General features: G+C 38.7%; 2 protein-coding genes and 1 long non-coding RNA gene across 3 annotated transcripts; all 3 read right to left on the minus strand.

Moving 5' to 3' along the window:
- Positions 1 to 23,062: 23,062 nt before the first annotated feature.
- On the minus strand, positions 23,063 to 23,882 carry LOC142176717 (uncharacterized). Its single transcript, XR_012705461.1, has 3 exons — positions 23,648 to 23,882; positions 23,508 to 23,558; positions 23,063 to 23,433 (listed from the first exon to the last, which is right to left on the minus strand). It is a non-coding gene; the product is annotated as an uncharacterized LOC142176717 (long non-coding RNA).
- A 968-nt stretch (positions 23,883 to 24,850) lies between these two features.
- Positions 24,851 to 25,481, minus strand: LOC107804465 (histone H2B). Its single transcript, XM_016628367.2, has one exon. The coding sequence runs from the start codon at positions 25,410 to 25,412 to the stop codon at positions 24,969 to 24,971; it is 444 nt and encodes a 147-aa protein (XP_016483853.1). The 5' UTR covers positions 25,413 to 25,481; the 3' UTR covers positions 24,851 to 24,968.
- Positions 25,482 to 30,216: 4,735 nt separating this feature from the next.
- LOC142175888 (uncharacterized) lies at positions 30,217 to 30,570 on the minus strand. Its single transcript, XM_075242894.1, has one exon. It carries the CDS (start codon positions 30,568 to 30,570, stop codon positions 30,217 to 30,219), a length of 354 nt encoding a protein of 117 aa, XP_075098995.1.
- Between the last annotated feature and the right edge of the window lie 41,519 nt (positions 30,571 to 72,089).

Below are 72,089 nucleotides of genomic sequence, written 5' to 3' on the forward strand. Positions count from 1 at the left end.
TCCTTGGCCTCACTGTGTTGAACCGTGTCCTTAAGGACAAGCAGATATGGGTCATCATACTGGCGCTCTCTGATGCGATCATATAAAGAAGACCGAGAAACCACACAGGCCAAAACTCGATTCGGCTCGAAAATATCCAATCTAATAAACTGGTTGGCCAAGGCCTGAACATCCAAGGCTAAAGGCCCCTCTGCTACCGGTAAGTATGCTAAGCTGCCCAAACTCTCTGCCTTACGACTCAAGGCATCGGCCACCACATTGGCCTTTCTGAATGATAGAGAATGGCAATGTCATAATCCTTAAGCAACTCTAACCACCTCCGCTGCCGCAAATTAAGATCCTTCTGTTTAAACAAATATTGTAGACTCTGATGGTCGGTATATACCTCACATTAGACACCGTACAAGTAATGCCGCCAAATTTTTAAGACATGAACAAAAGCTGCTAACTCAAGATCGTGGACTGGATAATTCTTCTCATGTACCTTTAACTGTCTGGACGCATAGGCAATCACCCTACCATCTTCCATCAACACTGCGCCGAGACCAATACGCAACGCGTCATAATACACAGTATAAGACTCTGAACCTGTAGGCAACACCAATACTGGAGCTGTAGTCAAAGCTGTTTTGAGCTTCTGAAAGCTCTTTTCACATTCATCCGACCACCTGAACGGAGCACCTTTATGGGTCAATTTAGTCATAGGCGATGCAATAGACGAGAACCCCTAAATAAAACGATGATAATAACCGGCCAAGCCGAGAAAACTCCGAATCTCAGTAACTGAAGATGGTCTGGGCCAACTCTGAACTGCCTCTATTTTCTTCGGATCCAACTTAATTCCTTCACTGGACACTATATGTCCCAAGAATTCCACTGAACTAAGCCAGAACTCACACTTAGAGAATTTAGCATAAAGTCTCTCCTCTCTCATCCTCTGTAGTACAATACCCAAGTGTTATGCATGCTCTTCCTGGATATGTGAGTAAACCAGAATATCATCAATAAATACTACGACAAATAAATCAAGATACGGCTGGAATACACTATTCATCAAATGCATAAATGTTGTTGGGGTATTGGTTAGCCCAAAAGACATCATAAGAAATTCATAGTGTCCATAACGAGTCCTGAATGCCGTCTTTAGAATATCCGAATTCCGAATTTTCAATTGGTGATAACCAGACCTTAAATCAATTTTGGAGAACACCCTCGCTCCCTAAAGCTGGTCAAATAAGTCATCAATATACAGTAATAGATATTTATTCTTAATTGTTACTTTGTTCAACTGCCTATAATCAATGCACATCCGCATAGTACTATCTTTTTTTTTCACAAACAGAACCGGTGCACCCCAAAGTGACACACTAGGCCTAATAAATCCCTTTTTAAGGAGTTCCTGAAGTTGCTCTTTCAATTCTTTTAACTCAGCTGGTTCCATACGATACGGAGGAATAGAAATGGACCGAGTGCCCTGCACCAAGTCAATACCAAAATTAATATCCTTGTCGGGTGGCATACCCGGTAGGTCTGCATGAAATACATCCGAAAAGTCTCGCATGACCGGTATTGAATCAATAATAGGAGTATCAGCATCAACATCTCTCACAAAGGCCAAATATGACAAGAATCCCTTTCCAACCATACGTTGGGCCTTTAAATAAGAAATTACCATGTTAGGAACAAGATCTAGAGAACCCCTCCTTTCAACCTTTGGCAACCCCGGCATCGTCAATGTCACGATTTTTATGTGACAGTCCAGAATAGCGTGACATGGAGACAACCAATCCATACCCAGGATTATATCAAAATCAACCATACCGAGTAATAAGAGATCAACTATAGTATCCAGTTTCTCAATAGTTACCACACACGATTGATACACACGATCCATAGTAATAATATCGTCCCACCGATATAGATACACAAACAGGTGAAACTAAGGACTCACAGGGTATATCCAGATAATGAGAAAAATATGATGATACATATGAATAAGTGGAACCAAGGTCAAATAATATAGAAGCCTCCTTGTGGCACACTTAAACAATACTTGTAATCACTGCATCTGAGGCAACAGCATCTGGACTAGCGGGAAAAGCATAGAATCGAGCATGCCCGCCACCTGATCGGCCTCCCTCTCTTGGGCGACCCCTAGCTGCCTGACCCCCACCCTGTGCTGGCTGGGCGGGTGGTGGAACTGCTGGTGTTAGTGACGTCAGTCGAGGACTCTAGTATAGAGCCCCACTCAACAGCCTAGGACACTCTCTCTTGAAATGACCAAATTCTCCGCACTCGAAACAACCCCTCCTTTGACGGAATTGTTGCTCCTGATAACCCAAGGAATTACCTATAGAAGCCTGAGCGGACGAGGCATGATGAGAACTCTGCGCTAGTAGTGCACTGAATGAAGACTGGCCTGATTGAGCACTGTAAGAACTGTGGCTAGATGATGCACCACGATGAACTAGATGACCCGTTTGAGCGTGTCTGTAAAAACGACCTCTACCGTGGTAAACCTGACCCCCTGAAGGAACACCGTTGTAATCACCTGGATCACAAGGCCTCTTAGCCTCTCTCTCTCTCTCTCTCTCTCTCTCTCTCTCTCTCTCCACATTCCTGGCTGCGAACCATCTCTATCTGTCGAGCAATGTCCACTACCTCATAAAAAGTAGCACCAGATACTCTCTCCCTAGTCATAAGTAACCACAGCTGATATGTGAGGCCATCAATGAACCTTCTAATCCTCTCCCTATTAGTGGGAACCAGCCAGACTGCGTGACGAGACAACTCAGAAAATCTCATCTCGTACTGTGTCAAGGACATATTGCCCTGGCAAAGCTGCTCAAACTATTTGTGCAGCTCCTCTCTACGGGACTGAGGCACGAACTTCTCCAAAAAGACCACGAAGAACTGCTGCCAAGTAAGGGGTGCTACGCCAACAGGCCTACACCTCTCGTAAGTCTTCCACCATCTGAGTGCAACCCCAGAAAACTAAAAAGTAGTGAATGAGACCCCACTGGTCTACAGAATACTCGTTGTCCGAAGCATCCATTTTCCCCTATCCAGAAAACCCTGAGCATCCTCTGACTCCACACCTCTAAAAGATGGAGGTCTATGCCTCTCAAATATCTCAAGTCTCCTCTGCTCATCATCTGCTATAACAAAATCTATCGGGGCCTCAGCAGCTGCAGCCGGTTGGGCTGGTAGTGCCCCCCGGTATCTGAAGTCCCTGTACTACCTGGTCTGAAGTACGGGCAACAGGGGTATGAGTACCTCCCCCGACCTGAGAAGTGGCAGGTGCAGCCTGAGCCTAAACCACCTGAGCTAGACCAGTGCAAGCTGCCAATTTAGGGCCAAAGTCTCCTGAAGGCCTGGAACCTCAATGGGCACAACTGGTGCCTGAGATGATCTTGTCGGCTCAGCTATATCTGGAATCTTCACCTGAGCTGGAGCAACTGGTGGTACTACAGGTGCTGGTCCAAATGTGGTACGAGCTACACCTCGACCTCGACCTCTACCTCGAACCCGGCCTCTACTATGGCCCCGGCCTTTCATGGCCCTAACTAGTGGCACTGGAAGAATACAAGAAAGTGAAATTTTTCTAAGGGTACTGCATCCTCTAGAAGATAAGTACAGATGTCTCTGTACCGATCCGCAAGACTCTACTAAACCTGCTCATGACTCGTGAAACCTATGTAACGTAGGCTTTGATACCAGCTTGTCACGATCCCAAATTCTAACTTGTCGTGATGGAGCCTATCTCGATACTAGGCAAGCTGATAATCTCAATAAACCACAATTTCTCTTTAGTTTGAAAATATAATATTTAAATATAATACAAAATCCCACAAATACTGATACGAGCACTCCCCAAAACCTGGTGTCACTGAGTACATGAGCATCTAATATGGATACAAGTCAAAAGAAAATGGTCTATAATAGTCTAAGACCAAATACGGTAAACAAGGAGATAGGAAAAGAGAGACAAGGTCTGCGAAATACGGCAGCTACCTCTGAATCTCCGAAAAATTAACTGTGCGAGAAAATCAACACTCGCTATATCCGGGAATACCTGGATTTGCACATGAAGTGCAGGGTGTAGTATGAGTACAACCAACTCAGCAAGTAACAATAATAAATAAGGAACTAAAGATAGTGACGAGCTACACAATTATATTTCACTTTTAGTAATTCTAGCAGGAATAGACATACTTTAGCAGTTAAAGTCAAATCAATTTTATACAATTAAAGTTCATGTAATCCGGATATAGAATTCTTCAGAAATTTCACCACAACAACAGATATCAACTAAGTGCACCAACCAATGAAATACAAGTACAACATCTCAGGACAACAATCACTCACTGGGCTCCTAACCCTCAACACTCACACTCAATGGGTACCCGCGCTCACTAGGGGTGTACAGACTCTGGAGGGACTCCTACACCCCAAGCTCTATAATCTGCACGGACAACTCACGTGCTATAATATAAATAACTGGATCAGCACGGCCAGCTCATGTGCTGCACGGCCAACTTACGTGCTATAGTATAATATAAGGATCTGCACGGCCAACTCACATGTTGTGGCATAATATCTCACAATCAGGCCCTCGGCCTCACTCAGTCATAAAGCTCTCCAGTCTCTCGAGCTCTCAACAATCATAAAATCAGCCCAAACAACAATGATATGATTCATCAATAATGAACAATAGAGACTGAGATAAAATAATCAAGTAAGTTGTGACTGAGTACAAAACAATAATTTAAGAAAATAATTCACATGTATACGACTTCTGTGGGTCCCAACAATATCAACATATAGCCTAAACATGGTTTCTAGCATGACTTATAGTCAAATTTTCACAACACATAGAGAGCACATAACTATCAACAAGTTATCCAGCTTTACAGTTTTCACGGGACGGACTAAGTCACAATTCCCACGGTGCATGCCCGTCACCTAGCATGTGCGTCACCTCCAAAATAATAACATGACACAAAATTCCGAGGTTTCATACCCTCGGGACCATATTTAAATCTGTTACTTACCTCAAGCCGTGAAATTCTTATTCTACAATGTCTTTGCCTCGTGAATTAGCCTCCAAACACCTCGAATCTAGCCATAAATAATTCGTTTCAGTCAATAAAATTTATTGGAATTAATTCCATAAGAAAATGCTAATTTTTCATAAAAATCTGAAATTTAGCTCAAAAATAACATGTGGTCCCACATCTCGGAACCCAACAAAAGTTACAAAATATGAACGCTCATTCAACCACGAATCCAACCATACAACTTTTACTCGAATCCGACATCAACTTGTCCCTCAAATCTCCAAACTAAACTAAGAGGGTTTTCAAACTTTTCCAACTTAATTCACCAATTAAATGATAAAAACAACCATGAATTCGGGTAATTTAACCAATTTTGAGTTAAGAACACTTACCCCATTATTTTTCTTGAAAAACTCCCGAAAATCACCTTTTCCCGAGCTCCAATCCGTCAGAACTTAAACTCTCTGCCTAGATATTTGCTCTACACAATCGCAAAAAATAATTTTCCATCGCCCAGATTTAACTCTACGCGATCGCGGACTTTTCCGCGCGATCGCGATGCACAACATCACTGACCTACGCGATCGCGGACCTAACCACGCGATCACGAAGCAAAAATGCGTGATTTCTAGTTCTGATCAATTTTCTCTACGCGAACGCGACCTTCTTCACGCGTTCGCGAATAACAAACTCACATAGCTACGCGATCGCGTCCCGCTTCACGCGATCGCGAAGCACAAAATGTCACTGTCTCAAATTAACCCTACGCGATCACAGATATCCCCACGCGATTGCGTAGAAAAAAACCCCCACTAACTAACTAAGCCTACGCGATTGCAGACGCATTCACGCGATTGTGTAGAAGGAAAACAACATCAGATATCAGAAAATTCCAGTAGTTATTCAAGTCCAAATTTTTGATCCGTTAACAATCCAAAACTCACCCGAGCCCCTCGGGATCTCAACCAAATATATCAATAAGTCCTAAAACATCATACAAACTTAGTCGAACTCTCAAATTATCTCAAACAACTCTAAAACTATCAATTATACCCCAATTCAAGCCTAATGAACTTTGAAAATTCTAATTTCTACAAATAACTCTGGAACCTATCAAATCACGTCCGATTGACCTCAAATTTTGCACACAAGTCATAAATAACATAAAAGAGGTATTTCAATTTTCAGAATCGGATTCCGACCCCGATATCAAAAAGTCAACTCCCTCCCCCCTCCCCGGTCAAACTTCCCAAAATTTCAACTTTCGGCATTTTAAGCCTAATTCCACCACGGACCTCCAAATAATTTTTCAAATATGCTCCTAAGTCCAAAATCACCATACGTAGCTATTGGAATCATAAAAATTCAAATTCGAGGTTGTTTACATATAAGTCCACATCCGATCACTTTTCTAACTTAAAATTTTTAATTATGAGACTAAGTATCTCATTTCACTCCGAATTTCTTTCGGACCAGAACCAACTAACCCGGTAAGTCATAAAATAACTATAGAGAATAAATTGAATAGTAAATGAGGAAACGGGGTTATAATACTCAAAACGACTGGCCGGGTCATTACAAGCTCGTAGGACTCTTATTGATATCTTGCCAATTAGTGGAGATATAGCTTATAGAAAAAGCAGATTGGATGTAAGCAAGGGTGTGGTCCATAAGTCTATCCTGATCCATGATCCAGTTATCGTTATCATCTTTTTAAAAAAAAGATATTTTATTCCTCATACGTCTATTAATAACTGAGAGGTGAAAGAATTTGGTATTGGCATCTCCCTCGTTTAACCAATTAATACGAGATCGGAGTTTTCAATAGTCCTCCTCAATTTTTGGGAGGGTATTGTATTCAAGTGAGAGGTTTTATTTCAGATTTTGGAGAAAAATATTAGTAGTGTAGTGACAAGATTGTTGGATTCCGTTAAGTCTAACTAGGAGTTGTTTTTATGGAAAATATCCCCAAACATATTCTTACTCGAATTTATAACATTATGTTGGAAATATTGAGTGGCTCTCGCGAATTCCTTACCCAGCCAACTATTATAAACAATTGAGGTAAGGTCAGGATGAGTGCACTAATAGGATTCTAAACGAAATGGTCTATCTATAGGTCTGGTATGTGGTTGGGTGAGATTAATAAGGAGTGGATTATGGTCAGAGTATATTTTTGGGAGGTGCAAGACTGAGGCCTGGGGGTACTGTTGTAGCCATGCATCATTGGCCAAACAACGATCAAGCCTTTCCAATATTAAACCATGGCTTCCCCTTCTACGATTTGACCAAGTGTAACAATTGCCTATAAATCCTAGATCAATGAGATTACATTAATTAATTGAGGCCCAAAGCTTAGATGATCTAGTTCTATTTAACGGTCTACCACCCCATTTCTCTTCTTGACTCATAATGTCGTTGAAGTCGCCTCCCATAAACCAGGGACCCCTATAATTATCATAAATAGTTCTAATGTGATTCCAGAGTAGATTACAATTTACCACTAACATACTAGCATAAACGGTACTAAATAACCAAGGTTGGTGGTTGGGCTTTACCTGGATCATGGCTTCAATGTCTTAAGGGGAATGAGATATACTGGTGACAGCCACCACATTATCCTACCAAAGGATAACTAGACCTCCCGACCTACCTTGGGCAGGGCCTTCGATCATGTCAGAGAAGTTGAAGTCGTCTCTTAGAGCAGTATGACTTTCCATCCTAGTTTCTAGAAGAGCGGCCATGCAGGGATTATACGTGTTAATTAATTCCCTGAAGTTGCGCCTAAAATTGTCATTATTGGCTCCCATAATGTTCCAAATGAAAAATCTTGTGGGTCTATTCATGCTTTGGGGAGTTGTTTGATGAGATAAATTATTCCGGCTGTGTAGTGGAGGGAATTGGCTGCCTCTCAAGGATGGACTCCACTACTGTATATTTTGCTATCGCAGTGTTGAGAGGTGGACGAATGTGTAGGGAGCACTTGTAGAGGGCTGCGGGGCAGCAGTGTATATATTACTTGTCCTCCAATTCTGGGAATAGCATAAGGGTTTCTCCTCGCAGACTTGAGATTTCTGTGAACGAGGTTCTGTGCGCTTCCATTTCTCCTTATTCTTGTGGAGGAGCAGGTTATTGATTGTTCATCTGCATGGGCATCTAGGGTGTTTGTGGAGCTTGGGTTTGTTGAGGTTTTCATGGAAAGAATAAGGGATTTGTGTTGATTGTCTCTTGTGGAGTGAAAAAGGGTAGGTCGTAGACTTTATTCATGTTTAGGAGAGAGTTGAAGTGTTGTGGTAGTGTCCATTGGGCATGCATGTTGTAGAAGAAAGTGTTATCACTCACGTAGTTGTCCATTTCCAGTCTCATTCCCTAGGTTATCAGTTGTGCAGGGAAGTTTTGGCTTTGGATGATGATAATTATCTCCTGTCCATTGATGCTCAGATTGAAGAACACTGCTTATCCTTGTAGGTCCTGCTCGATCCACGATAGAGGTGGTTGAGAAGGTGGGATTGTTTGGGTTGCATACAGTGGGATGTTTGGTGGAAATAGTGGGGAAGTGGTGTTGGAAACAGTGGAGGAGGTGGCGCTGGGTTGTCCATTGAGGGGTTTCGATTTAGCCGATGAGTTAGAAGGACTAGTCGATTTGATCTCCTCTTTAGGGGAATTAATAAGCACGGCATTATGAGGTGAAGGAAGGGCGTGGGGATTAGGGTATGATTGATAATAAGTAGGGATAGATTTGATTTGCAAGGAAGAAATAATATGCGTGTGTGTAGGGTTAAATTCTAATGTATCAACTTGCATGTCTACTTGTCCAATAGGATTTGCCAAGTGTTAAATGCATGCATTGGGTAGATCGGATATGTTGGCGGCAAAGATTATTTTAGTGGTCTCTAAAGGAGGTTTATTAGTAATAAGTGAGTTGTCATCTATATATTATTAATAAGAAAGAAGTAAGCCATGAGAATTTGCCAAGTGTTGCGTACAGAAAATGCCATGTGGCAATTTTAACACAATTTATCTATTATTAATAGGAAGAAAGTGAGCCATGAGAATTTGTCTAAGTGTTGCGTGAAAAAAATGCCATGTGGCAATTTTAAGATAATATTAGTTAAGTTAGGTAAAAATTAGTTTATTTTTAAAATTTGAATTTCAAAATAATAAAATATCTATATTTTTTTAAGAAAATAGTAATTTTAAAATTAAAATTATATTCTTAAACCCACGCATAATATAACTCCTCCTTGTGCGTCTTTGACCTAAAACATATCAATACCTACAAATTAGGCTTTCATTCCCACGATGCTCTGCCAGTGCAAACTCAAACTTCTTAGTCAAAAATAAACTGTTTTGCTCTTTTCAACAGAAGTCGATATTTTTTTGAAACCCCACTTTCCATTAGTGCAAATCATCAAACCACTTCATCTTCCTTCCAATTTCTTTTAAAAAAGGCATACTAATCCAATTTCACTGATCCTTCTCCATGGAGTATCAAAAATCCCCCCTTTCCAGACCAAGCATATGCAATATACATAATCAGAGACGGCGCAAAAAAAACTTAGTTACTAAAGGTTTGTTCTTTGATTACTATTACTATCTCTTAAATATCTTTTATGTATTTTTTATATGCAGGCGTATAACTATAAGATCTTTAGACTAAATCTCTTATCTTCTTTGTATATAAATGGGGAAAGAAGATAATTCTGGTGATAACAGTATATAAAATTCAGGTATAATTTGCATTCGCTATGGTGAATGATCTACTGTAAAAGAGTAGAAAAAAGTATTCTAATAAACTACGCTTCTAAAAGGACTTGATCACATGAAATTTCTTGGAAAATATCAACATTAATCGATATTCTTAAGATCGTGTAGCAAAGTGGAGAAGGCAGTGGAAATATAGTGTAGAAAATAATTTTTATATATTTCTGAACACTTATAAAATCATATGTTACAAGAACTTTGAACTATAAATTTTTTTAATGATTAATCTTTTAATTGATAAATCTTTGAATGTTATCACCGAAAGATGAATGGGTATGTGTTAATTTTTATTTCAGATATTAAAAATAGTTCTTTTTTGTTTATGTGTCGTTGCTGCTACTATTTCTACTAAATTTTATTTTATTGATGAAATTGTTTGCTTTCTTATTGACTTTGATTTACCTTCCTACTTTCAATGGAAAATTTCGGAGTTGAGAGAATATTAAGCAAATTGTTACCTTCATCTTTTTGTGCTTAAAATTAAAAAAAAAAAAAGGAATATGAAAAATATTCTACCATTTTTAGTTTTTTTGGGACAAATAGGATCCATAACAGAATTAGTCTGTAGAATATTCAAAGAAATTTTTTCTTTATATGTATTGTTACTTCTAAAACCTGACTTAAAATAACATACAAATCAATTTCTTCTACGGACAAAGTTGAACCTTCCAAAAATAAAAACTATTCGGTCGAAAGTGAAGAAATATTTCCTTCTTTGTCTGATATAACAAATGGTGAGTGACAATATTATCGATTTACTATATTTATAATTGTGTTATTAGAACTTACTTTACCATAATTTATTCTTATTAGAATATTTGGTTAAGTTGATTAATAGTTATACAACTAACGATGCCTATGTACTCATTATGTAGATATGACAATACATCATCTTCTTCCTGATTTAAACACAATTCATATATTACAAGGTTAGTACCTCAGAGTGTTCTTTATTTAAGACCTTTATCATATACACTTCTATTCACTTATTTGTTCTAGATGTATTATTTATAAACATTACACAATTTTATCATAGTTATTATCCATGACAACATATAAATTTAGCTTCTAAAATAACTTGATCCTGCACATGGTGATTTGGTTTAGACATCGAAAGGCCAACTTCTTAGCAGGTTATCCAAAAATAAAATGTGCAGCAAATATGACATGTTGAATAGCAGAGTAGCAACATAATTTTTGATGTATAACAAATAATTTATATATACTCCTGAATACTTTATCATATTATATGTTATAAGAAATTTGAACAGTAATATTTTTTAAAGTTTAATCTTTTTAATTGATGAATCTTTGAATGTTATCACTGAAAGATGAATGGGTATGCATTAATTTTTATTTCAAAGATAAAAGTGTATTTATTTTTTGTTTATGTGTCATTGTTGCTATTTCTATTTTTGCTTTATTTTATTTTATTGGTCAAATTGTTTGCTTTTCTTATTCACTCTGCTTTCACTCCATACTTTCAATAGAAAATCCTAGAGTGGAGAGACTATTAAATATATTATTGCCTTCATTTTCTCTTGCTCAATACGGAAAAAAAAGGAACATGAAAAATACTCTACCATTTTTAGTTTTTTGTGACAAATAGGATCCGTAACAGAATTAGTCAATAGATTATGCGAAGTAATATTTTTTTTACATGTATTTTACTTCTAAGAACCTTTTTTAGCGCTTTCAATGAACCATTAATTGCATACAAGGTACTGCTCCTTCAATTGAGCGGACTATCATGAAGTGGTTCTTATACATTTAAACCTCTGATAAATAAGGTACTTGAAAACTCTAATAATGATAATTAAAGTAAGTTGGTCGATTTATTTGATCAACTAATGTAGAAGCAAACTTTCAGTCCTTGTGGATTTGTAGGAAGTTTCTAGCATCTCTCTTTAATTTTCTTTTTATTGTCAGGTATACTGGAAAGCTTTTTGTAAAAGGAAGCGGCAAGCCTCTAGAGATATTAGCAAAGCTAAATGACTTGGTTGGCCGTTCGCCTGACAAAGAAATTGAACTTTTTGAGGTAAATGTTTCTTCTTCTCTTGTTGCCAGGTTTTTAATTACAATCAAATGATGCGTGAGGCTTTGCAGGTTCTTTTTTCACTTCTCAAAATAATTTCAACAGGAGCGACGCTAAGGTCCTTTGTTGTATAAATTGACGTGAGATCTTTCTTATGTAGATAAATGTTTGTCTTGGTGGATTTTCAGCATTAATAGTCGTTGGAATGATTGTAATGGGTGTTGCCATCCTTTATGCAACTTTGTATGTGTGGTAGGGGGTGGGTTCACCTAGAGCAATAAAGGCAATAAATTGTAAGCGTTCTACCTATTATTTTATCTAATAGTCTACAATGTACATTTGTTTCTACAGGTAAGAAAACTTACCTTAAGCGTGCAATAGAGAACTTTGCCTCATCTGTAAAGGAACATGTAGCTTATGATGAAGGTGTTTTCGACTAGAACAACATCACTGCTATGTCTGTATGTGACACAAAATTTTGTTTTTATTATATGCATTTCATCTAAGACTTAAAATTATTATATAGATTCTACTTATAAGGATTGGGTATTTTCGAGATCTTGGTTTCCGTGTGAGTCATTATTTATATCAACATGACTGACTTGCTCATATTCTCACATACTTCTGATTTCAAAGTAAATCACAACAGAAGGCGATGTCTTAATCGGTGAATTACACATGTGTTTAACTGTCCTTTATTTTTTTTGATCATAACTTGAGACAAAAATATCTTTTTTTCTGGTGGACTAATCCGTTTAAATCCAAGTACTTATGTAGCTAATATACATTTGTTTCTAATATCTCCCTCTATTTTTTTTACTTTAAAATGATTTGCGCATCGCGCGGGTACGTATACTAGTTACAAGTAGTAGGGGATAATATCATTACATCACTATTAGGGCCCATTGGTGGGGAAATATCAGCCTTAGCCACGTTTAGGCCACGTGACGAAACATTAGGAGTTGGTTCATTTGGAATTAACGGAGGCGAGGGTAAGTGGGGCGCGTGGCAGGAGCAACTATTAGAGTTCCCTGGGAATAACTCGAAAATTCTTCCTGCATGGGAAGGTTCAAAAATTTATTATGTGTTTGGATTTTGAACGGTTGGTGATGTATGACATGTGAATCTTTGTTATTAATGGGATCACTATTATTGCTAAGACTCAGAGATGAAGTAATTGCTTTAGGTTTGAAATTTAACTTTTGGGTATTAATGTACTTACCTGATGCTTCATATCATAACATTTATACCTTCATTAGTAGGTGTGGTAGATTGATTCTGGTTCACTCTTTGTTCCTGATTAAGCCTGCGCGAGAGACCCTTCTTTTTCCTTGGAAAGGACACTGTAAGTCATTCCTCATTGGTGTCCTTGTTGTCTAGTAATTTGGATGGTAGGGATGATCCTTCTATGTGGTCAGTGAAGATTTGTTTTCCCTTCTCTAGTAGGTTTGGGCAGTGTTATTGAGTGTGACCAATTTTGCTGCATCCTTTACAAAGTAGATATTCACTTTCATACACTATAGGCTGCTTGTGAGAACTGATGTATATATGCGATTTAACTGGATGTTCTGATGGGACTTCAACACAGAGCCTTGCGTATCTACCTCTCAGAGTAGCACTAGTGAAAGCATCAATCTTTAGGAGTCTTCCAATCAAATTACCGATCTCATTAAGGATCGTTCTATTGTAGAACTCTATTGGTAATTCTGGTAATCTTAGCCAGACGACGGATAATGTTTGTTTTGCTTGGTTGGCAACGAAGTTGGGTTTCTATTTTTGTACTGTTAAGTAGTATCCATTGATGAACCAGGGTCCTTGTTGCGGCGCTTTTATCATGTTGTCTTCCTTTGTAAATTTAACGATAAAGTAATCTGAGCCAAGGTCAATTAGAGGGAATTGTTCTGTAGGTTTCCATAGTTGCTGGATTTTTGCCTTTAAATATTGGTGGGGAATTCTTTTCCCTATGAGCTTTTCATGGCCGGTACAAGCGATGTTTAACTTCATAGGAGAGTTCTAAGATGTTCTGGGAGTTTATGGAAGGTAGTGGGCTGATGTTGGTTAGATTAGGTTCAATTGGTGCCGACACCTAGTTTTCATTACAGATATGCATATTTGTGTCATCTATAAAATGTTCTCCGTCTGTGAGAAGCTTGTCTTTGAATCTTAGTGGAGGATTCAAGGAAGTTGATGGACTAGCTATATATGGTTGCTTCGGGGGAACGTGGAGGGTGCGCATCTGTGAAGGATTGTCAGAGATTGGGTCGGTCATTGAACGTAACAAACATATTAGAATTGCATCAATTACATCCCCTAGTAGGTTGCTAAATATATCCAAATATAAAACTTGACAACTACATTTTTCATCATCGTGAATCATCATAAAACATTTTTCAATCAATAAAAATAAATAAATAAATAAATAAATAAATAAATAATAATAATAATAATAATAATAATAATAATAATAATAATAATAATAATAATAATAATAATAATAATAATGTCAACTAGTACATCACGGAAGAAGATAAGAATTTACATATTAATCTTTGTACTTAATCGAGTGCCTACAAAATCAGTTACTACTACTCCATATGAGTTATGGACTGGAAGACAACCCGACCTGAGTATATTAAGACCTTGGGTTGTGCTGCCTATACACATGATTTCTCTCACAAATATGGCAAATTGGGCCTTAGGGGAAAGAAAAGTATCTTTATAAGATACTCTGAAACCTCAAAGGGTTATGTGTTTATAGTGTCAGCAAGACAGTGGGAGTGTAACTGAGTTTGAATCACGAGATGTCACATTCTTAGAGGATGAGTTCCCTAAGAAAGGAGAGGTAGGTCAAGACCTAACCTTATTTGAGATAATAGATCAAGAAGTATAAGGATCACTTCATTCAAGTGGGAGAATTTTAGCAGATGATGAATTAGTTTCTCTTCAAAGACCTCCTTCATCATCAGATGTGAATGAAAGTGATCCTTCTACATTTAGTGGAAGTGACCAAATGGATCTTGTTCCAAATGGGAGCGAGATGGTCACAGATCTTGTTCCAAGTGGGAGCATGGTGAATGATCTTGATCCGAGTGGGAGCAACATTAATCCAAATGGGAATAATGATGAATCACAAATAAGACGTGGTTTTCGTAAAAAGATTCCCCTCCAACGATTTGATGTTGGAGGCGGCAAACTATTTATGATGCTCCTACAAGAAGAAAACGAGCCTAAAAATGTAAAAGAGGCTCTCTCATGTCCTTCTAAGGAGAAATGGACAAAAGCAATGGAAGAGGAATTGGAGTCTATGAGAGTCAATAAAGTTTGGGAACTAGTTGACCTCCCTGAAGGACGCAAAGCAATTGGGAGAAAATGGGTTCTCAAAATTAAGCTCAAGGTTGATGGCACAGTTGAGAGATATAAGGCTCCACTGGTGACAAAAGGGTATACACAACAGAAAGGAATAGACTACGAAGAGACTTTCTCGCCTGCTGTACGATTTACCTCAGTTCGCCTGGTTCTAGCTATTGTTGCAAACTTGGATCTTGAATTACATCAGATGGATGTAAAGACTTTCTTTCTCAATGGAGAACTAGATAGAGAAATCTATATGGAACAACCTGAGTGTTTCATTAAAAAGGGCCACGAACAAAAGGTTTGTAGACTTTTGAAGTCTATTTATGGCCTCAAACAATCTTCAAGGTAGTGGTATATACGCTTTCAGAATGTTCTTGTATCCAATGGTTTTACCATGATGGATGAAGACCATTACGTTTATACCCAGAGATCAAGAAACAAGCTTGTGATTTTAACAATGTATGTAGATGACATACTTATAGCTGGAAATGATAAGGAGTTTATAACCGAGATAAAGTCATGGTTATCATCTCAATTTGAGATGAAAGATGTGGGTGAAGCTACATATATTTTTGGAGTTAAGATTTCAAGAGATCGTCCAAAGAAACTATTGTATCTCTCATAAGAGAATTATATTAGAAAAGTTCTTGAACGATTCAATATGCAAAATAGTAGTCCAGTTGAAACTCCTATCAGTAAAGGCCATACCTTGGGAAGTCAGATGTGTCCTAAGACTCCTGAAGAGACAGAAAGAATGAGCTGAGTTCCTTATAGGAGCACAGTCGGAAGTCTAATGTATGTTATGGTGTGCACTAGACCTGATATCTGTCAAGTAGTTGGCTTGGAAGGTGATATCAAACCGACCCAGGTTTAGCACATTGGCAAGCAGTAAAGAGGATTATGAGATATATGAAGGAAACTGCTGATTATGCCCCTTGTTATCAAGGCGGCAAGGATCTGGGATTAGTAGGATACAGTGATACTGATCATGGAGGAGATCTAAACGAGAGAAAGTCTACCTCAGGATATGTTTTCTTACTCAGTGATGGCGCCATATCATGGAGCAGTAAGAAATAATCATGTGTATCACTATCTACGATGGAAGCCGAATACGTGGCTCTCGCATCAGCAGCACAAGAAGCAGTTTGGTTGAAAAAGTTCTTGGAGCACTTGTTGGATATCACTAAAAATACTAAACCAGTATTAGTCTACTGTGACAGTGAGGCTACAATATTCTCCACCAAGGACCCAAAGTTTCATTGTAAAACCAAACATATAGATATCAAGTATAACTATGCGAGAGACATGGTTAGACGCAAGGTAGTGAATGTGAAGTATGTGTCTACAAAAGATATGTTAGCAGATTTATTAACCAAGCCTTTGTCTAGAGATGCATTTGTGAGACACATTAGGTCTCAAGGCTTGCGTAGACTCTGAGATACTTTATTTTGTTATTTGTTTTCTCGTGTTCACAAAACTGATGTTCTCTGATTATCAATAAAGTTGATTTACATACATACATATTTTTAATGCTGAATGTTATGTGCATTCTTTATTTTTAGTTTTTTTTATTAGTATGTCGGGTAGACAAGAGGTTGGCCTTCTCACACAGGCAACCGCCTCCTTATCTTAGTGATGTGAGGAGAAGAGACATGATTTTAAGCAAAATTATCATAAGGGTAATTTGAGAGCTATTCACTTAAAATCAGAATGTCGCTTAAACAATGACATAAGGACATTAGGGTGAAAAACGTTCACCAAGTCTACTTTGTGAGCCAGATGTGAGTTAAATATGATTTTGTAGATCAAGGAACTCAAATTTAGATACTTATGGTGTCTAAATATCGTTTGTATAACATTCCTTTATGAGATAAAGATATACGCTCCTTGGGGAAAGGGAGAAAATGTTGTAGCACATGTTTCATACCATGTGTGCTAATGTCGACCAATTGGGTTAACATAAGTCCATTCTCAACTTATTGTTGTATGAGACCCAGAACCTTTATGATGGCTCAAGACTTTGTACCCTCAGAGATTCCAATCAGATACTTGAGATTTAGTGTGATGTTAGCTATCTTAGTGTGTTTCCAAAAGACCATGAACACAGATTCGGTCTAGTGGAGCATATCTAGAAAAGCAGTCAAACTAATGTTAAAGGGATCGTTAGAAGAGGAAGATCATTGAAGCAATTTCATTTATTTGTATTCACTGGTGCACCAATTATAACTTATGAGTTATGATTGTGAATACAAGAAATAATGATATATGAGATTTTGAGACTATATCAAATGTGATTTATATGATCTAGAGTACATCATACTTTATGATCTACTTGCAGATTTACGCTCGACGAGAGGCTATATACTCCTAAAAGATGTATAGCACTTAGCTCTCACAGTATGTTGGTCGCACGGTCTACTTCCCTGTATGAATGATTGAGGAGATAAGTTGAAAATATGTTTCTCACACAAGATGAGCACCACCATTATGTGTGAGTGGGAGATGTAGAAAATATTTGGTCCACCCATAAGGGGTGCTCTAAGGCCCAATAGGGTTATTAGTTAACCCTAATATTCCCTATATAAGTACACTTAGTGTGTACACAAAAATAAGACTCTAAGCAGTATTTTTCCACGCGCTCTTTTTCTCTCTCAATCCAAATAAGGGTTTAGACTGTGGAATTGAGGGTTGCTCCAACACACCGTGACAATCACCACCGACCAGTAATTCCAGTCGCAGTTCAATCCGTTTAAGCTTTCGCTTTACGAAGAACAAGTAAGTTCTCGTTTTACAATTTACAAACTAATCTAATGTGTTTAGATTAACGTGTTCCTTCAGTGTGTCAACTCCATATTCTAAATTATGAGGTTATTTGTTACTAGCTCTTTATCTAATACCAATTTAATTTCTGCAAAACACATTAGAAGAATTAGTTTAAATGACATATTTCATAAACTATTTGTATTATGAAAGCCATGGCGTTCATTCATTTTTCAAATTGAAACCATGATTTTGAATCATAGGAGAAAAGGGCATAAAATTTATTAAAACACATACTATTATAAATTAAGTGGAAAGATAAAAATTCTATATGAGTTCATACAGGCAATAATTCTCATACTTGAAACAGTTTACCTGTGCATGCTTTAGATTGGAAAGTGTATAAACCCATGAGGCATGTAACTATTGAGCTATTGCTTTCATAATTCAAAAAAATGTCTTCACCAAAAGAAAAAAAGGGAGAAAGAAAAGAAGCACCCTAAACTGAAAAATAGCAATTCTTGGGAGATCAAAATTAAAAATAAAGGAATTATTTGTCACCATCAAATCCAAATCATCAACGATCCCCCACATAGCTAATTCTTACTATAAGCATTAAAGTACATATTTAAGAAATAAAGAAGCTATTGAATTTCCTTGCGATTTAGGAAGAGTTAAGTTCCGGATTAGGAGATAATTTAGGGATGAGACTGAACAAGGAGTATTTCAAAAATGATTTGCACTTCGACAAAGTGTAAGTGTAGAGTTAAAAACTATTAAGTAGAAAGCAACAGCTATGATATTATTATGAAAGAAAATGGCAAATGCTCACAGGTGCATTAGTTGGGAAGTTATGAAAATAAAGCGTAAGAATCACCAATTTAACCTAGGAAATATTACTTTGTTCACAATATTTTACTTTTTCTCAGTTGTAACATAATACATTGCATGGGTTATCAATATGTAATACTTAGCATTCCAACTATACTCCTTTTCCTCCTCCGTTATGAGTTCATAGAGTGACCAGGGCCGTTATGAGTTTAAAGGCCTGTGCCTTAAAGCCCCTAAATTTGGGGACCCATTTTTTAAAAATAATAGGTTCATAGGTATTTAAAAAATAATATGTAGTACTTTTAATTCAAAACTAGAGTTTCTAATATAAAAGGAAAGGAACTTTTTAGATATATAAATGAAGTAATAATTTAACTTATTTAAAAAAATAGTGTTTCCAACTTTTCAGTTTTTCACGTTTTACTCCTTCATTAAAAATTTCTCTTTTTTTCTTAATATGTCCAAGTCAATCTTTATTTTTCCCAATCTCTTCATATTTCAAATAGCCCTATATATTTTCTCTCTTTCTTTTTGATATTCTTACCTACCTTCTTTCTACAAGATTTTATTAGTTCAAGTGCTCAACAATATTTTTAAGCTTCCAATAGTTATACACTTCTATTGCTCTGTAAAATCTTATCTAAAATCAACAATATCTCAAAAAAGATTAAATGAGTTGACTATATTATCAATTGAAAAAAAATTATCAGAGAAAATTGATAATAAAAAGAATCATTAACAATTTTGTATCTCAAAAAGTTAGAAGAATAAACTTCAAATAAAAACATATCTTATATTTATTTATTTTTAAAAATTAAGCCTCATATTAAACTTTGACAATATGTCTCACACGTGCTTGAGCCGTGTCTGGCATAGACTTACCAAGAAAATGCGAAACCAAAAACTACCCATTTTTTCTGCAAAAATATGTCTTAAATTCATCAATGGGAAGGGACCAATTACTTCGGATCTGCCTAACAAATGGCGGTGCGGGTGACCCCATGCTAATCCCACAAAATTTTATTTATTACATAGATAATTAATTTAATATCTATAAAAGTATTTGCCGGCCCCCATGATTAAAAAATGGATTAAAGGTGCACTAGTTAGGCATTTTCTTTGTTTCCTTGTTGTCAACTAGTAAAGTGTCAATTTTTGTACTTAATTATTATTATTTTTCTCCTCTCTTTTATTTGTTTTACACAGTGGCAGCAGTGTATTATTTCTTTTCAGTTTTTTAATCCCAAATATCCAATATTCCCCCCAAATCACAATCCCAATTCCAATCTCAATTCACGCCAAAACCCCAAAATTCAATTGTGTCTCCCCCTCTCTCTCTTAATCTAGTTCTAAACCCAAAATCACCGGATCCTCTTTTTCTCTCCATTCACTTCGCTATAATCTCGCAATGCCAGAATAGTATATTAGAATCTCTATTATTAGCGATTCTTCAATTTTATTTGCTCTTTCTCAAGGATTTTTCTAGTTTTTTTTACTCCTTAAGCATGTATATTTTTTATTTCTTATTTTGTTGTTAATCTCATTTATTTTATTTGCTTTCATCTTTATAATTTTTTTTCTATTTTTCTTATTTGTTTGGTTCATTATTTATCTAATTTTTGGAATCCTATTAACCTGCAATGTACTACTTTTTTTTGTGTGTTATTTGGCAGATTACATTGTGAAACTCGCTTTCAAAGTCCGGAACTTGGACAGAATCGCAGAGACATTCAGTTGATCAAGATAAACTATTACATATTTTGCGGACGAATTGGTATGTTTTCATTTTATATTATTGTAAGTTAGAAGTGGTGTGATTCCCCTGTTATATTATGAATTTGTAAGTGTTCGTGATTCGTGATTCTCTTATATTTGAATGTGGGTGTGAATGTGTGATTCCCTTATTGAATAATGAAATCTATAGTGATGGCTAAAACAAAATTGAATCAAACTTGGTGTCTTGTGTATTTACTTGTGAAGCTGACATTGATTTTACCTATTGCTACAGCAAGCGTGGAAAAAATATTCTCCTCAATGAAGCTCATAAAGAATGATCTACGTAATAGCATTGGTGATGAATTTTTGAATGGTTGTTTAGTTTGCAATATAGAGCGTAATGTATTTGCAACTGTAAATAATGATGCTATTATGGATCGGTTTCAAAATATGAAAGCTTGTCTAGTACAAATATTAATTGATGATGTATTTTTGAGATAATGGAATTGGATAATTTTTGCTAGTCAAGTTGTTATTTTTGTAAAATTTTATTTCATGAAACCGAATGTTTATCTTTGAACTAATGGTGCACCCATCTTTTTAGACGATGGTTTTATAAATGTTCCCTATTCTGACTGTTCAGCTTTAATTTGTATTATATTTAAATGTACAAGAGATTCAATAAACATAATCTGAAACGTTAATCTTGAAAAAGAACATAGACCACATTCAATTTCTGTTTACAAATTCCCAGTGAAAAAACATAAATATCCAAAATTCACAAGAATATAAACAAATCAAAAAAGATCCAGAACTTACAACTTCATTAGACGAAATCATTCATGCATTTGCATTGCTTCATCAATATTCGAGGTCCAATAAGAAATCAAACATAAAAAACCAACATCCTTTGCATTTACTAAATACTTCCCAAATTAAATGAATCCTCTAGTAGCTTCCTTGACCATTTTCAAATGCTTCTCACACAGAAAGCTTGCTAAAAAGAGCTCTTTAATTCTCTTCCCGTTCCAGCTCCATCGTCCACTTTTCATTCATGAATCATGACCTTCACTTTCTCTGCTATGGACTTATTTTCTAGGACTATGCCCATACGGCTTGCCAGCAGAAATGGTAAATAAGCCAAATTGACTTCTTCAACTGCATTTTCTGTTAGACTATGAGCTACAATATATATATATATATATATATATATATATATATATATATATATATATATATTACTACTTAGATTTAAAATATTGTAACTCTTAAAACAGATGTGTTACCTTGAGTTATGGTGCTTTTTGAATTGTTCTCGATCTGCTTCGAAATTGAAGGTACTGTTTTCTGTTAGGATATGAGATAAAATCTTAGGTAAGAAAACTATATAACCCAACATTATGAAAGTTTTCCAGTAAACATAAAATAAATACCTTGGACCATGAGGATCTTCTACGCGTAGTGCTCCATTATGGTAGAAAGAGGACCAATGCTCATAAATAAATACTAACTAAATTAAAAGTCATGTTTTCCCATATCACATAGCAGTCTTAATTAAAAATCATAATAAATACAGTAAGTAATTAATGTTCGTTCAAATTAAAGGGATTTTATTTCTATGCATATGAATTACGAATTAAATTTACGGAACGAGTGGCCGCTTTGACGACATTGGAATTCAAAAAAGCAATAAATCAGTGCTAAAATGGAAATTTACTCGAATAGTCCCTTAAACTAGAATTTATTGTCCACGTCATTATCTTATTGTTTTTCAATCATCCAAGTCATTATTGAAGTTCCAATAAGTGATTAGATGAGACATACTACTCCCTAAACATGCTTCACATTAAAAGCAGGTAAGGTATGTAGTTATGCTCTATTTTTCTCTGACTGTCCAAGTCTTTTTTAAAGTTCCAAGAATTAAAGAGACGACTTATGCACTTGAAATGTTCACACTAGAGATTTTTCAAATAAACATAACCTCGGTGAAAATCATTGTTTTGTTAGCTCTTGTATAAATTTTCATTTTATGCCTCTTAAATTTTGACGAGAACCGTACATTTGTTGATCTGTTAAGGGTATATTTGATGAGTTACAACTTAATGGATTAATTGTGCCAGTGTTAACATGAAATCAGAAGCTGCACGATTCAATCCACCACCTCAAACTTTTAACATTAAGATAAAATATTTGAAAACAAAAGTTAGGAAACAGAGAAAATGGAAAGATATGCTCTTCGACAAGGTTGAATCGTTTCTTATGTTCTTCTACAAACATAGGCTTTAAAAAGTATACTTGATTCAGCTCAACTTTAGCAACAATTATGATACTACTATATTAAGATAGGTTTAAACTGTTGTATCATAAAATAACCCTAAACACCTTGCTCAAAGGTTTGGCAAGTTATGAAAGTGTAAATCACCGATTCGAAATACTCCGACCCGTAAATTTATAAAGAAACAAAAAGAGATCCAGAAATAAGAATTTAGTTAGACAAAACCATTCATTCATTTGCATTACTTGATCATTATAAGACCAATTACGAAACAAACACCAAAAATTAAAAAAAAACATTCACCTAGATATTCAACTACTAATTATTACTAGAAGTTTTCATGACTGCTTTCTTAACAATTTTCAAATGCTTCTGACACAGCTGCAATTTTTTTAAATATAGCTCCGCCTCTGCCAGATTCAGCTGCAACAACATCGGCTGTGTCTTTTTAATATGGAGCTGTGTTTCTTCCCGTTTTAGCTGTATCCACTTATCATTCATGACCTTCAGTTTCTCTGCTCCTAAACTCCTTAATGCTTCTTTGACGAACTGATCTTTTAGGACTATGTTCATATAAGTCAAATCGTCAGCCAGCAGATAAGGAAAATCATCCAAATTTACTTCTTCAACTGCATTTTCTGTTAGAATATGAGATAGAATATTATACATTAAAATATAAATGTAGCTCTTACAACAAAAAGGGATGTGTTACCTTGAACTGCGGTGATGCATGAATTGGAAGATTATTCAGAAGAACTGTTTTCTGTTAGAATTATGAGATAAAATCTTAGATTTGAAAACTCTATAACCCAAAATTATACTCTTGAGAGTTTTAGAAGAGAAAATATGTACCTTGGGCCATGAGTTTTTTTACCTTGGTGGAAAGAACTACGCGATCGTCTTAAACGTATAATTAGTGCTCCAATATGGCAGAAAGAGGGACCAAAACTCATTTATATACTACTAACATGTTTCTCCATTTTACATAAGCATAATAAATACAGTGAATATTCAAATTAAGGGAATTCCTATGCGTATGAATCTATTATGTGTAACGACGGGCGGTGTTGACGACATTGGAATTCAAAATCAGTAATAATCATTGCATGGGCTGGAACCTGGTAAAATGGCACTTTATTTCCCATAAACTAGAATATCTAGAGTCGTCTTTATTTTACTAGTGTATTTTTTGTTTACCCAAGTCAATATTCAAGTTCCAAGACGTCTAATATACTCTATTTTTCTCAGACTGTCCAAGTCATTTTTAGAGTTGCAAGAGTTAAAGAGAAGACCAATGTTATTAACATGTTCACACTAGAGATTTTTCAGATACAAATAACCATTGGCGTTGATTGATTAGTTCTGAAGAATGGAGATAGACCCCTGCTAAATACAGAGTACTTAGTTAGTTATAAGGTCCTAAAACAAGTCGGCTCCCAAGTAATTGCTTACATCAGTTGAAGATAAGTTGGTTGATTGTGCTTATACCTGTTTAAATTTCAAATTCAATCGACCACCTCAAACATTCAATATCGAGATAAAGCATTTGAAAGCAAAAATTAAGAAACAGTTAGATTAAAAGAATATGACTATATAATAATAGTAGAAACAACAAGAACTAATCGTTCAAAAATGATTTCCACTTCTAGTCTTAAACAAATTAGAAAAGATTTATAAGTTGTTCTACAAACGTAAGTGTTAAACAGTATACTTGATTTATTTCACCTTTTGGAAGAGGAAAAGTAAAAGGCAAAAAATCAAGATATTATTAAATACTTAAATTGTTACTGGCATAAAGTAGGCATTAAACACCTCACTCAGAGGTAAATGAACTGGTAAGTTATGAAAGAGTGTATCACCAATTTGAAATACAAAGTAAATCATAATATTACCTTATTCAAATTAAATCACCATACACTGAAACACTATCTTACAAAAGTTTATTTACCAAATTCATGCTCAGGTAACGACTTCCAAATGAAGAAACAGAAAACATCAAAGTCCGCGAATATATTTTAAACAAAACAAAAAACAGAACATATCTAGAATAAAGAATTTCATAAGATAAAACCATTCATTCATTTGCATTACTTCATCAGTCAAGGACAAATACAAATCAGAAACACCAAAAACTAAGAACCTTTACATTCACCGAAAATCCCAAAATAAAAACCTAAGAGCTAGTAAACTTAGTAACAGCCTTAGTCCCTTCAGACACAGCGTGCTTAGCCAACTCCCCAGACAACACGAGTCTCACGGCAGTCTGAATTTCCCTTGAAGTAATTGTTGGCTTCTTATTATACCTAGCTAATCTAGAAGATTCTTGAGCAAGCTTCTCAAAAATATCATTAATAAAACTGTTCATGATCCCCATTGCCTTACTAGAAATACCAATATCTGGGTGCACTTGCTTCAGCACTTTGAAGATGTAAATCTTGTAGGTTTCAACGCTCTTTTTTGCCCTCTTTTTCTTCTTGTCAGCTCCTGCTGCTCCGGCTTCCTTTGGGAGCTTCTTGCCCGCTTTTAGTTTCTTCTCTGCTGGGGTTTTCTCTGCCTTTTTCTCCTCTGTTGCTACTGGTTTTTTCTCAGCTGGCTTCTTCTCTGCCTTTGGTGCCATTGTATATAGCTTTCACAGAAAAATGAATAGAGGATTGAGTAAAGAGAAAGTGTGAGTGATGAATGGGTACAGGGGGGAGTGAGTTTTATATATAAGGTTTTGATTCTGTTGTGTGATTGGTTAATTTCGACTAACGAGGATCGAGAATGTGAGCCGTTGATAAAGTGGAGAATGGACGTTCAATATTAGCTGTTGTGATTAGTTAGGTTCCACGTGCTCTTTTCGGATTCGTTGGGTACAGTTTTCGTAGATCGTAGATATCAGCCGCTGATGAAAGGACGCATTGACGGTTGATTTTAAGGTGTAGCGGCACGTGAAACTTTTTGAATGGGGAAGTTTGAATTTCAGTTTTCGATGTGGGCGGGAAACCTTTTTTTTTTTTGGTAAGAAAAAAATTAAAATTATTTTGGTAAGAAACCAATTTTGGGTGGACTTAAAATTAATTAGAATTAAGAAAGTACTAGAAATTTCGCGATAAGGAATAAATTAAACCATGGTTAAATCTAAGTGATTTTTTCTTAAGCGTTTGCCCCCATTCAATCCGGAATCGAATTGATTATAAAAATATGAGTTTAACTAATCGATTTATTGGTGAACAAGAAAAAAAAATCAAAATAAGTGAATAATTGACCTTTAAATAACAACAATTAATTACTTAGTATAAAACAACGAAACATGCCGCTTAGTGTTTTTCTAACATAACTTTTGTAGAGTAGATTGAAAACTTTGTAAAGTATAGGATTTTTTTTTTTTTTTTGTAAATAAAATTTTTATTTCAACCAGTTTCTAATGTACAACACCTGCTCTTTTTTACTCAAGTAGCAGGTCTCAAAAATAACCTAAAACAATAAGCTATACAACCATATTGTTGCTTATCCTAGACCACTTGTGAAATGTAGTTCATTCTCTATCCTAAATTGCGAGAACTACAAACTAGGATAATTATTCAATGTATTCAACATAGGTCTCAATTTGCATTTTTGTTGACCTGTTATATGCACTTGAAATGTAATGTCTTCAGCTCTGTCCATAGCCTCCCTCTTATAGTCTTGAAATCTTCTACTATTCATTTCCATCCAGATATGATACACCATAGCTGCAAAAAACAACCTCTAGGATTGTTCTTCTTAGATTCCTATTATTGACATTGGTTGATAACCATTTCAATTCAGACTCTCAATTTGTGATGCTCCTTTGGTACCTTAGCCATATCATCATTCCCTTCCACAAGCTTTTTGAGTATTGGCAATTAAAGAATAGATGAGCATGTGTTTCTTTAGTATCCCTGTCACACAGCACACATGACTGGGGCACCTGAATTCCCCATCTTGCAAGCCTGTCAATAGTAGCTAGTCTTTGCCGAACTTTCATCCATATTATGAACTGGTATTTTGGCATGATTTCCTTCAACATGTTTAGTGATTTCCTTGAAACTTTGGGGTAACATGGCATAGGATAGATGTATACCTTCTTTATGTTGAATCTTCCATCAGACACAAAGGAGCCGGTCACTGTTAGATCAGAAGCTTGCCACTCTCTAGCAGAGAATATTTTTCTTACTAACCAACTGGCCTGTTGGCATGGTAGCAACATCTTTGTGTTTTATGTTCTGATTGTGGATCCACATAATCCATAGTTTATTTTTCTTTGCAGTTATAGCCCATAGGAGTTTGGTCAGTGCAGCCTTGTTCTGTAGTGCATAGTTGATGATGCTTAGATCACCAACATCTCTTAGCTCGCACAAAGTTTCTCAAGCAACAAGAGCTCTACTAGGGTTGTCATGCACTCCAACCCAAAGAAAATTTCTACAAATGCTATTAACTAGCTTAATGACATTCTTGGGTATTAAGAATACCTAATCCCAGTAGGTCTGTATTTCAAATATAACAATCTTAATGAGTTGTAGTCTTCCAGCATAAAATAGAAATTTTGAAGTCCACCTTCTGATCATGTCAACAATCTTCTCAACTAATGGCATGCACTGGTGGATTGTGGGCTTCCTTGTGGACATAGGTACTGTCACGACCCAAATTCTCCCTCCGTAGGTTGTCGCGACGGTACCTAATCTTTATGACTAGGTAAGCCTAACACTTTACGGAAATAAAATAAAAATATGAAAATTAACAACTAACAGTAGCAAATAATTTATATAAGCAATTGAGACGCCGCTCGGCATATACAATGGTCAACTCTCAGAATTTACATAACACTCCCAAGACTCGAAATACCGTAAGTCACAAGTTTCTACGAAATTTTTATTGTTCTATACGTCACTATCTATAGAAATAAGAGAAGAATAAACAAAGGGGAATAGAGGGGGACTTCGAGGATCTACGGACGCGGGCAGATATACCTTGAAATCTCCGAAAATAGCAGCGGCTGCAACTAAGGATGAGACTGGATAAGAAGTACCTGGATCTGCACACAAAACATGTGCAGAAGAGTAGCATGAGTACACCACAACGGTACCCAGTAAGTGCCAAGCCTAACCTCGGTCGAGTAGTGACGAGGTCAGGTCAGGGCCCTACTGGTATATATATAATAAAAATAAGGCAAAATAAAATATCGCAATAAAATAAAGACAGAACTTTAACAAGAATGAAATCGTATAAAGATAACAGCTCAGCACTCAGAGATAACAACAGGAGGTCTCCCGAGATACTGTCTCGTAGTCCCAAAAGTAAATGTGCAAGAAAGATTTCTCGAAATACCGTTCCGTAGTCCCAAAGTAAATATGCATGGGGACTCTCCGGAATACCGTTCTGTAGTCCCAAAAATAAATATGCAGGGGGGTCTCCCGGAATACCGTCCCGTAGTCCCAAAAGTAAATACACAGCTCAAACAATAGAATTCAACAGCCACAACACGAAATCCTATAATTTAGACTAAGTACCAGACAAGGAAAAGCATAAAAATTCACTAAACATGTTGCACGGAGTTCAGATAGACAATTAAGGCAAGTAGACATACTATTCTAATCTAATATGTTACTACACATACTAATATGACTCAAATAAGAAGGAAAACAGGTTATTACTTAGCAGAAATCGGTTTTTTTTACAGCAATTAGCATGTGTACGTACTCGTCACCTCATGTACACGGCGCTCACATATCAAAACAGTACCAAGTCCTAAGGGGAGTTTCCCCATACAAGGTTAGGCAAGCCACTTACCTCGAACCAAACTCAATCAATCTGTAACAATGCTTTTTCCACGAATATCCGACTCTGAATGGTCCAAATCTAGCCAAAATCAATTACATATCATAAATAAACACTAAAAGAACTAATCTAGATAATGAAATCAAAACTAATGCAAGAAATTGGAAAATCGCCCTAAAAAGTCTCCCCGGTCCCACGTATCGGAATCGGGTAAAAGTCACCAAATATGAACACTAATTTACTCACGAGTTCACTTGTGCCAAAATTATCCGAATCCTATGCCAAAATCTCGATCAAAATCCAAAACTCGGCCTAAGAACCTTTCCCAAAATTTTTCCAATTTTTCACCTCAAATCACTAATTTAATGATGAAATTAAAGGCATAATCATAAAAATTAACCAAAACCAAGTAAGAATCACTTACCCCAAACACCCACATGAAAATTCCTCCAAAAATCTCCTAATTATGAGCTCTCAAGTCCAAATGGTGAAAAATGACATAAACCCTTGATTTTGAACTTTTAAAGCTACCTAGGTGTTCCCTTCTTCGCGAATGCGGCCACTCTCTCGTGTTCGCGTATAACAAAAATTTCACAAACCAAATTTCCTCCTTCGCGAACGCGAGGGACCTCTCGTGAATGCATACATCTCACTTCCTGGTCCTTCGCGAACGCTGGACCAAATGACTGGGGTCCCCATCTGCCTCACTTCCTCTATGCGAACGCATTCCACTCTTCGCGTTCGCGATGCTTCCACTGACCATACCTTCGCGAACGCAGACTCCTATGTGCGAACACGAAGAACAAACTTGAGCTGGCCTCCCAGATACCCTACGCGATCATGAGACCTCTATCGCGAACGCGATGAAGAATTGTCTGCAACAAAAACACCAGAAATTTGCTATATTTTCTTAAGTTCAAAAGGTCCGTTAACCATCCGAAATAAACTCGAGGCCCCCGAAACCTCAACCAAATATACCAATAAGTCCTAAAATACCATACGAACTTAGTTGAGCCATCAAACCACATCAAACAACGCTAAAATCACGAATCATCCTCTGATTCAAACTTAAAGAACTTGAAACTTCCAAATTCGACAACCGATGTCGAAACCTATCAAACCACGTCCGATTGACCCCAAATTTTGCACAAAAGTCATAATCAACCTTACGGACCTTTTTCAACTTCCAGAATTAGAATCTGACCCCGATATCAAAAATGTCACTACCGGTCAAAATCTCCTAAAATTTGACTTTCGCCATTTCAAGCCTGAATGAGCTACAGACCTCCAAAACACAATCCGGATACGCTCCTAAGTCCAAAATCACCTAACAAAGCTAACAGAACCGGTGAAACTCCATTTCGGAGTCGTCTTCATATAGTTCTGACTACAGTCCAAATCCTAAGGCTTAAGGTTCCGTTTAAGGACTAAGTATCTCAAAATACTCCGAAACCACAACCAATACCTCCCAACAAGACACATAAGCAGAAAAAGACACGGAGAAAAAGTAGACAGGGGATCAGGGCTATAACTCTTAAAACGACTGGCCAGGTCGTCACAGGTACTCTAAGGTACTTGAATGGTAGAGTACCTAGAGTTAAGTTCAACTTAGTTATCATTCTTTCTTTGAAGGCCACAGACACTCATGCTATATATAAAGATCTCTTTTCCATGTTTGCTTTTAGTCCAAAGACAACATAAAATTGTTCAAATACTCTCATCATTAGCTTCATAGACACTTCATCTGCCCTACAACACATCAGTAGGTCATCATCAAAGCAAATGTGTAGAACTTGCAGCCTTGCACACTTGGGATGGAAGATGAAGTCAGGATTTTGTATGAGTGTCTTTAGGGATCTGTTCAAGTATTTCATTGCCAGCACAAACAAGTACAGAGACATTGGGTCTCTCTGTCTTAACCCTTTTTTTGCTTCAAATCTTTTAGTCAAGCCATCATTAAGTAACAATGTGTAGCTAACAATTGTTACGCATTCCATTGTCATAGTTACCAGTTTATATGGGATCCCAAATTCTAGTAGTACCATCCTCAATAAGCTTCATTCTACAGAGTCGTATGCTTTCCTGATATCAACCTTGATCATGCATCTAGGGGATACTATTTTTTGAGTATATCCTTTGATGAGATTACGTGCCATTATAACATTGTCAAGTATATTCTTGCCTTCAATGAAGGCAGGCCGTGAAGGCCCTACCAATAAATCAATAACTAGTTTGAGTCTAGCTGTTAGTACCTTAGCAATGATTTTATATAGTGTGGAGCAGCATGAAATAATCCTAAATTTCTTGACATAAGTAGGATTCTGAACTTTTTGTATCAAGGTGACCGTAGTGCAACTCCTTTCTTTCAAAAGCTTGCCAATTTCGAAGAATTGCAACACAGCCTATGTGACCTCCTTTCCAATAATTGGCCAGAATTCTCTGAAAAATTCAGCAGGGTACCCATCTATAGAATTATAAAACTACTTTTATTTTTTTCAAATAGATCCTTTTACAAAAAAAAAGTACAAAGTTTCTTTTAGAATGTATTTCCACTAAATTGTAACGCAACAATTATTTGTTGTTGGATGTTTAATTTGTTGTATTAAAGAAATTAATTTTGATGATAATGAGTGTATATTTTAGTTGATTTGCTCCATGTATTGTAATATTCGAATTTTATTTCTTGTTCAATTTTGCAAAAAATAATAGTACATAGAATCCCGCGTAACTTTTACATGTATTATTTTGTGGAAAAAAAAAACTAAAATAGCAACCAAACAATGTATAAAACAAATCAATATCATCTAATCAAATTTCAACCTTATGATTTATTAATATAAGGTTTATGCACTAATATTATATATAGTATTTTAACACTATCAGTTAAGTCACTCGCAATGACAAGTAGCTATTTATTACAAATATGATCTGATCACTTGGTAAATAATCATTTTTTGTTGTAACATATTAAATTACACTAATAATTTAAAAAAAGATTGGGCTTTTTTCACTTTTAGCCATCGCCAGAAACTATTCACATTTTGTAGCTGAAAAAATATAAAAATTATAACATACAAAATGTGTGACAAAATGTGTGTGTGTGTGTGTGTGTGTTTATAACATACCGAATTTAGATATACACAAAAAACTATACATTTTTCGGCTATTATTTTGAGAGCGGCTATACAATATCATTTTTCCAATAAATAATAGACCAGTACTTAGTGGTTAGCTTTTTTCTGGTGACTGGAAAAATAATTTAGAGATAAATATTAAAAATGGAGAAAACAATAAGGATGCCACGACTTGTATCCCATTAACGAATAATGTTGGAGTACGTTATTTTACAAGATCAGCTTTATAAAAATGTAGCATTTTTAATACTACATTACATGTCAGCATGTACCAAACAATTCATAAAGCGCAACTTTCAGCTCTTTCTTATCCATATAGTCTCTCCTCGCCCTTCCAATTTGTCCTTGTCATGTAGGGTGGATAAAATTAAAATAGAATGTGGACATTCACTCGACACTCATTAGATTGAGACTCCATTAATGGACCCCAAACGGATGAAATTTAACTTTATTTCTCTTATTATCAATTGTAATGTAATTGCGGGCCCTCCCTAAGCTGATTGTAAATTGTAGTAATGAAATTCATCTCTCCTAATGTATGTCAAAATTATTTTTTTCCCCACGCAAATGGACTGTATGCCTTATTTCCAGCGTTATCTTGTTCATCTTTCTACTGAAAATCTCTTTTGCTTTTCTCCATTTGTTGGTTATAAATTAGGGGTGACAAAATTAATTCATGAAAATATGATCCGTCAAGTGCATCTGAGTTTGTGTGTATTGGTAGAAAATAGACCTACTGCATGAACTAATTGGATCTTGACATGTGTCAAGAACATTAGAAGATCATAGAAAAATTAAAGTTCGATATCAGTTGAAGTTGGCGATGAATCAATGTTGATAAATTTGGTATCGTGATTATTAGTATTGGAATCGCTCGTAATGACATCAACCATTAGCTAGCACAAAGAATGTTTCGTAGATACGGAAAAGAAGAGAATCAGTCAACTCCGAATAAAGCGAGATTTGATATAAATTTTTGATCAGTTACAGATTCTTAATGTACAAGGTGAAAAGTACAGTTAATGGACATAACGGGAGAGCGAGATATCAGGATTCGGGGGAGCAGTTACGTACGGCTTCACTATTTAAACCGCTCTCCCCCTAGCTTTGTACGCCGTCTGAAAGATCACTTTTTACTCTTTAATCACAACACTGCATTAGAGGAGCTAATATGATCAATCATAATTCTCTTCCTTTTTTACTTTATTATTTTCTTACCTTATTCTTTATTTCATGCTGATTATATAAGACTAATTTAGGTTAAGCATTGTGCAAGTTAGATTGGGAGGGTGTTTGGATTGGCTTAAAAGTTGGTCAAGCCAGCTTAAAAATATTTTTGGGCTTATTTGAGTGTTTGGATAGACTAAAAGTGTTTTTAAGCCAAATACTTTTAAGCTAAAATACCAAAAACAAGTCAAAAGCAATAAGTTGGGATTGCCCAACTTATTGCTTTTTAGCTTATAAGCTCCTTATGTTTGACCAAGTGATTTACCTTAGTGTCCCTTTCACTTTTTTTAAATCCCAAAACTACCCTTCCCTTACTAATTAAAGTGTTAGTTCTCATCACCATTTTCCATTTGATCGTTGCAGCTATGTTCACCAAAATTAGTTAACTTTTTTGAAGTGCTAGAAGGGAAGCCAACAATAGTTTTTTAAATAAATATTTGATATATTTCAATATTTTGTAAATATTATTTTTTAGCTTCTTTTTTGGTTCCATAACAGTTAATTTTTTTTTTGTCGTTGAATCCGTCCTTTGTTTAATTGCTGAAACTATATTCTAATTCAAATATTTCAATGAGTTTACATGTTACCCCAGAATCTGAAGTTATGAACAGAAAAACCACTTTTTTGGTCAAATAATTAATTATTGTATATTATTTTAAAAAGTAATTTATATTTAGATAATTAATTAAAATTGAAAGTGATTTAATTATAAATTATTTGTATATGTGTTAATTTAGAATAAAATATTATAGTAACATCTTCTTTATAGTGTTAACAACTTTAAGGATATTTCAGTCATTTTAATAGAAAAAAATACTTATTAGCATTTGTTTACCAAACACTCCAATAACTTTTTTCAGTTTCAGCACTTTTATCCAAACATGTAACTGCTTATTTATAAAACAACTCCAGTACTTAAAAAATACTTTTAAACACTTTTGCTTAAGAGCCACTTTTTTAAGCCAATCCAAACGTACTATGGGTAGTTTTTTGGAAAAATTTGGAGAAAACCGATGCAACTCAAACTATTTACCTACCGCTACTCATTTCCTCTCATTTACAATAGTGCCCATTAAAATTATTACTCTTTATACCTATTTTAGTCCGCAACTTTCATATTCTCATATTATGTCACTTATCCCTTTCTCCCCTATTTTTCATTTTTTTTCTTCATTTTTTTTTTTATTTCTTCTTATTTTTCACCTTATTATCCTTTATTTTTTATTTCTCTTCTTTATATTTTTTTCTTCTTTTCTTTTTTCTCCCTTCTAATTTCATTCAAATCTTTTTTTTCTTTTTTTCTCCAGAATTTGATTTTATTCACTTTTCACTCCTTTTCTTTATTTTTCTCCCTTTTTAATAATAAAATAATAACTTATATATAAATCGTTATTTACTTTATTTATTTTATTTTATTTTTTATATTAGTTATCAGAAATAACTTATACATTATACCTTCTTCCTTTTTTATTTTTTTCAAAATATATGTATTACTGCAAATATTTCAGGCATATAGTATATCAAAATAGTACAAATTATGTAAAAAATAATATATTAGTATAATAGAATTGCATATTAGTGATTAATATTATTATAAATACTAGAACGGTATATAAATATGTCAAATATGTATATTACTATTTTATGTTTATTCCTACACCTACTTCTTATACAGTAAATAATATATTTATGGAACTAGATCAAACACTTCATTTAAGAAAATATTTGAAAAACTGGTGAGAACTTCGTCTAAAATTTGAAAAAGAACCTGAAAATATAAAAAAACAAAACAGTATATTGTATACTATAATAGTATACTATTATTGCAGTATATTATATATTATTATAGTATATTATTGTAGTATATTACATGGTATAATATTATAATATACTATTATATTATATTGCAGTAATCTGCATAATCAGCATGCCATCCTAGGATACGAAATGGCGCGAAGCCTCAATAAATACTCCCCTCCTTCATTCTTTTTTTACTTTTTGACCAAGCTTCTACCTTCGTACCTTCAGGATATCACTGCTTCTCTTCATACCCCAACATTTTTACCTTCGTTCTTCAAGAGTTTTCAGCAAATTGCAAGTTTTCATTTATCTTTTACCCCAATCAGCACGCTTGATTTTCTCAGCAAGTTTTTACCCTTCATCCCCCAATCTTCCTTCTCACTTATTCTAACATTTTTCTAGATAACAATGGCGAAGAGTTTAAGATTGTTCCCCAAAAAGTTACTTCTTCTTCTTCTTCACGGTCGACCACCGAAGTAGAGGAGACCGCTCCTGATGTGGTTGATCTCGATAGGTCCTCTCCGAGTGCGGCTACTGATGAACCGACAACCGAGCCTCCCTTGAAAATGTTCGTTCCCGGGGGGTGTTCGGTCGCGGACGACTTTAAGGTCGAAAAACCCTCATCGGTACAAGGCCGATGCGAGGCGGTATCTATGCACATTTGCTCTATCATCGAGACCATCCTTCTTGCGGTTCGTAAGGACTGCGGCTGGTCGAATAAGGACATAGTAATCCCCAGGCCCGATGATGACATTACTACCCATGTGGATGGGTATCTGAGTATTTACACTTACCCATTTACATTGGGCCTGGTGGACCCGGTTATTCTAGACTTCTGCAGGAGGTATGAAGTGTGCCTCGGTCAGATCCACCCATCGCTTTGGAGGATCGTAATCCTATTTCGATTCTTTATGAACAAAATCGACTCCTGCTTGTTCACCATCAATCATCTACTCTGCCTGTTCAATCCCCGAATCTTCTGGGGGGGAGGGGGGTGATAAACCTCGTACGTCGGGCCAGCAAAGCCCAATTTTCAAGCATCGGCGAGGACAAAAATCGGGGCTGGCATGGACGCTTGGTCCGGATGAGGACCGCATACTTGATCTGTGTCGAGTTCAGGCCATTCCCCGAGAAGTGGAATATATCACGTAAGCATAACTTTCTTTTAACAGTCAATTTTATGTTTTATTCCCTTTCTCTCATCAGTTTTTGCTATGGTGCAGCCTTGCTCGAGTCCCAAACGTCATTCCTCGGCTCAAGGAGTGGATCGAGGATATTTGCTCGCAGATGCTTTATTCTAAGCGCTCATGGCGCGAGCTCTCGAAGGGCCGTTGGGAGGATCGTTCTCACGGTAAGATCTCTTTTCCGAATGAGTAATATTAGGCTCCCCTTTCAGCATCACATTCTCATTTCCTTTCTGTTCTTTTTGTAGCCTTTGCTAAGACCATTGAGCTTAGGCCTTCAGTAGGGGATGAGGACTTGTCCGTTGATCTCTCCGTCTTGGGACAGCTCGGGGCTACTGCAGGAGAGAAGAAGAAAAGAAAGGCTCCGAGATCCTCGAGTTCGGAGAAGAAAAAGCCAAGGAGAAGATTGGCTCGCAAGCCAAAAGAGAGTTCTGGCTCTCGAGCACCTGACTCGGATCAGACTCGTTTTATCGGCTCAGGGATGAGCCATAGGAGGATGATATTCTTGTGGCTCGTAGACCGATCTCCCCCGAAGAGCGGGTGGTTGTTGAACGGGAGATTCATGAGGCCGATCTCCCTCAGATTAGGGAGGTCGATGAGGAGACCGAAGTCGAGACTTTCTGGGATGATGTCCATTCCCCGAAGGAGGAACCCAGTGTAATAGATATTTTAGGGTCGCCTACTTATACCGAGTCCATGCTCGAAGAGGCTCGAACGGTGAATGCGCGATCCAACGAAGGGGCTCATGGTATGGACGATCCCCTCCGTTTCTTTTTTGAAGGTGTGGACTCAACCGCCCTGGAAGACTTCTCTGGATTGGGTGATTTGGAGGTGCCGAGAAAAGACCCATCTTCGGAGGTCGGCGGGCTGAACTCAAGCCCAAAATTAATAAACCGGTTCCCCACTTCGAGCATGGATCCTGGCCGAAAGCGGTCAATAATCATCACCGTCTCGGAGGACGCCCAAGTTCTTTCTGCCCCCGTTGGAATAGCAAGCTACCTCCGGTGCCTGGTAACCAAAGAAGACCAGGCGAAAATGAATGAGGTGGGCACGTCATGCTTGTTAAACGAAGCAGAGCAAGCCTTGAATCGAGTAAAACGCCATTACACTCTTTCATCTTAGAATTTAGTTTTTGATATCTCTCATGCCTCTTCTTTTTTTTTTTTGTATTTTTGCAGGCTTCAGTACTTTATCATGAAAGTTTCCTCTGGTACCAGGCTGAGGTTAACCAGCTCGAGGCTGAGGTTAAAGAGCTTGATAAGAAGTGGGATATGTATAAGCTTCTCAACGAGCAATATGAAGAAGAAGCCAAGAGTCTCCGGGCTGCGTTGGATGCGGCTCAGAAGGAGCATGCCGATCTAGTGGAACATGTAAAGATTTTTGAAGTTAGTGATCACGAGTTAGACATGGCGACTAATGGCCAAACCTCGCTGGTCCAACAGAAGGTTGACAAGGTCGACGATCTCTGAGCCGAGATTAACGAGGTCAAGGCCATGTCCGAAGGGTGGAAAGGAAAAATGGACCGATTGGCTTCGGAGAAAGAGACTGCCCGAGAACAACTGGCATCGGTGTAGGTCTAACTACGAGTGGCGAGAGAGAAAGTCGAAGCACATGCTCAACAAATCAAAGACCTCTAGTCTCAACTAGGCTCGACCATTTCTTAACGGGATGCCCTCGGAAAAGAGCTCGAAACAGCGAAGTCTGTGTCGGAAGTAACCAAGGCTGATGCCGAAGAGATGATGGTCCAGTACAGGGCTGATGCCTAGGAAGCCATGGACCGCCTGAAAGTTACTGTTGATTATATGAAGTGGTTGTCCCGAAGGAGGCTCTCGAGGAGGTTCATGCCCGGGGTTTCGACCTGTCGGCGGAGATCGAAGATGCCAAAAGGCTCGAGGCCGAGGCCAAGAAGCTGGATGAACCCGAGGGTAAGGAAGGCTCTAAGGGCTTCGGCAAACCCGAGGATAGAGAAGACCCCGACGGCTCCAGTGACGAGGCTAGTTCTGGTGAAGATCAGACTTAGGTGACTTAGGGATTTTTCTTTGTCTCTATATTTTGTTCATTTTGTTGAGGCCGTTATTGTTGGCCTTTGTAAAAGACCTAAAAGACTTTTACTTGGAATATATATAAGGTTTTTTTCCCTTTGGCAATTTTTAAGTTTGTTTCTTTTGGTTTCTCCTTTTTGATTATAAAGGTTTCAAATGCCTTAGCATGGAATAAAACGTAGCAATAAGGTCTTGTTCGGAGGTTCGAACAAGACTCGTTCTTGATGTAAATTTTGTTTGAAACTTGTGGGGGCTCGGTATGAGGGAGGGGTATGACTGGAAGCTTTCCACGAAGTGCTTGTTTATATATTTTTAGATTATAGTTTTGCCGAGGGTAGCCTATGAACCGGTTTGGAATTTTTGAAGGCCTTATGTTTTGATTACGGGCTTCGAACGTCTTCGAACCATTTCTAGGGTGGTCGTAGCCTTTGGCATTCAGTATTTCCTAATAGGCTTTATACCTCGGGCTTCAATACCCGAGCCGTCCGAACTTGCCTTGGATGACAGTCCCTGAGTGGAGGTGGCCGTAACCTTTTAAGTTTAGGCATCGCCTAATAGGCCTCTGTGCCTCCGGGCTTTGATAGGCCGAGTCGTCTGAGTTTGCCTTAGTCGATAGTCCCCGAGTGAGGGTGATCTCTTGTATCCGGATAGAGGTGGTCCTTGGGCTCTATATCCCTAAGGAACAAATCATAATAGTCTTAAGAGGAAAAATATGTATCTGCAAGGTAGAAACTTTCTTTCATTCATGTGTGCAATATACAAGATTGTAAGTGTGTACAAGCTTCGTGTTATGGCTTAGGTGGTCTACGTGGGCACGGTTCACTTGACCGTTTGGCTCTTACAATAAATCCTATCCACCGAGCCCAGACTGTTCAAGCATAAAGTTTTCTTCCTTGCTAAGATTATTACATAAGGGTGATGGACCCTAGTATTCGAGGTCGATCGTCGAGAGGGCTCGGATACTGTTGATGCGACCATCGATTCCGGTTCATAACCGGTCTTTGATTCTAAGTTAGCACGATCCATTGTTGCATCGTTAAAAACCTTGCCGGAAAATCCATTCGGGACAAAACCAATTCAAGGGAAAAATAGTGCAACACATGCTTTCAGGCCTAATAGCTGCACCATTCTTTGGTTGTTTCCTGCAAGTGTTAGTCTAATTCGCAATATATGTAAAGAAAAGAACGAATGGGGTTGTACCTTAACAGTAATATCATTTTAAGTGGGTCACATTCCAGTTATTTGGTAGTTTCTCATCGTTCCATGCTTCGAGTTTGTATGAACCTTTACCGGTAATCTCGATAATTCGATATGGACCTTCCCAATTCGGTCCCAGCTTCCCTTCATTCGGGTTCCGGGTATTCAGTGTCACCTTTCTTAACACCAAGTCCCCGATATTGAAGTGTCAGAAGTTGGCTCTCCGATTGTAATACCTTTTGATCCGTTATTTTTGGGCGGCCAACCGGACGAGGGCGACCTCGCGCCTCTCGTCTAATAGTTCCAGGCTCATGCTCATGGCCTCACTGTTTGACTCTTTAGTCGCATATCGGAACCTGAAACTTGGTTCTCCTACCTCAATCGATATTAGCGCTTCGACACCGTAGACCAACGAGAATGGTATGGCCCCTGTACTAGATGTTGAGGTCGTACGGTATGCCCACGGGACTTCGGGCAAAATTTCCTTCCATTTTCCTTTGCCGTCGGTCAGTCTCTTCTTAAGGTTTTGGAGTATGGTCTTGTTTGTAGACTCTGACTGCCCGTTCCCACTAGGGTGGTAGGGTGTTGATAGGATGCTCTTGATTTTATAGTCCTCGAAAGATTTGCTCACCTTACTGCCGATGAACTGCTTCCCATTGTCACATACGATCTCGGCCGGCATTCCGAACCGACATATTATGTGGTCCCAAATAAAATCAATAACTTCTTTCTCCCTGACTTTTTCAAATGCCTGAGCTTCAACCCATTTAGAAAAATAGACAGTCATAAATAATATAAATTGAGTCTTACTGATGGTAGGCTATAATTGCGTATTTTAGTCGCTTATCACACTCTAATTTACTATATTTTAATTGAGTTTGAGCCTTAATTGCTAGTGTTTTGCAATAATCATGTATTTTATGCCTTGTAGGAGTGATTCTGAACTATGTAGATGTTATGGGGTGAATTCATGCTTTTTTGGAGCTTTGAAGTTTGAGTAAAAGCCCAAGGACTTAGTTGGGACTCGGGGATCAACAGACACTAGTGCATTCAAAGAGAGAGACGAAGAATCAAGCCGGGCGTCACCCAGGTGCGCGAGCGCGCACTGGGCGCGCATGTGAGGTAGTGTACTGTGCAAAATACGCGTCCAAGTGCGCGAGAACCTTCCCAGGCGTGCGGTCGCTGATAAGTGGGAATTTCGACTACTTATTAGCGTCTTTTAGCTTTCGTTTTAGTCCAAAAGTGTCTAATTGTATTCCCAAAAACTGATGAAATATGCTTACCTGCAGGAGTATTGGAAAATGAGCCACTACGATGAAATCCAACTCAAGGAGGAGTGATCTGAACAAGGACAAAAATCAGGCACAGAAGCTCAAGTGCGAACCGCAGATTTTTATTTGCGATTGCAGAATGTGAAGAAAAATCAATAGATCCCCAGTGCAAAGTATGGACAACACAATTATTGTGCGGCCGCAGAAGATACGTAAGAGCCAAAGTTCAGAGAGTTTCATTTAAAGCTCAAGAAGAAATGCGGATCACACAATAATTGTGCGGTCACAGAAATAGCTATGTGACCGCACTCAGAAAATGTACGGTTCGCAGAAGAGCCCAGTGCGGCCGCACCTAGCATTGTGCGGACCGTAGAACATGAGAGATGCGGCCACAATCCAGAATTGTGCGGCCGTAGAGTCAACTCCTACCAAGATCTGAAGAAAAGTGCGGACCACACATATAATTGTGCGGCCGCAAAACCTTCGAAAGGGCAATTTTGTCTGAAAATTTCAGCTTTGTATAAATAGACTACTTTCACAAAATTAGGTCAAGTTTGGAATATTGAAAGTCTTGTAACCATTTTTACTTTCCCCTTTAGGCAACTTTAGCTTACTTTGGTGATTTAACATTGGATTTTTATCTTTTAATCTTGCAATATGAGTTTTATCATCTTTTCTTCTTTATTTTCTTCTATACCCATTATGAGTAGCTAGATTTCTAACTAGGGTTGTGACCCAACCCTAGTGTGTAAACCTAATTGGTGTTTGATTTATTGCTTGTTTATGATTGGGTGTTGATTATCTAGCCTTATTCTTGCTTTTATTTAAAGATTTAATGGTTGCAAACATTATCTCATGCCTAATTGACTTGGTCTCTTCTTTAGAAAGAAAGACTTAGTGTAGGAAAACTTGGCTAACAAGAATTTGGGATAAAATCAATAGATTGATAGTCCCAATTAAAGGGTTGAACCCAGAGATAGTAAAACCCGACTTGAGCATTTTATCAACAGTTTTGTTCAATATCCATTTGGACTTGAGAAAGCCAAACTGGGAAAAATCACTCTCTTACCGAGAGGTATTGAGTGGGTACTTGAGTGTTGATAGCTATAATACACCTCGACCAACGAAACAAGCTTTACAGTTTACAACCCATTAGGCAAACACCTAGGTGAAAATCATAGCCCTAGGCCTTTTACATTATTTGAAAACAACAACAAAAATAATTTCTTAGTTTTAATTATTTATCTTGCAATCTTAGTTTAAACTAGATCTATAATCAACCAAATCTTGAGGGATGTGTAATTTAAGATAGTTCAAGCTCATTCACCACAATATATACTTTTAAATCCCATTTATATAGCTCCCTGTGGAATTTGACCCCGACTCTCTGTTGGGTATTACTATTGCATCGACCGTTTCATAACCTTAAATAGAGGTGTGACTTGGACGAGATCAATATTTGTCGCCGTTGCCGGGGAGCTAAAAATGGATTTAGCTATATATTTGGTTTTTTGTGTGAATTGCCTTCTTTTCCTTCCATGTTACTAATATTTTTGGTGAAACAATGGCTCTCAACAACAATGATCCTCTCGGAAACATGCCTTTGAACCTCAAGCAAATAGACGAGGCGGACCGCCTCAATACAACGTTCCCGTTCCACCCCCACATCCACCAAGAGCGGCTCCACACCGGGTGTTGCCGAATGAAGGGTATGAAAGTGCCATAGTCTCTCCCCGTATTAGGGCGGGCAACTTTCAAATCACAAACGTTATGCTCACATTGCTCGAGCAACGGAGATTCTTCACTTGAAAGGGTTTGTGGACACTTGCTGGGGGAGTAAACATACAAACATCTCCGAAGATGTTTTAATGTTGAGGATATTTCCTTTCTCTCTATGGGGGAAAGCCTTGGATTGGTTAGAAAGGTTGCCAAACCATTCCATCCATACATGGGATGAATTGGCGAAGAAATTTATTTCCAAGTTCTTTTCTCCCATGCATATGGCTACTCTTAGAGACAAGATTCTAGCATTCAAACAAGAACCCAATGAGCCATTGCATGAAATATGGGAGAGGTACCAAATTATGATGAAAGAGTGCCCAAACAATGACATGACGAAGGCTATGATTCAACAAACTTTCTACATGGGGATCAATAATACCAATCAATGCGTGGTCAACCAACTTGCCGGCGGAAATTTCATGACAACGCCATATGCGGAAGCTTGTGAGATCTTAGATAAAATGGCGGATACTTCATCGGCATGGAAAAGTAGATCAAATGTTCCTCAAGGTGATCCAAACGTAATTCACCGACATAAAGAATTGCATGATCAAGGGAAAGCAATTGCCGAGTTTACCACCACAATGAATCAATTAGCCAAGGTTCAACTTCAACAAGTGCAGGGTCCTAAGCAAGTCACTGCAATGGAGGGAGTTAATATGATGGTAAACAAGAGAAGGCAAAAGGGTCCTCAAGTGCAAAACCGTGCGGAACATTATGTGCAAGAAGATAGTGGATTTGATCAAGATGAATCTTACAATGACCAAGATGAGGAAGTACAATATGTGAACAACTTCCAAGGGCAAAGAAACAACTCTCAGGGCCCGAATCAACAACAATGGCGACCTCATGGTAATCAAGGGAATTAGAACAATCAAAACAACCAAGGGAATTGGAACAATCAAAACAATCAAGGAAATTGGAATGGTAAAAATAACCAAGGCAATTGGAGTGGAAATAGTCAAGGATATTGGGGAGGAAACAACCGAGGGGGATGGAACAATAACTAAGGAAATCGAGGGTCGGGCTTTCAAAGGCCCCTGATGTATCAACAACCGAGCAAACCGCCTCCTTATCCTTCCCATGGTCCATGCTCTTCCAATAATGAGATGGGACAAATTGAGAATATGTTCAAACAAATGATGGAGAAGAATGCCGACTCCGATGCTCAACTAGCCTTTCACAATACTTCAATTCGCAATTTGGAAGTTCAATCAGGGCAAATATCGCAAGATTTAAACACTCGTCCTAAGGGGGCACTACCAAGTGACACGGTGGTGAACCCAAAGGGTGGGAACAACACAGGACATGCCATGGCCGTGACTACAAGGAGTGAAAAGGGTGGGGATGCACCTACCTCAATGAGCAAGTGGTACAAGAAGATGAGATCCCGAACAATGTGGTGCAAGCAAATGATGAATTAAGAATTGATATTGATGATAATGTGGATGAGACTCAAGAAGAAGTGAACCCGTCTATGGAGCACATTGTTGAAATACCGGAACCGGTAGTGCCCAAGGCTAAGACACCAATGCCAAGGCCTCCTCCTCCATATTCTCAAAGGCTTGCCAAGCAAAATGGCGAGAATCAATTCAAAAGGTTCATTGACATGATGCAGAGTCTATCTATTAATGTGCCATTAGTTGAGACTTTGGAGCAAATTCCCGGTTATGCAAAGTTCATGAAGGACTTGGCGACAAAGAACCAGTCGATGAATTGTGAAACTATAAAGATGACTCATCAAGTGAGTGCAGTTGTGCACTCAATGGATCCTAAATTGGAAGATCCTGACGCTTTCACAATCCCTTGTACCATTGGAAGTGCTAACTTTTCTAAAGCTCTTTGTGATCTTAGGGCAAGTATCAATTTGATGCCATATTCGGTTTTCAAGACTTTGGAAATTAGGCAACCAAGACCCACATCTATGAGATTACAAATGGCGGATCGTACAATGAAGAGATCATTGGGTATAATTGATGATGTGTTGGTTCGTGTTGATAAATTCATTCTCCCGGTGGATTTTGTGATTATTGATTGTGAAGTGGACTATGAGGTGCCGATTATTCTTGGTAGACCTTTCCTTGCTACGGGGAAGGCTCTAGTTGATGTGGAAGCCGGAGAACTTACATTTCGGGTTGGTGATGAAAATGAGGTGTTTTACGTGTGCAAATCTATGAGGCAACCGAGTAGCAATGAAGTATGTTCGTCTATGGACTTGGTGATCGATGTTATTATTGATGATACAGGTGCCACGATTAATGTGGGTGACATGTTGGAGGCCGTTTTGCTAAATTTTGATGATGAGGAAATGGATGGCTTCATGGAATGTGTAAATTCTTTGCAAGGGATGAGGTCATACAATTATGCACCTCGAAAACATTCCTTGGATCTTGAAAATTGGAAGACTCCTCCAACAAAGACCTCAATCGAGGAGCCTCCTATCTTGGAGTTGAAGCCATTGCCTCCACATCTCAGCTATGAATTTCTTGGCCCTTATTCTACTTTACTGGTTGTTCTTTCCTCTTGTTTGACTAACGTGTAGGTAGACTCCATATTGTCGGTGCTACAAAAGAGGAAGAAAGCTATTGGATGGACATTGGTGGATATTCGGGGAATAAGCCCCGCATTTTGCATGCACAAGATTAATTTGGAGGAAGATTCCAAACCCTTCATTGAACATCATAGGAGGCTAAATGAAACAATGCAAGAGGTGGTCAAAAAGGAGATCAGCAAGTGGTTAGATGCAGGGGTTGTTTACCCCATTTCCGATAGTTCGTGGACCTCTCCGATGCAATGTGTCCCAAAGAAAGGGGGTATGACGGTGGTTACCAATGACAAGAACGAGTTGATTCCTACAAGAATGGTGACTGGGTGGAGAGTGTTTATGGACTATCTCAGGCTCAACAAAGTCACAGGGAAGGTTCATTTCCCACTTCCCTTCCTAGATCAAACGCTTGATAGGTTGGCCGGCCGTGCTTTCTATTATTTCCTTGATGGGTATTCCTGCTACAATTAAATTCTTATTACTCTGGAGGATCAAGAGAAGACTACTTTCACATGTCCTTATGGTACTTTCACATTCTCGCGGATGCCATTTGGGTTATGCAATGCACCGACAACTTTTTGAAGGTATATGATGGCTATCTTCACGTACATGGTGGAGAATTTCCTTGAAGTCTTCATGGATGACTTTTCGGTGGTCGGGAATTCTTTTAATGATTGCTTGAAAAAATTGGATAAGGTCTTGGCAAGATGTGAAGAGACGAACTTGGTGTTGAATTAAGAGAAATGTCATTTCATGGTTGAGGGAGGCATTGTCTTTGGCCACAAAATTTTAAAGAATGGCATTGAGGTCGACAAGGCGAAAATAGAGGTGATTTCTAAACTTTCACCTCCAACATCCATGAAGGGAGTGAGGAGTTTCTTGGGTCATGCGGGGTTCTACCGGCGTATTATCAAGGATTTTTCCAAAGTGGTGAACCTTTTGTGTAAGCTTTTGGAGAAAGAAGCCAAATTCCATTCCAATGAGGATTGCATGAAGGCATTTGAATTGCTCAAGTTCAAATTAAAAACTACTCCTATTATCACCGCCCCGAATTGGAGCTTGCCTTTTGAGCTCATGTATGATGCTATTGATGTGGCGGTCGGAGCAGTTTTGGGGCAACGTGTCAACAAAATCTTTCATCCGGTCTACTATGCTAGTAAAACCATGAATGATTCCCAAGTCAATTACACTGTGACCGAAAAAGAGCTCCTTGCTATTATTTTTGCTATGGAGAAGTTCCGCCCGTACTTGATGGGTACAAAGGTGATTGTCCACACAGATCATACGACACTTCGGTACCTTATGAGCAAGAAAGATTCAAAGGCTCGGTTGATGAGATAGGTGATTTTGTTGTAAGAGTTTGACATAGACATCCAAGACTGAAAAAGGAAGTGAAAACCAAGTGGCGGATCACTTGTCTCGTTTGGAGGAGGAGGGGAGGCCACATGATGGCCTTGAAATCAATGACTCCTTCTCCGATGAGCAACTCTTAGCCATTTCAATGAAAGAGGTGCCATGGTTCGCGGATCTAGCAAATTATCTTGTGAGTGGTATCATTCCGTTTGAGTTCTTTTCAAATCAACGAAGAAGCTCAAACAGGATTGCCAAGACTATTATTGGGATGAACCGTACCTCTTCTAGATTTGTACAGATGGCGTGATTAGAAGATGCGTGTTAGAGGAGGAATAATTTGAAATTCTTGGGGCTTGTCACTCCTCACCCTACGGTGGTCACCATGTGGGAGCAAGAACGACGACCAAAACGTTGAGTTGTGGATTCTATTGGCCTAATCTCTACAAGGACGCAAGTGATCTAGTCAGGCGTTGTGATGAATGTCAAAGGGCCGGTGGGATTTCAAAGAAAAATGAGATGTCCTTCACCACCATCTTGGAAATTGATATTTTTTATGTGTGGGGTATTGATTTTATGGGACCGTTTGTAAGCTCTTGTGGGAACACCTACATTTTGGTAGCTGTAGATTATGTGTCAAAATGGGTTGAGGCCATTGCTCTACCCAACAACGAAGCTAGAAGTGTGGTGGTATTTTTGAAAAAGAACATCTTCACAAGGTTTGGTACTCCGCGGGCCATTATAAGCGATGGGGAATCGCATTTTTGCAACAAAGCTTTTGATACCTTGCTTAGAAAGTATGGTGTCACTCACAAAGTCACGACCCCTATCACCCTCAAGCAAGCAGACAAGTGGAAGTCTCCAACCGGTAGATCAAGAGTATTTTGTCAAAAACAGTGAATGCCAACCAGACGGATTAGTCAAAGAAACTTGATGATGCTTTATGGGCTTATAGGACGGCTTACAAAACACTGATTCGGATGTCTCCATACCGGTTAGTGTTTGGGAAAACTTTTCACCTTTCGGTGAAATTTGAGCACAAGGCCATGTGGGCTTTGAAGAAGCTAAATCTTGAGTGAGAAGTCACCTCCAACTTAAGGGTGGCACAATTGAATGAGCTAGATGAATTTTGGTACCATGCATATACAAGTTCATCCTTATACAAGGAGAAGATAAAGTACCTCCATGACAAGTACATTCGGAACAAGGAGTTTAAAGAAGGTGATCTTGTGTTATTGTTCAATTCTCGGTTACGGATATTTTCGGGAAAGTTGAAGTCTAAATGGAGTGGCCCTTTTAAAGTTGTGAGTGTAACACCCTTTGGTGCATTCGACTTGAAGAATAAAAATGATGAACTATTTAGAGTCAATGGTCACCGAGTGAAGAACTATCTGGGAAAAGTTGGTGATGGCCACGTAGTGGCAGTGATTCATTTCAAGTGATTAATGGTAATCTGCATCGTACCGCGACGTTAAATCAGGCACTTTTTGGGAGGCAACCCATGTTTCTTTTTCTTTTCCTTTTTCTTCTTCTTTAGATAGGTCTTGTTTTGTGCTAACTGGTTTTGAAGTGTGTTGCAGGAACTGTGCTCAGGAAATGTGAAAAAAAGTGCGGACCGCACAATTTTGAAGGCCACAGCAGAAAGAGATCTGCGGCCGCACAAGAAAATGTGCGGTCCGCACAAAAATCTTCGGGCGCACTCAAAAATGTGCGGACCGCAGATCATCAAAAGGGTAATATGCAACAGGTAAAGGAGTGCGGACCGCACACAAAATTGTGTGGCCGCACTCAGCTCTTGAGTCCTTGCCCTAACCGGTCAAGTATAAATAGTAGCCTTCTCACTACTGTTGAGACTTTACAAACTCTGAAAAATTAACACAAAGGCAAACACAGTGCTCTCAACTGATTCACGCATCTAACACTCATTTCATCATCTTTAATTCTTCCTTAGCATCATTACATCACTGCTATGTTCAATTCATCATTAAATTTTTCAATTTTCTTAATTTTGTTCATAATTAGTTTAGTTATTTTTAGGCCTAATGTCAAATTCATCATCATGTGAGCTTAAATTTGTGTGGGTAACTTCCTATTTGCTATTTAAGGGATGGGTAAATTGTGTATCATGTCTAAATTGCTACTACCATGTCTAAATTGTGCGTGAATTAGAAACCCTAAGAATCTGTCCGATAAATTTTTGAATTGTGCGTTCGCACAAGGAATTGTGCGGTCCGCAGATCAATTGGCTAAGGCATTTGGTGTAGAATGATTGTGCGGACCACACTTGAAATTGTGCGGTCTGCAGAAATTCAATCGCGGCCGCAGAAAGGTGTGTGCGGTCGTAGATCAAGCAATTCTCTTTCTTCAAAGAGTTGTCATTTTTGAAGTTTCAATGAGCGACCGCACCCAAAATTGTATGGACCGCACTTCCCCCAACCTGCATATTGTTTGTCTACAATTGTCTGATATTTTGGATTTGAACTATAACTGATTCCTGCTACTATGTATTGCAGACAATGGTTAGATCACGGGGACGAGGTGATACATCCAAGGGGAGGGGTGAACCTTCCAGAGGTAGAGGCAAAAACACCTTACCCCTCGCCCTCCAAAAAGTGATCAGTAAGAAGGCAACAATAAGCCGAGGTAGATAGCCAGATCCCTCTGAATCAAGTTCATATGCCCCGTCTAGGGAAGCATCGGAGGGCGACTCAGTGCAAAGGCAGTCGGCTGTGCAATCACAGCCATAATTGCCCCTAGACAGATATAGACTGAGAGATGAGTCTACCTCTTTTGAGAGTACTTCTAAGGGGTCGTAAGGGAACAATCAGGCTTCTGAACCCTCATCTACTCATGCCCCTGCCGCACCAGTCACAGTTGTTGTTGTTATTGTTGATGATGATGATGATAATATTCCGGATGACGGTCGAGGGGGTGATACCAGAGTTGCCGGCCTCGAGAGGTCAAAAAAGAAGGAAGTTTGGGAAGATAGGTTCGTGAGCCTGACTGTATTCAACAGGTTCCGAGAGTGGTGGCTGCAGAGATCGCTCACACTTGAGCGTCAGTTTCTTTTGAACGACTTAGATAGGTACAATCCAAATATGGCAAAATAGTTTCAGGAGAGAAAGGGGTGGAAATGGTTCACTTAAAGTGTCGTGGATACCAAGGAGCACTTAGTCGGGGTACTCTCTGAAGGACCCAAAGAACCCGAAGAACAAAGGTAAGTCGACTACTATTGTAGGCCAGTCTGATGAAATATCGGTGGTAGTTGCAGATTCAGCTGCCATGCCTTCTACAGTAGCCATGCCTTCCACAACAGCCGGTCCCTCCACCGATACAGCTTCCATACCTCCATCTCCATATTCAGGGCCATCCGTATCAGTGCCTTCCTCCTCTACTTATCCACACTCTACGCTGTGTGTCTCCCAGACACTGGCGAGTCTCAACAACTGGATGCAGACAGCTACTGTTTGACTTATCCAGTGCCGTTGCAGCTCAAACTTCTACCCCAGCACCCCAGATTCCTCTGTTAGTGGAGGAAACTTTGAAGAAAATATTGGAGAATCAGAAGACCATCATGGACACCATGGTGGCACATGAGGGAGCAATTGAGGAGCTTGGGAAGCAGGTGAAGAAGATGAAAAAATCTCAGGCTTCAAAGAAATCAGTTGATAGGTTGAGACGAGAGGTGACCAAGATAGCAACCACTGGAGACCTTCCGTTTGACTTACTGATGGAAATAGCTCCAGCAGTACCAGTAGACCCAGCAACACCATCAACACCAGTGGCACCAGCTGGCTAGTCTGAGAAGCCAGGCCTCACTGCCCACACTGCTGAGGCGTTGTTACAGATGTTCACCAACCCAGCTACTCCCCGAGCAGGGGATGATGAGATCCAGTTGGAGGAGCCCGAGTGAGGTGATGCTGCTATGGACACTGAGACAACATAGGGAGTCCTATCTACTCTTTCCCTTCCTTGTTTTTATTTTGTTAAGCATTGAAGACAATGCTTATTTTTATTCAGGGGGTGGAGTCTATTTTGATTTGACATTTGACATTGGCTTGTGATAACTGATAACATTCTCTTTTTATTTTTACTTTCATTATGTACATATTCTTCTCTCTCTATTGATGTATATATTCTCTCTCCCTTTCTCAGTTTGTATATTCATTTATGTTTTCAGTAGCTTACTTTATAGCTTCTTTATTTTGTTTTCTTAGTAATCAATGTTTAGTCTAATAGCTTCTTATTTACTTTAATAGCTTCTTTTTAATTTAGTAGTTTCTTTTCATTTTTAAGTGATCAATAAGCCTTTGGTTTTTTTAACGCCACGGTTCTTTCCAAAGGTGGTTTTTGTGTGAATCGAGTGACTCTTCCCAACAATGGATGGCGTGACAACCTTCTTAAGGGATTGAGTCTGTTTTTGATGTTTAGGTAAGAACAATAGTAATAATGAATAAGATGACCTAATTGAGTCGAAATAGAAGGGTCAAGCATGCTTCACTTGGTACCAACACACTTAACTACATACTTATGATTAAAAACAAGTTCTTGGAAAGAAATAACTCTAGTTAGTGACCTTTTGACTCTTGTGTTGACTTAAGTAATCATCGAGTGGTTTAGTTGAACCATTAGTGATTTTCAATCTTGAATACGGTTGTTGTGGGACCTCGACTCTATCCTCTTGAACAATCCAGCTGTGTAAGAGGTGATATGTTTTGTTGCAAGTCCAAGTACCCGTGCAAATGGTTTAGAACTTGTCCCGAATGTGTTTCTAGGTGAAATACTAAGTTTTGCTTGGCTTGAGAAGTGATTGTAGGCTCTCCTTGACCCATTTTAAAATTTTCCATGACCCACCAATGTTGTTATACCTAGTAAACCCTTTTGAGCCTAAAACCTTTCTCATTTGATAACCATGTTACAAGCCTTTACCCATTTTGTAGTGATCCTCTCTTAGCACCCGAGTCTTCCTTAACACTCTTGAGAAACAATTGGCTAAAACATAAGTTTGGGGAGAGACGAGAAATTTGAAAGTGGTATCAAGGTACAAAAAGAGAAAAGAAATGAAAAAACGGAAAGGCAAATAAAAAGAAAGAAAGAACAAAAGAAAAAAAATACAAAAATAAAGTGAATAAGTTGAAGAGTTGAAGAGATTCAAAGAAAAGCAAAAATGCAAAGCATGGAGAAAACAAAGAAAGAGAAAACGAATATCATGACCAAGAACCTGTTGAAAAAGAAAATGACTCAAAGAGTCGGCAAAGCATGAGCCAAAAAGAGAAAATGGGGTGCTTAAGGAAAGATGAACCCATTCTATTCCAACATTCACTACCTTAGTCCAAAAGCCTTCATTACATTCCGAAAAAGCCTTACGTGATTTCAAGCCGAGTGAATTTACATTAGTGGTAATTTATATGAGGGGCAAGCATATGATACTTAGAGCCGTACTTGTGATATTCTTTTGAGAGAGATGATAGAACGTTTCACAAATCCTTGAAGTGAGTGCTACATTCTTAAGTGAGATATGCAAACGGAGAGTAGAGAAGGAGGAGTTTGGGATCCACAATGATCTACATGAAAGAGCGAACTTCCTTGATGAGTAAAGTCAATTCTTGATGCTCTAGTGTCACATTAGAACTATTTGTACTTAAAACTTCAAATCATTTCCTAGTTGAAAATTCATAAGTGTTGTGGGTAATTGTTGGTTCCAATTGATGTGTGTTTGATTCACCTTAGATTAGCTGGAATAACTCTTATCTTGTTGAGGTAGAAATTACCTTATTTGATTGAGGACAAGCAAAAGCTTATGTTTGGGGGAGTTGATAAGTGGGAATTTTGACTACTTATTAGCTCCTTTAAGCTTTCGTTTTAGTCCAAAAGTGTCTAATTGTATTCCCGAAAACTGATAAAATATGCTTACCTACAGGAGTATCGGAAAATGATCCACTACGATGAAATTCAACTCAAAGAGGAGTGATCTGAACAAGGACAAAGATCAGGCACATAAGCTCAAGTGCGCACCGCAGATTTATATCTGCGGCCGCAAAATGTGAAGAAAAATCAACAGAGCCTAGTGCAAAGTGCGAACCGCACAATTATTGTGCGGACGCAGAAGCTACGTAAGAGCCAAAGTTCAGAGAGTTTTATTTCAAGATCAAGAAGAAAATGCGGACCACACAATAATTATGCGGCTGCAGAAACAGCCATGCGACCGCACTCATGAAATGTGCGGTCCGCAGAAGAGCCTAGTGCGGCCGCACCTAGAATTATACGGACAGCAGAACATGAGAGATGCGGCCGCAATCCAGAATTGTGCAGCCGCAGAGTCAACTCCTGTCAAGATCTGAAAAAAAGTGCGGGCCGCACATATAATTGTGCGGCCGCAGAACCTCCGAAAGGGCAATTTTGTCCGAAAATTCTAATTTTGTATAAATAGACTACTTTCACGAAATTAGGTCAAGTTTGGAATATTGAAAGTCCTGTAGCCGTTTTTACTTGCCCCTTTAGGAAACTTTAGCTTACTTTGGTGATTTAACATTAGATTTTTATTTTTTAATCTTGCAATATGAGTTTTATCATCTTTTCTTCTTTATTTTCTTCTATACCCATTATGAGTATCTAGATTTCTAACTAGGGTTGTGACCCAACCCTAGTGTGTATACCTAATGGGCGTTTGATTTATTGCTAGTTTATGGTTAGGTGTTGATTATCTAGTCTTGTTCTTGCTTTTATTTGAAGATTTAAAGGTTGCAAATATTATCTCATGCCTAATTGACTTGGTCTCTTCTTGAGAAAGAGAGACTTAGACTAGAAAAACTTGGCTAACAAGAATTTGGGATAAAATCAAGAGATTAATAGTCCCAATTAAAGGATTGAACCTAAAGATAGTAAAATCCGACTTGAGCATTTTATCAACTATTTTGTTCAATACCCATTTGGACTTGAGAAAGCCAAACTGGGAAAATTACTCTCTTACCGAGAGGTATTGAGTGATTACTTGAGTTTTGATAGCTATAATACACCCCGACCAACGAAACAAGCTTTACAGTTTACAGCCTATTAGGCAAACAACTAGGTGAAGGTCATAGACTTAGGCCTTTTACATTATTTGAAAACAACAACAAAAATAATTTCTTAATTTTAATTATTTATCTTGCAATCTTAGTTTTAACTAGATCTAGAATCAACCAAATATGGTGGAAGTGTAATTTAAGATAGTTCAAGCTCATTCACCACAATATATACTTTTAAATCCCATTCATATAGATCCATGTGGAATTCGACCCCGACTCTCTGTTGGGGTATTACTATTGCATCGACCGTTTTATGACCTCAAATTGAGGTATGACTTGGACGAGATCAACCGCGCACGTCCCCTTCAGGAAAGAGTCCTATTTCGCATAGGAGAAGGTGTGTTCGTTTGGGCCCGACCCTACTTGGTATATATACATGGAAAACGGTATTTTTAGGACTTTGGACACATCTAAGACCTAAGGAGGCTAAGAAGGAGGTGGAGAAGCAAAAGCACAAGGGATGCATCATTCAATCCTCACTCAAGACAAGAGTTTGGATAGTTTTATGTTTTTCTTTATATTTGTGATGAATTACTGCATATTTATGGAGTAGTTCTCTTTAGGGATTGATGGATTTGGTGTATTGATAATTGTTTATGGATATTAACTCTAGTTTTTATGCATTGAATAAATTTTAGGTGTTTTAATTATTGCATCTATATTCACATGTTCATATAATCGAAAGAGGCATAACTTGCGATGTTTTTGCATTATCTTGTTGGTTGAATTCATTGATTCTTCATAGTAATCGAAAAAGTCTAGTTGAATTATTGTTTAGACCTAGTTAGGAGAATAATCGAAAGAGGTTCTCCTAAAGACCAATCCACTACGAATTCTTGCATATCTTCACCGAGCTTAAATTGATTCATATTGTGAGGTTGAAACTTAATCGAGAGAAGAGTTTCTACTAAACGTTTGAACTACTAATTGAGTGAATTCGAGAGACTCACGTAAACATTAGAAGTGAATTAACTAGAGTTAAATCCCAGACATTTATCTTGCACCTATCCAATCAACCCCTATTTTCTCCCCTTGATATCTTCCTTGCTTACGTTTGTTTGAGTGTCATTCATCAATTAGCTTTAGATTCTTAGTTAACTGCAGTTTTTAATTACATAATTCTCAACTGTTGATCTTCTTGGATAGCAACCAAGCTATAAACTACGAAAATATTATTTAACTCCGATCTTTGTGGATGCATTATTATATTATACTATATTCGACTAGCGAATATATTTAAGTGTGTGTTTTGCGCTCGTCAAATTTTGGCATCGTTGCCGAGGATTGACAATCAATAGTGTTGGAAATAGTTTGTAGTGCTAATTCAGGAATTAGGTTTTAGTTTTATTTCTTTTCTTTTTCTCTGTCTATTTTATTTTCTTTATTAGTTAACTTCTTTTCAAGATTTGTTTTGAAGTACCTAACAAGTTGGAGAAGATACTGTAGATATTGAACTCTAAATGCTATGAAGATGGAGTACAACCAACCTAAGAAAACGGTTGAAGAGTTAGCAGCTGAATATTATCAGCGTTCTGCTATGTGTTTTAAATGCGGTGGAAATCATCTATGGGTTGACTGTCAAGCAGGTATGTATTCTTCCTATGATTCGTATTTTCAACATGCTCACTTTATTTCTAGTCTATACAGGTATAAGGATTAATATGGGCATAATCTTGACTCTGGTTGGGATGAATACCCTTATTATAACTGGAATGGAAGCGAAGTGAGACAACCACCTCAAGGGGAGAATGGTAGTTTAGAAGAGCTTGTGTATTAGTTCATAAATAAGGTGGAAAAGAGATTTACACATGATGATGAAGCCATTAACAACCTAACAATGCAAGTAAGTCAAATAATAAGTACACTTTTAGAAAGCTCTTTGCGTTGTGATGATGGATATATGGAGGTCATACCCTGCGAGAATGAGCCTACTCAAGAGGATGCGCTGGTTCGGAGGGAGATTTCCACGGTACAAGAAGACTCTGATTCAACTGAGGTGATCGAAAATAAGGCTTTGGTTGAATATGAATCAATGGAAGAAGAGTTAAAACCCACATCCACCTTTCCACATTTGCAACCTTTAGTAGAAGAGAATGAGAAACAAATGGTCTTGGACATACTAGAGGAATTTTTAATTGACCTTTCTTCTTTGTTTTCTTATTCTAACCTTGATCATGTGGATTTTATTTTTGGGAATTTACAGAAATATGTATGGATTGATTCTGTGAAGTAATGCAGAAACAAGTTAAGGATCGTCCTGAACGAGCAATTCACTGCTCAAGATAAGGATAAGAAAGAAAGAAAAGAGCGGGTCTTGCAGGTACCCTCATAAGAATTGGGCTCAATGAGATCCCCAAAAAATTCCAAGGAGCGAGAATGAGGAATGGATTCAGAATTAGGGATGGAGTTCATAAGTTCTCGGAAAAGAAAAAAAACTCAGGGAAGTTTCCTTTCCTTCTTGCTTTTTAATTGTGTGTCATGGGGATATGTCAAAGTGTGGGGTGGGAGATATGTTGTATGTATGTATGTATATTAGTTTTAGTTTTCTTTTGTTAGTTTGAGTAGTAGAGATAGAAGAAATAAAACCATAAAATTTTTAAAATTTTTGATTTTTTCCGATGATGGATATCATCGACAGGTTTCTTGAGGGATAAAGTCGAAAGAAAAAAAGACAAAAAGATTTTATTTTGTAGGTAGTGTAATAATTCCCCCTTGATTTTTCTTTGTGCCGCGGTTCTTTTCCAAGGGTTTTATTTGAACCAGGTGTAGTTAGTTTTAGTTTTGTAGAATAGTAGGAAACCTTGTGCTATGATTTGAATTGGAAGCAATGTCTCTTGAATTTATTATGTCTTGAGAATAGTGAGTGCTCTAGTTGTGACGCTTAGGCTCAGTTTTTGACTCTTGCATAAGTACCTTAATTTGTATAAGTTTAATTTTGTTTAACTGCCTTGACTAGAGTGTCTTGAGTATTATTGTGAAAATTATTCATTGATAGGTGGTAGCACTTGATGTGATAATGCTTAAAGAAGTTGGGAGTTAATATATATGGATGTGAAGGTGGAGTCTTGGTTTGACATAAGTGTGGGGTTTTGAATGAAATGTATGTATTAACGTGCTTAGGGAGGTGAAGTCACTGATATATCTAAATGTATCCTACCCGTCTCGCAGTCTACATTACAACCAATTAAAGTCCTACTTGATCATTAACTGAATGAGCTCAATTTAGAAGAGTAGTAAACCACGGGCAAGCCTATGGTTCATCATTTGTGGCATATAAATATTATTTTTGAGAGTGAGTGAATTCTGTCTATCTTGAGTTCCTAGTTGTTATTAATGTTTATTGTGTATGGAACTACTCTCTTTTGTTGTGAGGGCACTTGATTCATGAAGGAAAGGTAATGCTTGACATCTATGTTGGAGTAAGTGAGTGAGTTGTAAATAATGCGTGGCACTTGTGAGTCGAATCTTGAGGTGAAGATGTTACACTATTGTGCTTAATCTATTTTAAATATTCTTGGTATGATGAGTTATGAGAGTTGTGTAATAAGGTCGTGTCTATATAAAGTGTAATTTGATTGCTCTAGGACGAGCAATGATTTAAGTGTGGGGTGTTGATGGTAGGCTATAATTGCGTATTTTAGTCGCTTATCACACTCTAATTTACTATACTTTAATTGAGTTTGAGCCTTAATCGCTAGTGTTTTGCTATAATTATATGTTTTATGCCTTGTAGGAGTGATTCCGAGGTATGTAGATGTTATGGGATGAATTCACGGTATTTTGGAGCTTTGAAGTTTGAGTAAAAGCCCAAGGTCTTAGTTGGGATCGAGTTCGGGGATCAACGGACACTAGTGCATTCAAAGAGAGAGACGAAGAATAGAGTCGGGCATCACCTAGGTGCGCGAGCGCGCACTGGGCATATACGTGAGGCAGTGTACTGTGCAAAATGTGCGACCAAGTGCGCGAGAACCTTCCTAGGTGAGCGGCCGCGCACGTCCCCTTTCGGAAAGAGTCCTATTTCGCGTAGGAGAAGGTGTGTTCATTTGGGCCCGACCCTACTTAGTATATATACATGGAAAAATGATAGTTTTGGGACTTTTGACATATCTATGACCTAAGGAGTCTAAGAAGGAGGTGGAGAAGCGAAAACACAAGGGATTCATCATTCAATCCTCACTCAAGACAAGAGTTTGGATAGTTTTATGTTTTTCTTTATATTTGTGATGAATTACTCCATATTTATGGAGTAGTTCTCTTTAGGGATTGATGGATTTCGTGTATTGATAATTGTTTATGGATATTAACTCTAATTTTTATGCATTGAATCATTTTGGGTGTTTTAATTATTTCATCTATATTCACATGTTCATGTAATTGAAAGATGCATAACTTGTGATGTTTTTGCATTATATTGTTGGTTGAATTCAATGATTCTTCATAGTAATCGAAAGAGGCTAGTTGAATTATTGTTTAGACCTAGTTAGGAGAATAATCTAAAGAGGTTCTTTTAAAGACCAATCCACTACGAATTCTTGCATAGCTTCACTGAGCTTAAATTGGTTCATATTGTGAGGTTGAGACTTAATCGAGATAGGAGTTTCTACTAAACATTTGAACTACTAATTGAGTGAATTCGAGAGACTCACTTGAACATTAGAAGTGAATTAACTAGAGTTAAATCCCAGACATTTATCTTGCACCTATCTAATCAACCTTTATTTTCTCCCATTGATATCTTCCTTGCTTACTTTTGTTCGGGTGTCATTCATCAATTAGCTTTAGATTCTTAGTTAATTGTAGTTTTTAATCACATAATTCTCAACTGTTGATCTTCTTGGATAGCAACCAAGCTATAAACTACGAAAATACTATTTAACTCCAATCCCTATGGATACGATATTATATTATACTATATTCACTAGAAAGCATATTTAAGTGTGTGTTTTGCGCTCGTCACTTACTGGGTGCCCATGGAAGGGGACCGACGATGTCCATTCCCTATTTCATGAATGGCCAAGGTGACAAGACCGAATGCAACAGCTCCACGGGCTGGTGGATCATCGATGCGTGCCTCTTACAGTCATCGCATCTCCGTAAGAACTCCTTAGCATCATTCTCCATACCGATCTAGTAATAGCCAACTTTGATTATTTTACGAACCAACGATTCGACCCCTGAGTAGTTTTCGCAGGTGCCTTCGTGAGCTTCCCTCAAAATGTATTTGGTATTTCCTGAGCCCAGACATACGACGAGTGTGCCATCGAATGTTCTTCTAAATAGGGTGTTATCTTCGGACAGGCTGAACCTGACCGCCTTTGTGCACAGAGCTCTTGATTCTTTAGGATCTGAGGGTAGCTTCCTAGTCTTCAGGTAATCTATATACTTGTTTCTCCAGTCCCAGGTTAAGCTTGTCGAGTTTATCTGGGCGTGGCCTTCTTCCACTACTAATTTCATGAGTTGTATGACCTCTCCCGAGTTGAACTCATTGTCATCAACGGACAACCCCAAGTTAGCTAGAGCATCAACTTCGCTATTTTAATCCGGGGGTACGTGTTGCAGGGTCCATTCCTTGAATCGATGTAGCATTACCTGTAGTTTATCCAGGTATCTTCGCATTCATTCCTCTTTCACTTCAAATATCCCATTGACTTGATTTACCACAAGGAGGGAATCACATTTAGCTTCAATCACTTTGGCCCTTCGGGGTACGTGCTGCAGGGTCCACTTCTTGAAACCTCAATATGAATTCCCTGAGCATCTCGTTATCTCTTTTCTTTACCTTGAAAAAGTCTGATTTTCTGGTCTCGACCTTGATGTCTTCGGCGTGCGCTTTTACAAAAGTGTCTGAGAGCATAGCAAACGAGTCAATAGAATTAAGGGGTAAGTTGTGATACCATATCATAACTCCTTTCGATAAGGTCTCTCAGAACTTTTTCAACAAAACGGATTTGATTTTATCATCTTCCAAGTCATTTCCTTTGATGGCGCACGTATAAGAGGTCACATATTTGTTGGGATCGGTTGTCCCATTATACTTTGGAATTTCAGGCATACAGAACTTCTTTGGGATCGGCTTCAGAGCTACGCTCAAAGTGGAAGGTTTTTGAATAATTTTTTTGCAATCTAGATCCTTCAGTATCAGTGGTGCTCCCTGTATTTGATAGACCCTGGAGTTATATGTCTCTATTTTTTTGTCGTTTACTTAGATTTTCTTTTCTCCCAATTCCACCCGCTTTGTTAGTTCCTCGAGTATCTTTATTATCTCAGGTTTGGTCTTAGGTTTCACTTCACCCGACTTTTCTGTGGCCGGTTCATTTCTACGGGCATTTTTTCGGGACGATTCGGGCTCAACTCTGCTGGGAGCTCGGCTTTGGTTCTGCAATTGGGCTATCGATGCCTATTGAACCTAACATTTTGAAAATCATGCGCAAGTTAATCTCGTTACCTTCATCGTCGTGTGTACTCCGGGCTATCGACCGGGCTCCCCCGCGAATGCTATTTTCGGGGTCAGTAGACAAGTTTGCTTCGATAGCCACATGTGAGTTAGCATCGATCGGATCAGCGACCTGGACTCCGTTGGGGTCAGTAGGGGGCACCTCGTTGCTGGGTACCATGCTGTTGTTTTCGCCATGGTGGCCGGACTCAGCATCCACCTTCAAATGGGCAGATTGGGAGTTCGACATTTTTAATCTAACCTAAAATTAAAAGCTCAAAGAACAAGTGTAAAATAGAGTGTGTTATGAAAATATGTATCAAATTGCCACTATTATCCTTAGCCCCACGGTGGGGGCCAAATTGTTTATCCTAAAAAATAAATAACAATTAAATTTGTAAGTAGTTTTAAGGATACGTGGATTAATTCAATACAAACGATAAATTGCATTAGATTAAACAGATAAAGGACGTGATAAATTATCAAACCAATCAAGATGAGTGATCCCGGACTTAGTAACAACCTTAATGAAATGCATGCCCTCGATCCTGGGCTCACAATACCAAAGCACTGATGAACAAGAATAAGAACTTTGAATAACAGAGAAAATAAGAGTATATTGCCTTGATATGCGTGTTACAGTATTGTTAATAAATAATCAGACCCCCATTTATATAGTAGGGGAGTTTTACACTAAATATAATTATATAAAAGGTAAAAAATCTTATGTTTAACTAATCACAGGTTCTCTGCCGATACGTGTCGAGATCCACGCCGTGATATCCGGCTGGCCACGGATATCACGACTTTTTGTTGGTCGTGCTTAATTACCTGGTAGTGCTCTCCGAGGTCTTTGGGATTCGAACCGGACCTGGGGGGTCATGACCCCGATACTCCCGAGGGCGGGTGTTTTGCCCGGACCAAGGAGCTCCTTACCTCGATTCTGATTCCTTGCCTTTACGTTTCTTGCTTCGTTCACTTCATCAGAAACCGAGGCGTCCCACGGACTCAGTTTCACCATACACATATGTATAAAGAAAATATCCAAAATGGAATCGTGATATATTTGACTACCTGGATTTGTAAGGTCCTGACCTAATTCATATCGGATATGATTGGGTTACCAAACTTCTAATTTACCTTCTTTTAGGTACTTTTTTGGTAAAAAATAAGTTAAACTTCAAGTTACAAACTAATCCTTCAATAAATATGACGACTTGACTTTAGACCATTTGCACTTGTCGTGTAAAGTGTGTTAGTTCGTATCAACAACTGAAACCATAAGTGAGATTAGTTCAAACCAGTAGGTATACTTGTTTTTATATGGAGGTGGACATTATCTTCTCAAAGCCATAGAACATGAGCGGTGGTTATATGAAATAATAAAACAAAAAGTCACAACTAGTACTTAATGCCTCACCAATCAATTGTTTCTAAATAAGTACTTAATTACAGGTGTTAGTCCAATAATCAATTGTCTGCCGGAGGTCTTGAAGTTGCATTAATTTCCAGTTGATCAGCTTTTTAACTTGAAGAGTTTTAGTAATTAAAATTCCCCAAAAGTAAATGGAAAATATAGTTTGCAAACTGTTTAAGGCACTGAACTAATTCATATTAGTAAATTCGAGAATATCACTCAAAATTAGGACAACAAGCAAAAAATTTACCATTTCAAAAGAAAAAAAGAGATTGTTGGGAGTCATACCCATTTTAACTTTGGAAAATGGTTGAGTTTACTTGATAAAAAGGACTTATTGCTGCAATCAGAAAGTAGAAAATGCAAGAATTAGGCCTTCCAGAAGTTAGAAAATATATGAGATCTTAATTAATAAGGCAGTGCTGGTATAATGGCCGGCAAATGGCGTACTTTGGATTAGATAAGACACGACAGATCACATAGCCTGCGACCCCTCTCTTCCCTTGATCACTATTCATGACCGAACACATTTTACCCAAAATGTTTATGTTTTATTTATATAAAATAAATAGTAGTAGTACTTTCGCCGGTCTCAGATATTGATTGTTTTAAAATAATAATTTTGTTTTAAAATTTAATGTTTTAATAAACCAGAAAATTATTACTATTATTATTACTTTTAATTTTCAAATTTAGCCTTTTCCTTCTAGCAGAGTAATTAAATAAAATATTAAAGAGAGATAACTAGTAGTTTAAAGAAATACTTGTATACGGTCGAAACTGATTTCGGCCTTCATACGTCTGATCGAGATGGAAACATAATGGACCGAAGAAAGTCTTCGTAATATCGAGATGGGATCCGAAGAAGGCACAAACGAGCTTCGAGTTTCAGGAACGGGTCAAATACCGAGCTCGGATCCGAATCGAACTATGATGAGATATGATGGAATCGAGCTTAAGGGCCAGAGGTCAACCAATACCGAGCCCGAGTCATTACTGGAACCTGAGTCGGCATCAAGCTCAAGCCCGCATCGAGCTCTAAAACTGAAAGCCGACCAATACTGAGTCCGATCAAGATCGAGCTCATAGACAAGAGCCGTTACAACCGCACTAAGGGAGAGAATCTCGGCGGGAATTAGGGAAAAACTGATTTATCATGGATTTTTCACTATGTATTTTTAATTATATCTAAAGTAGGGTTCCCCCACTATAAAAGGGATGGCTATATTCCTGTAAAGGAAACAAGTTTGGCATACATTGTAACTAAGATATCATACACTCCTATATTGAAGAGTTATCCTTTTTAGCTCCATAGATTGATTCATCTTGCTTAATCCATAAATCATCTTCTTACCGACTTTGCTTATTTTTCATTCTCTGCGGTCAACACTCGATATTTCTATTAATTCTTACGATTTGTGTCAAGTTATACCACATACCCTTAGAACTACATACAAATTCAACTCTCTCCGTTTTTCGGGTAAACAGTTTGGCGCCGACCGTGGTGCTAAGGATAATAGTGATTATTTGATACGAATCTGCAAAAACACACCAGTTTACGCTTATTTTTGGAAGTGCCTTTGATTTCGGATTAACAATGACGAGCTCTTAAATTAAATGGTCTTACCTATCGACAACGAAGCTGGCCTTCAAGGTGAGAACAACAACTTGAAACCCAGGGCCGGAATGCCACTTGTCGACACCGTTCGAGCTCGAGTCGAAGTGCCATTAGACGTTAATTCGTATATGGCCATTAAGGCAAAACCTATATTCTGAACCTGAAAATAACATTCATGGTGGCACTCGATCTGCAGCTCGAGATACCCATAACGTCGAGGAAAACGACGTCAGCTTGCGTATGATTTTCGAAATATTGCAAGCTTAACAGGCAGCAATAGCTCAGTTACAGAGTCAAACCCAGATACCTAGCAGGCCGGAGCCCAGTCTACCCCGAGAAATCACACACAGAAAGGAACCAACTATAGTAAGGTTAAATGAGCAAGAGTCGGGGACTAATTCCTAAATTGCTAAGATGTTCGAAGAACTGGCCAAACGAATAGAATCAGGAGAAAGGAGGATCGAGGCAAACGACAAAAAGGTGGAAACATATAACTCCAGGGTTGATCAGATCCCGGGGGCACCACCGATATTGAAGAGCTTAGATTCAAAAAAAATTCGTACAAAAGCCTTCCCCCCCAAGCGCGGCTCCTAAACCGATCCTAAAGAAATTCCGCATGCCCAAAATTCCTAAATATAACGGAACTACCGACCCCAACAAACATGTCACCTCTTACACATGTACCATTAAAGGGAACGACCTAGAGGACGATGAAATCGAATCCGTATTATTGAAGAAATTCGGTGAAACTCTGTCAAAGGGAGCAATGATATGGTATCATAATTTACTGTCTAATTCTATCGATTCATTTGCTATGTTTACAGATTCCTTCGTAAAAGCATACGCCGGGGCCATAAAGGTCGAGATCAGGAAGTCGGACATGTTCAAGGTAAGACAAAAGGATAACGAGATGCTAAGGGAGTTCGTATCTCGTTTTCAAATGGAACGAATGGATCTGCCACCAGTCACAGACGATTGGGCTGTTCAGGCTTTCACTCAAGGTTTGAACGAACGAAGTTCGACGGCTTCACGGTGGTTGAAGCCTAAACTGATCGAGTACCCAGCTATTACTTGGGCCGACGTGCATAATAGGTACCAGTAAAAAATTAGAGTCGAAGACGATCAGTTGGGTTCTGAACCCGCTGCTAGAAGGGACATAAATCGAGAACAAGGTCCGATTAGGGACCGATACCGATCAACTAGTGGAAACCACAGGATCAATGAATCGAGACGTAACCCCGAACAAGGCAATAAAAGAAGTGATCGAGGTCAAGGGTCTCGGGGGATGATGAACAAAAATGGGTTCGATAGGCCTATCGGACCTAAGGAAGCACCACAGTTATCAGAGTATAACTTCAGCATTGATGCATCCGCCATCGTGTCGGCTATCGGACGCATCAAAGACACTAAATGGCCTCAACCCATGCAGACAGATCCTGCCCAGAGGAATCCCAATCAAATGTGCGAATATCATGGCACCCATAGCCATAAAACGGAAGATTGCATGCAACTAAGAGAGGAGGTAGCCCGTTTATTCAATAAAGGGCACCTTCGAGAATTTTTAAGTGACAGGGCCAAAAACCATTTGAAAAACAGGGATTTCGGTAAACAAAACGAACAGGAAGAACCGCAGCACATCATCCACATAATCATCGGTGGCGTCGATACCCCTCAAGGGACGGTGCTAAAGCGCACTAAGACATCGATTATATGAGAAAAGCGACCTCGAACTCAGGATTACGCACCATGGGAACCTTGTCTTTTAATAATGAAGATACAGAAGGAATCATCCAACCTCACAACGATGCACTGGTAATATCCGTACTTATGAATATAATTAAAGTTAAGCATGTCTTAATTGATCCAGGTAGCTCGGCCAACATTATTAGATCGAAGGTTATAGAATATCTCGGTCTACAGGACCAGGTCGTACCTGCAACCATGGTTCTAAACGGATTTAACATGGCACGTGAAACCACCAAATGCGAGATAATCCTGCCGATAAACGTGGTCGGGACCATCCAGGAAATGGAGTTCCACGTAATCGAAGGCGACATGAGGTACAACGCCCTTTTTGGAAGGTCATGGATCCACAATATGAGAGCTGTACCTTCGACCCTCCACCATATTCTTAAATTCCCAACATCGGAGGGAGTCAAACCAGTGTTTGGAGAGCAACCGGCCGCAAGAGAAATGTTTGTCGTCGAAGAAGCAATTCCGATATCCTCACCTTCGTCAACAAAGGGATCGGACTCAAAAGGGGAACGGGATGCCAAATAGCAATCACAGACATCAGCTTCAACCCAACTAGAAAATCAGAAGATTGACGAAGATGATGATCAAAGGATCCCTCGATCCTTCATGGTCCCCGATGATTCCGACGCTACCCAATCAACGATTGAACAACTGGAGCAAGTCATACTAATCGATCATTTTCCCGAACGAAAGGTATACCTGGGAATGGGATTAACCCCCGAACTCAGGAAAAGGCTTATTCAATTTCTTATCGATAACATAGATTATTTTTCATGGTCCCATTTATATATAACAGGGATCCTATCGGATATAATAACGCATCGGCTAAGCTTGGAACCTAGGTTCAAACCGATGAAGCAAAAGAGAAGACCCCAGTCCGAGGTAAAGCACACATTCATAAAGGACAATATAACTAAACTTCTTAAAATAGGGCCCATTCAGGAGGTGAAATACCCCGAATGGTTAGCCAATGTAGTTGTAGTCCCTAAAAAAGGGAACAAATTTAGAATGTGTGTAAATTATAAGGATTTAAACAAGGCGTGCCCCAAAGATTCTTTTTCGCTGCCCAACATCGATCGCATGATCGATGCCACAGCCGGCCACGAGATCCTTACTTTTATCGATGCCTATTCCAGGTATAATCAAATACAAATAAACCCGGAAGCCCGGGAAAAAACTTCATTTGTCACCAAGTATGGAACATATTGTTATAATGTGATGCCCTTCGGGCTAAAAAATGCTGGAGCTACCTACCAACGCCTAGTAAATAAAATGTTCGAGGAACAAATAGGTAAATTAATGAAAGTTTATATTGATGACATGCTAGTTAAGTCCCTGTGCGCAGAGGACCATTTGGCTCATTTGCAGGAAACATTCGAGATTATAAGAAAAAATAACATGAAGCTCAACCCCGAGAAATGTACTTTCAAGGTCGGTTCGGGCAAGTTCCTTGGCTTCATGGTATCGAATCGGGGGATCGAGATCAACCCCGATAAAATCAAAGCCATCGAAGACATCGCCGTCGTGGACAATATAAAAGAAGTGCAGAGGCTAACGGGATGGATTGCTGCCTCAGACCGATTCATTTCAAGGTCGTCGGATCGAAGTCACAGATTTTTCTCTCTACTCAAAAAGAAGAACTATTTTGCCTGGCCCACGGAATGCCAACATGCATTAGAGGAATTGAAGCAATACCTATCGAGCCCACCGCTGCTTCACACTCCAAAGGCAGATGAGAAACTTTACTTGTACTTGGCGGTATCGAAAATAGCGATAAGTGGTGTCCTAATTCGAGAAGAGCAAGGTACGCAATTTCCCGTTTATTATGTAAGTCGAACCTTAGGGGAAGCATAAACTAGATATCCACACTTAGAGAATTGGCACTAGCACTGATAAGCGCCTCTAGAAAGTTAAGACCATACTTTCAATTTCACCCCATATGCGTATTAACCACTTACCCACTTCGTAATATTTTGCACAAGCCCGAACTATCAGGCCGATTGGCCAAATGGGCTGTCGAACTCAGTGGGTACGATATCGAATATCAACCCCGGACGGCCATTAAGTCTCAAATTTTAGCGGACTTCGTGGTCAATTTCATGCCAACCCTCGCACCCGAAGTCGAAAAAGAGCTCTTGTTGAAATCAGGTACATCATCGGGGTATGGACCCTTTTCACATACGGGGTTTCGCATACAAAGGGGTCCGGTCTAGACATCGTTTTAAATCCACCTACGGGCAGCACTATTAGGAAATCTATCAAAACTACTAGGTTGACTAACAACGAGGCTGAGTATGAGGCTATGATTGCAGGTCTCGAGCTAGCTAAATCTTGGGAGCAGAAGTCATTGAAGCCAAGTGTGACTCTTTGCTGGTGGTAAATCAAGTAAACAAAACCTTCGAAGTTCGAGAGGATAGAATGCAAAGGTATTTGGACAAGCTACAGGTAACTTTGCACCGTTTCAAAGAATAGACCTTACAACATGTATCTCGAGAACAAAATAGTGAGGCCGATGCACTTGCAAATTTGGGGTCATCGGTCGAGCAAGATGAGATTAGCTCGGGAACTGTCGTTCAACTCTCGAGATCCGTGATCGAGGAAGGTCATGCCGAGATAAACTCTATGAGCTTAACCTGGGATTGGAGGAATAAGTATATTGAATACTTAGATAACGGAAAGCTCCCACCGGACCCTAAAAATTCAAGGGGCCTACGAACCAAAGCTGCTCGATTCACATTGACTGCAGATGGAACATTATACCGAAGGACATTCGATGGACCATTGGCAGTATGCTTAGGACCAGGAGACACTGACTACGTCCTACGTGAGATTCACGAGGGTACTTGTGGAAATCATTACGATACCGATTCATTAGTCCGAAAAATAAACAGAGCAAGATATTATTGGATCGATATGGGCAAAGATGCAAAGGAGTTTGTTCTAAAATGTGACAAATGTCAAAGGTTTGCACCGATGATCCATCAGCCCGGAGAGCAACTTCACTCAGTCCTATCCCCATGGCCAATCATGAAATGGGAAATGGATATCGTCGGTCCTCTGCCATCGGCCCCAGGTAAAGCTAAGTTCATTTTATTTATGAATGACTATTCCTCTAAATGGGCTGAAGCACAGGAGTTCGAGAAAGTAAGAGAGAAAGAGGTTATAGACTTCATCTGGGATCATATCGTATGTCGATTTGGGATACCCGCTGAAATAGTGTGTGACAATGGGAAATAATTTGTCGGCAGCAAAGTGACAAAATTCCTCGAAGACCACAAAATAAAGAGGATGTTATTAACACCGTATCACCCTAGTAGGAAAGGACAGGCCGAATCAACGAACAAGACTATCATTCAAAACCTAAAGAAAAGGTTGAACGATGCTAAGGGAAAATGGAGAGAAATCCTACCCGAAGTTCTTTGGGCATATCGAACAACATCAAAATACAGTACGGGGGCCACCCCATTCTCCTTAGTATATGGCTCCGAAGCCTTGATTCCAGTCGAAGTCGGGGAACACTGTGCCAGGTTTTGATATACAACAGAAGAGTCAAATCACGAGGCTATGAATACTAACCTCGAATTATTGGATGAAAAACGAGAAGCCGCTCTTTTCCAATTGGCCGCCCAAAAGTAGCGGATCGAAAGATACTATAATCGAAGAACCAATCTTCGTCATTTTAAAATCGGAGACTTAGTGCTAAGAAAAGTCACCCTCAGAACCTGAAATCCAAATGAAGGAAAACTAGGTCCAAACTGGGAAGGACCATATCAGGTACTCGAAAACATCGGTAAAGGATCCTACAAGATCGGTATTATAAAAGACAAACAACTACCAAGCAATTGGAACGTGTCACACCTAAAATGATACTACTGCTAAGGTACGACCCTCCCATGTTCGTTTTATATTCCGTTGTACCGGTTTTATCCCAAATGGGTTTTTCGTCAAGATTTTTTAATAAGGTAACCATTGATCGTGCTAACTTAGAACAATTTAGCAGTATCCGAGGCCTCTTTACAATCAACCTCGAATACTGGTGGGGCATTACCCTCAAATATATCAAGTTCGATGCAAGAAAGTTACTTCATAATAACAGGGTCCGATAGGAAAAATTGTAAGAGCCAAATGGTCAAAACGAACCATGCCCGTGTAGATTTCTCGATCCCTGGTACAAAATATAAACACATGTATAACGACATGAAAAGAAACTTCTTTGCACATATCTCATGTCTCACAACCCATCCTCTATTTCATGATCTATTGCGCAAACAGGCTCAAGGTCAGACCATTACTTCGAGTTCGAGCAAGCACTCACTCGACCATTAAGCCTACGGGCTACATTACTTCGAGTTAGAACCACTCACTCGACTACTAAGCCTACAGGCTACTATTATTTCGAGTTCGAGCAATCACTCACTCGACCATTAAGCCAACGGGCTACATTATTTCGAGTTCGAATCAATCACTCGACCATTAAGCCTACGGGCTACATTACTTCGAGTTCGAATCACTCACTCGACTAATAAGCCTACGGGCTAAATCACTTCGAGTTCGAGCAAACACTCACTCGACTACTAGGCCTACAGGCTACATTATTTTAAGTTCGAGCAATTACTTACTCGACCACTAAGCATACGGGCTACTCTTATTTCGAGTTCGAGCAATCACTCACTCGACCATTAAGCCTACGGGCTACATTACTTCGAGTTCGAATCACTCACTCGACTACTAAGCCTACGGACTACTCTTATTTCGAGTTCGAGTAATGACTCACTCGACCATTAAGCCAACAAGCTACATTATTTCGAGTTCGAATCAATCACTCGACCATTAAGCCTACGGCTTATATTACTTCGAGTTCGAATCAATCACTCGACTAATAAGCCTACGGGCTACATTATTTCGAGTTCGAATCACTCACTCGACTAATAAGCCTATGGGCTACATCACTTCGAGTTCGAGCAAGCACTCACTCGACCATTAAGCCTACGGGCTACATTACTTCGAGTTTGAATCACTCACTCGACTACTAAGCCTACGGGCTACTCTTATTTCGAGTTCGAGCAATCACTCACTCGACCATTAAGCCTACGGGCTACATTACTTCGAGTTCGAATCACTCACTCGACTAATAATCCTGCGGGCTACGTCACTTCAAGTTCGAGCAATCACTCACTCGACCATTAAGCCTACAGGCTTCCTTATTTCGAGTTCGAGCAAGCACTCACTCGACTACTAAGCCTACAGGCTACTTTTATTTCGAGTTCGAGCAATCACTCACTCGACCATTAAGTCTACGGGATACATTACTTCGAGTTCGAACCACTCACTAGACTAACAAGCCTATGGGCTACATTAATTCAAGTTCGAGCAATCACTCAACTCCACTACTAAGCCCATGGGCTACCTTATTTCGAGTTTGAGCAAGCACTCACTCGGTTATAAATGATACAAGGTCTAAATTTGATCAAATTGCCTAAAGCCTTATAAAAACCTTCATAAGGCATGAATGAAACAAAATCTTCTCAAGGCAGAGAATAAAACAGAGGCAAGTCAGGAAAAGAAAAGATCTTTACATATATACAAGAATATTTACAATGTCTGAATAGGACGCTACACAAAAAACCAAAATGAAAACTAAGGGCTAAGTTTCTTGGTTATCTACGGGGGCAGTCTCTCCTCCATCGGGATCCTCCCCGCTCTCGGACCCACTCTTGCTCCCATCATCGCCATCATCATCATCATCACCATCATCATCATCAGAAGCCAAGGATTCAGCATCAGCTTCGAGCTCTTTAGCTCTTTTTATCTTTGAGATCAAAACCTCGAGCATGGATCTCTTCGAGGGTCTCCCTCCGAGATCGGCATTTAGCAAGTTCAGCAACCCAATGTGCTCGAGTGTTGGCAGTCTCGGCTGCCTCTCTTGCTTGTACCTGAGAAGCTCCAACATCGACCCGATAGACGGCCACGAATGCATCCGCATCGGCCTTTGCATTTTCGGCGTCAGATTTGGCCTTGGCAACTTCAAAGGCTAACCGAGCCTCGAGCTCCTCTATTTTTCTTGCTTGAACCGAGATTTTCTCCTTCATGCTTTGAAGTTGGTTTTCGGTCGATGATAATTGGGCCCGAGCAGTTTCTTTTTCAGCGGAAAGACGGCCCATACCATCTTTCCACCCCAAGGTCTCCGCCCTTATCATATCGATCTCCTCACGAAGCTTCCCAATAACCTCAAGTTTCTGCTGCAACTGTGAGATCGAAATATTAACCGTCGTTCCAGGATCGAGTCCATGGGTTTTTAAGATTATTATTACCTGCTCGGTCAGGTCTTGATGAGCCTTGGCCAACTCAGCTCGGAGGTCTTTGATTTATTCTTCCCTTTACCCGAAGAGGAGTCTAAGGGCATTTCTCTTCTCCGTGACCCGTCGGAGGTCGGCCTCATACCGACGCAGCTCAGCTCGAGACCGAGAACATGTTTCTCGATGAACCACTGCGGCCTACATAAGAAAGAAGAAAAAAAGTTAGAGAAGAATAGCAAACATAAAAGTAATATCAACGAAGAGAGTTGAAGCTTACCCGATTCAGAGCTTGCTGCACTGCACAGAAAAGGCCCGACACATCACTAGGTCCAGTAACATCCTCGACTCCAGTAAAAAAATCATAGAAGGGGTCCTCCCCTTCATGGGATCGATTTATCTTGAGGGCCCCCAAAGCTTGGGATTCCCGAATCGCCCCTTCAGAAAAGGCAGGGAGATTGGGCGAGTCTCCAATTACTATTGCCCCAAGCGACTCGCTTGGGGCGTTCTCCTCAGTTCGGAGAGCTTCAGGACCGGCCTATTATGATATACCCACCGTTTGTTGACTTCGGTGAGAGGCATCCTGGATCTCTAACGGTTCGGGGACTCTGCCTGAATCTTCCTTCGATATCTCCTCAGTCCGAGGCGGAGCTTTAAAAATCACCATCGATGCAGCTGCCTTTGGGGCATCGATGGTTTTCTTCATTCGGGCCACCAGCACAGACCCATCATTTTCTTCTTCTTCCTCGTCTTCATCCCTTAGACGCAAAACTGATTCCATGGTTAAAGGGATGGTATTCTTCCTCGGCTTACGAGCCATCCTCGGCTTCGATTTTAGATCTTCGGAAGCAGAAGCCCTTTTTCTCTTATTACCCTTCACCGGTTTTGGAATAGAGAACGAAGCCTCTTCCTCACCAGGAGGGGCCCTCAAAACCGCATCTTTGCCCATACCTACATACAGGAAAATTGATTTAAGTATATAAAAAGCATCTCGTTTGAACTACCAAAGATACAAGAAAGAGGGTTACCATGATTTTTGGCCTCCCATCGGCCTTTCGACAAATCACGCCATGAGCGCTCGGCATATGTGGAGGTCGAAGCTAGATCCCGTACCCAGTTCTTGAGGTCGGGAATTGCACCGGACATCCAAGGAACCGTTGTATCACAAAAAAGGGGCTATCGGTAGGAAAAGAAATGGAGGGGCAAAATAGTAAGAGATAACAACAGAGTTACACTTACGCTTCATGTTCCACTCCTCGGGAAAGGGCATCTTTTCAGTCGGAATCAGGTCCGAAGTCTTCACTCGAACGAACCTGCCCATCCAGCCTCGATCCCTGTCCTCGTCTATGCTCGAGAACAGAACCTTGGTAGCCCGGCACTGAAGTTTTATTAACCCACCTC

This window comes from Nicotiana tabacum, chromosome 22, assembly GCF_000715075.1.
Source record: "Nicotiana tabacum cultivar K326 chromosome 22, ASM71507v2, whole genome shotgun sequence".
Lineage (NCBI taxonomy): Eukaryota > Viridiplantae > Streptophyta > Magnoliopsida > Solanales > Solanaceae > Nicotiana > Nicotiana tabacum.

Coding starts and splice junctions, on each gene's coding strand:
- LOC107804465 (XM_016628367.2), bottom strand. CDS start 25,412: ATGGCACCAAAGGCAGAGAAGAAGCCAGCTGAGAAAAAACCAGTAGCA.
- LOC142175888 (XM_075242894.1), bottom strand. CDS start 30,570: ATGGAATGCGTAACAATTGTTAGCTACACATTGTTACTTAATGATGGC.